A 72,089-nucleotide genomic window follows, 5' to 3' on the forward strand; every position below is an offset into this window, starting at 1 on the left:
TCCGGCACAAATTAAGCCCTGGTTCTTTCCAAATAGCTTACTTTTCATCATAGGTGATATTTAAAACATATTTAAAAATAGTTTTTTAAAAATTCATAGTATAAGGGGTTGGGGGTCCATATTGCCCATGGCTAAATCCGCCGGAAAAAGCTTCTTTAGAACATTAGAATATTCTTCACACTAAGAAATAAGTGCTTTATTTAAGAACTGGACAGGTTGTTGCAAGGTATAAATATGGCATTGCTGCAATAAAGAATATAGAAACAAAAAACATTAATTTTAAGAGCGCACTGCAGTGTTTCTGCATGAATTTTGACCAGAATTGTTTCTAAAGTAAGTTGAATTATTAAATAACCATTCCTGCTGCAGAAATAGTTTTCAATAATTTGATAAATTTAGCACATTGTAAAGCAAACATATCAAAAGAGTGCAAAGCCTTACATTTTCCTCAGATTAAGAAAATTTCAAGGTACACGTTGTCCTGACATTTTATCCCATTAGATTATGCTCCCAACACTGTACTTGAATAGATGTGTCTTTGGGGAAAGGGATTAGGTGGGTTATGGTGATATTACAGCTTTACTACTCCCACTACCATTAAAATTTACGCTGGTAGCAAAATCTGATGGGTAGCATATTGTGTCATCAAAATTTGCTACCTACTTTTGAATGGGAGGTAGGACAATCTGACAAGGACAAATGAAAAAACACTGTCTTCTGTGTTTTGACATCATACCTCCCGCAGCACTCTATGCTTATAAAATAAATAATAAAATGTTACAGTTATGGCCTAGCTATCGTTTTTTTTTTTTTTACAGTCGCCACCTACTGGTGTTTTAACTCCCACCGTACAGAATCAATCGCTTAATTTCTCAGGTCAACTGACTCAAAAAATTTGAACCACTGAGATTATTCAACATCTACTATTGGTCCCAAAAGCACTGGAATGAACCTTAGATAAAACAAATCAGGTTTCTTGAATTTTTGCTTTCAGGTTCTGCCCTCTGCTGATGAAAAAAAACATAACTAGTTTCTAGTTTGAGATCTATGTGTAAATAAAAAAATCCTACTTTTTTACCAAAATTTACAACTTATTATCTGGCTCATGCATATGGTAGTGAACGTGTTAACAAGTATTTCAACACACATGTTCGGATCTTGACTGACTGCCAGAGCGCTGTGCCGTGTTTTTATACTGATGGTCGTCCTCGTGCCTCAGTGCATTGTGGGATCGCTCTCCGTGTTTGCCTCAGTTGATCAAGATGGCCGCGAATATTTTGTGGAGGGGTTGGAGTTGAATACACGCCGCACTAGAAGCGATTGTGATGTTGAGAGACCAGATTCATTCGTCAGCATCAGAACACCTCCAAAAGTAAGCTGTCAAAACCTTAATCGCGCTTCTTCTGTCCCGACCGCGCCTGGAGCACCGCGAGAAGCGCTATTAGGCCAGTTAGCCGCGCTGCTAACCCGCTCCGGGGAGGGAGGGACGGAGCTTTCTGGTAAACAAGGGAAATACCGTTAATCCCGATATCCTAAATACGTGATCGATTATAATACGCGGCAATAAGCGTTAAGTAAATTTAGCATGCGTCTCTGAAATGTTAAACTGTGGTTAGCTGCAGCTAGGCTAACTAGTTACTCAGCTCTTTCCTGCCATTGCTCCCCATGACAGTTACTGCAAGGTTATAAGATTTGCAGTTCCCGCTCTGCTTTAAATGCACCGATCATCATCATCTTCAGCGGACTTTATTAATGACTATTATGGGTGTGTTCGTTTGTTTGGATGATATCTGTAGTGCATTGACTGTGTGTGTGTGTGTGTGTGCAAAGCAGAAGTTGTTTGTGCACTGTCATACCCCCTGCCTTCCCGTCCGCGGCCTCTCCGGCTTCTGCTCCGGGTAAACCACTGTTTACCGGCACACAGGATGCTTCAGTTGCGAAAGCACACAGTTTGTTTTTAGTTCTGCGGCTGCCGTCTGTATATGTTTACGTCGCTGCCCTTTTTTTTGCAGACACACGTACTATGTCAAAAAACAGTGAGCTGACTACCCAGGCAACATTTTTAGACATCAAATACTGTCTAGGGAGTCAGCTTGCTAGGTTTTTAGACGCTGTCCATGGTGATATTTCTGCCCTGTGGTTCACTTTAGGTTTGTGCTTACCAATGTTTTTCTTACTAATTGCAGTTAATAATGTGGTAGTTTCTTTAAATGTCCCTTTCACTAGTATAATTCCCAGTGCTGCAAAAGTGAAATTATTGATGTTTTCTGTTCATCTGCAGGATTGCTACCTGACAACCTTTGGGTCTCTTTGAGTTCAGAGCCGTAGAAGAGTGTGATATTGGAAACTTTAAAGCAAGTCTAATGTAAGTGTCTTTGTTTTTACCTGACTTATACTTTTCCCTAAAGGGCTAGTTCACCCAAAATTGAAGTTTACTGTTAATTAACTTGCCCTCTAGATATTCAGAATGTGGGTGACTTTCTTTTGTAGAACTTTAGTTTTTTTTTTTTTTTAGCTCTTAAGATTATTTTTAGCTGAAACTGGGGTGTTTGGTGATTCGAAGAATTGGCTCTTTATCATACATTGATGTCATCTTTTGCTAAATTATTGCATAGCGCAGATAACTGAACATTATTAAATTATACACCACCTCTGCACAAACTCCTGAACATATTTGGCGCTAGGCATGTGCTGTTTTAAGATTCTGACGGTATGGTAACCTTGGATAAAAACATCACGGTTTGACGAAATCGTGATCACTGCTCTAAGGGTGGTGCCCAAACGAACCGTACCAAAAGGGGAAACGAACTCTAGTGCGATTCAATCGAACTAAATAAGGCAGGTGTGAAAGCACCCTAAGAAATATTCTTTTTAAATGTCTGGGTAAAAAACAAAAAACTTTTTTCATCTTTGAACACAATACATTTTATTTAGAGAAACATTTAAAGTATTTTGGAGCAGTAAACATGTGAGGGTAAATCATTCAAATATACCATAGACTTCTGCTGTCTTCATTAGTTTCAAAATCATATTTCTTTATAATTTATAATGCATTGGATATCTTTTCTGCTGGAGATACTGTTGTCCTAAAAAACCGTTAAAAAAAACCTCTCACATACCTTAGGAACGTTATAGCAGAAGGTTTGGGCGATTTTCAAACCTTGACTTTTCCAAAGCACACTATACGTTGAAAACTGTTATCATCTCATGCCTATTCGGCGCACAGTCTGGGGCACAAATGTCCTGACAAAAAATAATTTTCATATTAAACATTGGCAGTCAGTCAGTGTAAAATGTCAGTCTTCCTTATTAAGATCATGGACGTGAAGGAAATCATAATTTTTTTAATATAGGCTGCAGCATCAAAGATAATTACATGTACCATTCTTGTGAGCAATACAACACATGCCTCTTCCATTGTAAACAAATAGTGTCAGTTTGACCCAAACATGTCATTATGCAACAAAGAGCTTAAGAATGTTAACACTGCCAGGACCACAAGTAATGCTCAGATTCTTGCACAGACTGATCATCTTAAATAATCAATTGCCAGCCACAGGTATTAATTTAAGCTGCATCCGACAGCATTCTAAGGTGGGAAAATATCAGGGCACGTCCAAATCTAAATTTTGCTTCGCCTACTGTCTCAGGAGGTACCTACTTCTGATTGAATTTTGAGGGCAGTGTATGCGTCCTTCACTGCCTTCGATATCTCACAATCCTGTGCTTTACATTTCTGAGAGCTAAAAAATAAAGATGGCATCTTAAAGCTCCACTTTTCTGTCAGTTTGTGTATAAGTTAGGGCTGCGCAATATATCGTTTTAGCACAATGTGTGCATTCACAAGTCACATCACAAGATACGCAATGTTAAGTCTGAATTATAGTTGAGCAGGAACTACAGAATTGTATTTAGTCACTGTATTTATAAGGAATTTATATGATATATGCAAAAACTAACAAAAATTCTTTCTTAGTATTTTTGTCTTGTTTCTAGTTCAAATGAAAATAAAACTTTATTTCTACTTGATCTAAAAATTGTTTGATATTTGAACTAGAAACGAGACAAAGTAAGAAAAGCATTTTATTTTTTTTTCAAGATTGCTTAATTTCTGTACCTGAATACTGTTAGACTCCCCAGAAAATCATTAAAAAGAGCTATTCAAACTATCTTGTGAAACTGTATATCCCGATATTCATTGCAGAAAAATTAAATATCGCATTATCAGATTTTTCTAGTATAAATGTATGTTTTCGACTAACAGTTTCTACTTTTGATGGCATTTCTAACAAGTTAGTATTGTATTCACCAAAGCTCTATCTATTAGTTAAATTGTAATGCTGTCTCAGAAGTCTATCTGAAATCAGTTTCACAAGGTGCTTTTATGCAGAAACACCACCTCCAGATTCACTGTCTCATAAGGCATTGTAATATCCAGTCTGCTACCTAAACTTTTGGATGCTGCCATAGTTCTTCCTGTTCTTCTTCTGACCAGGGAATGTGGTTTCAGCTAAAAATCCCATTTAATAAGCAGGAGAAAGACATCACCCAAATTTGGGGTGTGTTTGAGGGCAATTATAATAATTATTGGTTAAAAAGTATTTTTTATCCATTTGGTTGGCTTATCCGTCAGTTAAAAAGTGAAGAATATTTAAAATGTAAGACACTTGGCAGTACACAGTGCCAAGCAATTAATGTTATATATTAGGGCTGGGCGATATTGCAAAAAATATAGTTATGTATCACAATATCATGTTTCATGTCATTCAGTATTGATATTTATTAAGAAATAAATTTATTAAGAAATAAATTTAGGAGTATTATGATTTTTTTTTACTTAACTACTTTATTTTAATTTAACAAAATTGCTAAAGAAAATGATTTTATCAGTCAAAAACAAAAATATTTAAACAAAATATCTGTATAATAAAATAAATGTGTAAAAAGTGTTAAAGAGACTCTTAAACTTGACAAATAAAATCTTACAAAGTGTGTAATAGTTAAGTGTAAACACTGAACAATCAAATCAAACTTTAAGGTGTCAATAATAATGATACAGTAAACCTCAAATTCTGTAAACAAAACAACATGTGCACGTCGTGCAAGTAGCACGCCTCCATTGGAAATGATAAACTTACACCCTTAGCTTGTTGGCATTCTTTCCAAGGCTGCACTCAGCAGCTACATATTAATAAAACTATAGCGATTCATACCAAAGCATTTTTTATTGTTATTGACAATAGTGTACGGTCAATAAATACCGATACCAATTTTATCGCCCAGACTTATTATATATACTTTTATAATGATGCATAAGACATCAGCATTGTGTGCTTTTGCATGACACATAACCAAGGGCTTTGTTTACTTCCATTGTGACCGTTTAAATCCATCATTATGATTTCTGTAAGTGCGTGTATGTATTATTATACTTTATTTAATTGAGGTTTGAGTCACTGATTTTGCTTGAACCTTTATTTTAAATTATCACAAATACTGACATTTGATTAACCTATCAAACCCCAATGTTTTGTGTGATGTTATATACAAATTTGCCAAATTTACTATATATATACATAAATGTGCTTTGAATGTTTTCTTTTATGGCACATTATGACAGATCAGTGCATGTTATGTTTTTGTCCATGCATAAAGCATTTTGCATGAGCAGCTGCATTATAGATGTTTCTTGATCTCTTTCTTTCAAATGAATAATTCTTTTGAAGAATGGAAGACATACTGCTCGCTTTCTTTGTCATCTTAACAGCAGCCGATTTTTCATATGCACATGCAACAGTCACATTTTGACGGTTGTTGGAAATGAAAATGGTTGATTAGTAGACATGTATATCTGCACTGGTGTGAACTTATTTTGGGATTAAACCATACTAATCCCCACTGCTGTCCTGTTTGAATGTCTGATACAGGAAGCGAGCGGCTGCAAAGCATTTAATTGAGCGCTACTACCACCAGTTAACAGAGGGCTGTGGAAATGAGGCCTGCACGAATGAGGCTTGTGGCTCTTCTCCGGGTTTCCAGCGCATGGATAACAATGCAGCAGCCATCAAGGCCCTGGAGTTATATAAGAATAATGCCAAACTGTGTGATCCTCATCCCTCTAAGAAAGGAGCCAGTTCAGCCTTCCCGGAGAACAGTGCCAAAGGAGCTCACAACTTCTCTGCTTGCAGCAACGGAAAGATGAACCATAAGGACCTGCCACCCACAAGGGAGGACTTTAGAGGTGAGTAACGGTGTTATGTTTGTAGACATTTTATCAGAACTAGTTTGATTAAAATTCCTTAAAGTTTTTTACTGGAAATCCTCACGTATTAATAAACACGCATTTAAAACATATACCTTTCTAAATATAATTTGCCACAGCCATATCACCCTGCAGCCCAAGACCGGTTACTCACTGAAGCTAAGCAGGGCTGAGCCTGGTCAGTACCTGGATGGGAGACCAATAGGGAACACTAGGTTGCTGTTGGAAGTGGTGTTAGTGAGGCCAGCAGGGGGCGCTCAACCTGTGGTCTGCGTGAGTCCTAATGCCCCAGTAAAAGTGAAGGGGACACTATACTGTCAGTGGGCACCGTCTTTCGGATGAGACGTTAAACCGAGGTCCTGACTATTTGTGGTCATTAAAAATCCCATGGCACTTGTCGTGAAAGAGCAGGGGTGTAATATGTATTGCATCATATTGTTTGTTTTTGTTGCATTAAAGGGTTCAAGAATGTAGTGGAGACTTGAATCTAGGGTGTCTATTTCTGTTTCATTGTCCTGCAAAATGTTGTGCCAACCAGCTCCAAATAGGGCTGCTCAATTCTGGCTAAAATGAGAATCATGATTTTTAGCTTTATGATATTTTTTTGCAGTATGATCATTTAAATGATGTGCACGCTTTTGGTTTCACTTTCACTTCAGATTGTGGTTCTTGTCATGGCCGCCATCATTTTGACAGAAATAAAACATAAATGGTAATCATACTTCCCATGTGGCACCCAAATGATTGCTTTGCAATAAGTTGAGCATTATTTTAGACTTTATTACCCGTTATTCACAGCAGGATCTGTTCACTAAATTTGACATAATTGTCGGGCACGTGCTCATTCTCTTGGTCGCAAACAAACAGTGTGTTAACTCGTGTGATTTTGTGGCTGCAAATACATCATTACATTAAGACATAAATTACATTTTTGAGGGAAATATACCTTATATATACAGTATGTGACGCTTTTAACTAGGGTTATGCAATTAATTGAAATCAGATCGCAACCTCGATTTGAAATGCAGCGATAATCTAATCGCAAGAGGCTGCGATATGAACTATATATTATTTAAATTCCCCCACCTAGAGCAAATGTGTGACTGCCGTCTGTGTGTGACAGTCTAACTAGCCAATTGGGTGAGCACGCTTTCGTTCAGCCCAATCAGAATTGCACAACTGAACTATGCGGGAAAAAAAAAACAAAAAAAAACAAACAGGAAATCGCAAACAAGTTGGATGATGGCAACTGCAACTTCAGAAGCAGTAATAGACAAATTAATATCAAAGAAAAACAGTACAGTGGTAATATGGGAATATCTTAGTTTCAAAGTCACAGACACCAAACAAAACCAGGTAATTTGTAAGAGATGTTACAGAACGATGAAATACAAAAACCAGAACCTAAAAAAGCACCACAGGCTGCTATATGAGGAGCGACTTGCTAAAAAGTCAACTACAAGTAGGGGTGTCAAAATTAATTGTTTCTTCGGTGCACCACGATGCAGATGCATTCAATTTGGTATTGGTTCTGTAGTAATCATAACCAGTTATTGTGTACTGACGTCATTTATCTCATATGCTTTGAGACCCTGCTATGTAGCGGTAGCTTACTATGGTGAGGGAGGCAAGTGCGAGTATTTAAAACGCTCCAACTACTTAAAAACAAAGAAACTGTGCACAATTCTCTGCATGCGTGTTTACTGGACAGTCTTTCACTGACACTTACAGCAGAGACCCGTTTCACTGTTATGGAGAAACTGAAGGGAAACACATTCTCTTTCTCTCGCTGTGGACCTTTAACCTGCTGTCATGAGGTAGTTCCCTTTCCTCTTGGCTGTAACAGCGATACTTCTGGATACAAACATAAGCTTTTGTGCAGAGTGAGTTTTCTTCACTGCATCTATCATAGATCAGTTGTGATCGCTGCTGCCGTTTATCAGTGTTATTCATCTGTGAACAGCGCCAGACCATTAGAGCCAATCGCAGCCCTTTCTATTAAGTGCGTGACCAGTCATAGGGGTGCAAGAAAGAACTCCTAGCGAGCTCAGAAAGCGAGCAGGATATTTATATTTGTTTATTTGCTATAAATGCTCATGACGTTCTGTGCATACTTGAGTTTTTAAAGGTACAGTTTATAAATCTGACTGTTTGTATTAAAGGACAAAATTGTACTACAAATATGATATAATTATAAACATATTTGTACATTTTAATACAAGAATTGCTGTGCTGTGCAGAAAATTTAAATTGTTTATGGAAAACATAGTCGATGCGATTGAACTGAACTGATGGCATGATATCGAATTTAACTGAATCGATGGCATGATAATTATTACTGAACCATGAGACCATGGAGGTTCACATCTGAAGGTGTTCATGTTCCTGAGCAATGTATCTAAAACAATGTGAAGACTTGTGCTCCTGTCTTTACGCTTCTCTCCTGACCTTCAAAATATAATTGGCTGAATCCTTGTGATGCTTAATTAAGATCGTGTGTAAGGTAGAATCGAGATCACAATCCTTTTTCGATTAATCGTGCAGCCCTAGCTCCAACACAGTAGTTTCTGCACTGGAAGTTTCTAGTTAGTCTGAAGACCATGATTAGCTGGTTAGGTGTGTTTATTAGAGTAGCAGCTAAACAGTGGCTCTTTAGGATCAAGTTTGGGCAACCTTGCTTTGAGAGATGGTAGTCTGTAGCCTGTCTATGCTTGTCCTTGGTTTTTCCCCAGCTCTGACCCAAATCAGTGCAGAATGTCATATTTGTGACAAAATGTGCTAAACGTCTGCTATAAAATGTGAATAGAATAACATGATATTGTAAATAATGGTATTGTAAATGGAAAAAATGACAAATAAAAACAGCTAAAATGATTCAACAGTCAGTCTGATTAATTTTGAAATTGATATCCAATGTCTTTGTTTGTGCAACCTTTTACCAGGCCAGTTCTGGGCCTAACTTTATTAAATTTGCTAAAGAGAAAAAATTGCTTTACAATTGTAAGTAATATTTCAAGTATATTTTTAATAGATGGACAAAGATGCTCAACATTATTTCTTAAGCACACACTTAATACTTAAAATACTTACATTCTTTATAGCAGGATGGATTCTGTTTGACTGCATTGGTCTTTTAACTGTGTCTTTGACTTTCAAGTGTTTTACTATGTTTTTTTTTTATTTGGCAGATCTGAATTTCTTGACTGAGGATAAGGTGTATGAAATCCTGAGCATCTGCAGTGAGACAGAGGACTATTCTCCTCTAATCCGTGTTATTGGTCGGGTTTTCTCAAGTGCAGAGAGTCTAGTCCAGAGTTTCCGCAAAGCAAAACAACACACCAAGGAAGAGCTCAAGTCCCTTCAGGCCAAGGATGAAGACAAAGATGAAGATGAGAAAGAAACGGCTTCTGGTTCATCCACAGCAATGGAGGTGGAACCAGAAGCTTCAGCATCAAGTGGAGACGGGTCATCTCATGGGGAGAACAACGTCCAAAAGTTGAGTCCTGTAGAAGTTTCTGTAGACATTGATGCTGTAAGAAGAGTGTACGACAGATTATTATCGAATGAGAAGATTGAGGCAGCTTTCCTCAACGCGTTAGTCTACTTGTCGCCCAACGTAGAGTGTGACCTCACCTATCACAATGTGTACGCCGCTGACCCTAATTACCTGAACGTCTTCATCATTGTGATGGAGAACAGTAACCTCCACAGTCCCGAATACTTAGAAATCGCCTTGCCACAGTTCTGCAAGGCCATGAGCAAGCTACCTCTTCCGGCTCTGGCCAAGCTTGCACGGTTGTGGTCGCAGTACGGTGTGGACCAGATCCGACGTTTGGTCGAGACTTTCCAGCAGCTTATTACCTACACGGTCATCAGCAACGAGTTCAGCAGTGATAACCTAGTCAATGAGGATGATGGTGTGGTGGCAGCCACCAAGTGCTTGAAAATCGTCTACTATGCAAACGTGCTGGGCGGCGACCTAGACACGGATCACAATGAGGAGGACGACGATGAACCGATCCCTGAGTCCAGCGAGCTGACGCTGCAGGAGCTGCTGGGAGAGGAGAGACGCAATAAAAAAGGCCCTCGAGTGGATCCGCTAGAGACAGAAATGGGCATCCGTGCCTCGGACTGTCGAAAACCCCTCATCCCATTCGAGGAGTTCATCAATGAACCACTCAATGAGGTGCTGGAAATGGACAAAGACTATACCTTCTTCAAGGTGGAGACAGAGAGCAAGTTCTCCTTTATGACCTGCCCTTTCATACTTAACGCTGTGACTAAGAATCTGGGCCTGTACTATGACAACCGGATCCGCATGTATAGCGAGCGCAGGATTACTGCCCTCTATAGTTTGGTGCAAGGACAGCAACTAAACCCTTATCTGCGTCTCAAAGTGCGCAGAGACCACATCATAGACGATGCTCTTGTCAGGGTAAGTGCCAAAAAGCTCAGATGATGAATGCGGTTTCAAAGAAGTGAATAATTTATATAAAATAAACATGTAATTGGTTGTAGTTGGAGATGATTGCCATGGAAAACCCAGCAGACCTGAAGAAACAACTGTATGTGGAGTTTGAGGGTGAGCAAGGTGTAGATGAGGGAGGAGTATCCAAAGAATTCTTTCAACTGGTTGTAGAGGAGATCTTCAACCCAGATATAGGTAATAATCATTTGTTTTTCCTATTTGGGTTTTTCAGTAGAGCTTTTGGGGTTCTTTCATGCAACCTAATGTACATTTTAGATTCACTTATCAAATAATTAAAACTGACTAAAAACATCTGCTCACTTTTGATTGCATAACTACGCCCCGTTTACACTAGTGCGTTTTAGATCGAAAACGATCCGTGTCCACACTAGCGTATCACCTTGTGTCTCCGAACATATCTCCGTCCACACTACGCCACCAAAATCGTATATCACGTGACCATTCGCACACTCAGGGCATGCGCATTCTGGTGTAAACAGAAAGCATGCGTCTCACTTGGCATTTGGTTATTTGGTTAACAAACGCCGGTTGAACATTAAACGCGATGGCAAAGAAAGCAAGAGAGGTATTTTTGTGGACAGATGACGAGGTCGAGTTGTTACTAAACATACCAAATGAATAACTGCACAATGATGCCTAAAACTGAAAATAGTGCAAACAACGCTCCCATTTCTGTGCCCATGTTGTTGTTTACAGTACTGTCTTCCGGTAGCGTTATAGTCATGTGATTGACTTGACGAATAAGGGAAGTATACGCAATGACACAAAAGCCCCAATCAGGTAGCGAATCTCAGCAGCCCCGCCTCCGTTTTCAAATGTCTCTGTTTTTCCTCATCCACACTGGGATAGAGCAGCAGCGTTTCAGAATGAAAACGGCCTCTCCAGTGTTTTCAAAACGCTCCGTTTTCGGCGCTCGAGAACTTCGGCGTAGTGTGGACGGATGGCGTAACCGTAGCAAAACTTATGCGTTTTAAAACAAAAACGCATTAGTGTAAACGGGGCGTTAAATGCATGTTAATACCAGGTGACATAAACATTTATTATGTTCTTTTAGATTTTAAGGAGTTTGTAGTGCACAATTCCTCTCACAGTCAAACACATTTTACTGGATTGTCCTGCTTTTAATGATTCCAGAAGACTCCAAGAAGAGTGTTAGAATTTATTATGTATTATCGCTAAAAATCCTTACGTATTCAATTGTTGATTTTTAAGTGTATATTTATTATTGAAATGCTCTTGCCATGAAATTAGTCTTGGTTGCTGACATTAGGGTTGGGTACATAGACGATGCCATCGTCCATCGCTGATGGCCGATAGACATCACAATGCTAAGCTGGCATTGCGATCCCACCTTTTAAATAGTTTCTATCTACATAGCAAACAAAACTGTCATGCCTTGGGAACTAAACATAACTAACCAATATGTCATCTGACACAAAGTTCATTGACGATCATTTATACTTATTGTAATTGAATGTGTAATATAATATGTGCCAGTAAGCTTATCATTTCATTCAGAACTTCAGCATTATTCTGTAAATGTGAATAATGAATCAGTGAGGATAAGGTGGATGGTGTCTGTTTTGCTCACTTGTTCTACACTTTTTACCCACAGGCATGTTTACCTATGATGAAAGCACAAAACTTTTCTGGTTCAACCCTTCATCATTTGAGAATGAAGGCCAGTTCACTTTGATAGGCATCGTCCTGGGCCTAGCTATCTACAATAACTGCATTCTGGATGTGCATTTCCCTATGGTGATTTACAGAAAACTAATGGGAAAGAAAGGAACGTTTCGAGACCTTGCAGACTCTCATCCGGTAATCTTTGCCTGCATACGTTTTTAAAAATATTTAGCTTGCTTAATGTTTGTTTTTAAAAATGGAAACACAAATGGTTCACCAAGATGTTGAGATGAATTTGAAAGAAGTCTCTTATGCTCACCAAGGCTGCTTTAATTTGATTTGAAAAATTACGATTCATCAGTTCTTTGTACTTAAATGTCATAATTTTTTAGAAATCATTATAATATACTGATTTATTGTTTAATATATATTTGTTATTTTTTACCATTTAAAAACAGCTGTGCTGCTCAGTGTTTTTATGGGAAGAGTTAGACTTTTTTTTGCAGTGTTTGGACATGTTATCTTTTAATTTCTATTAGTTTTGCTGAAGTATAGTCCCTTAAAATGTTTCTCATACTTTTGAAAAGTGTTGTGTATTTATTTACAGATTTATACTATAAACTTGTAGCTTTTATTGTTTTAATATTTTCCACATTCAGGTAAATTAAACTAAAAGCAGCTGTAGTACACTGTAGATCAAAATCCAGCAAGACAGTGTGTAATGTTTTTCCAAATATTTCTTAAGTTATGTTAACATAGTTATAGATGCATGATTTTGGACCCTCAAACTACAGGCAGGTTTTTTCCTCAATATTTCTAGTCCATACTTTAAATTGATAAAGAGATAATGCATTATGAGCAGCATTTCAGCTTTATTACATGTAGTTATGCATGTCCAGTTCTCAGTCATGCTGTGTATCGTCTATCTGTCTACACTTGTTCAGAATGCAGGCAGTTTTAGATCAGAGATTATGTCTGCTGGGAGATTTAGGCAGACACATCAGCACTTTGCTGGCGGAGTCCGTCGTGAAGACTTTAGCACACGGTGACTGCTCATCAAAATAATTTGGGGCAGGTTAATGCTTGCCCTTTGTCACATAGCAGTTATTTGATGGGCAGGATTAGAGAAATCTCTATCAGTGCATCTCTGGAGAAAATGATTATAATGGTGCTGTTCGTCTGTTTTTACAGGTTCTTTTTCAGAGTCTGAAAGATCTCATGGAGTATGAAGGCAATGTTGAAGAAGACATGATGATTACCTTCCAGATCTCGCAAACAGACCTGTTTGGAAACCCATTAATGTACGATTTAAAGGAAAGCGGTGATAAAATCCCTGTTACCAATGAGAACAGAAAGGTCAGGGAACATTTTTAATAAATGATCATTCATTCATTTATTCATTCATTCATTCAACATTTAAAAACACAACATGCAAGTATGCATATAACATGAAGTGTCTTGTCTGCAGGATTTTGTGGCGCTCTATGCAGAGTACATGCTGAACAAAAGTGTGGAGAAACAGTTTAAGGCCTTTAGAAGAGGATTCCACATGGTCACTAATGAGTCTCCACTGAAATATCTGTTTCGACCGGAGGAGATTGAGCTGCTTATATGTGGCAGCAGGGTGAGTTAGATATACATTCATTACTCATTTTTCATCGGTGTGGTAAAGCTATACATACAAGCGCATGATTTTTGTGTTGTGCTTTTATAGAACCTTGACTTCCAAGCACTTGAAGAAAGCACCGAATATGATGGAGGATACAACAAAGACTCGCGCATTATTAGGTATGTGGATGTTTCTTTATTTTAAATTGTGACTTTGTGTGTTTGTTGTTGTTCATCAGGCCTCATCCACAATGCATATAGGCATTGGCAATTGCGAGAATGTTATCAGTCAAACACTCATTGTAAAATCTACATCCTATGTTGAAAGGGAAAAACTATATTTTTGCTTCTCTTCAGGGATTTCTGGGAGACGGTGCACTCATTTGAGCAGGAGAAGAAGAGACTGTTTCTCCAGTTCACCACTGGCACAGATAGAGCTCCAGTTGGAGGTTTAGGCAAACTCAAGATGATTATTGCCAAAAATGGTCCCGACTCAGACAGGTAAACTCAATTATTACCAAATATCTGCACTGTCATTTCATTTAGCATTGTGTCTTGCTCCATCTTTTTGGTACAGTATTGTTGTGCTAGTTATCCTTATTAAAGGGACAAAACAGGGGTGTATGGTACAGTCAGCTATTTTGCTACTTCTGACAAACAGTGGAAACAAATTTAGATGTATACTGTACTATGCTTTAGTAGTAAACTAGCGATCAGTGTTTCTTTTCCCCTCCATAACCTCCATGTTTTAAATACACAGTTGAGATGTTACACTGTAACAATATATACATATAACAACAAGCTATGGTTGACCCGAGCTTAAACAAACCTTGTCGTCATCTTGTTGAACAGCTACAGAGCTGTTGCGCAAAAAAACAAAGGGAGAAGCCGGAAAAACAAAGGAGTAAATGATTGTTTCAGCAACCTAAAACATGAACAAACTGCTGTGTTTAAGTATTATATTCACTTCTAGACTATTATGAACCCAGAATGACGGAATTACTTTCTATCAAGAGGTTACATGTGCTGGTGAAATTAAAGATACAGATGAGAGATTTGCACTGACTGTGAGCTATATGTTGCAAGTTGTTTTTTTTAACCCAAATAAAGACTAAACATATGCTGCGTGTAGTTTTTCTGTAACTGGTAACTTATCGGAGACTGTAAGGGGCTGCATGTATTCATATATATTGCATTTATTTATTTATTTATTTATTTATTTACCTTATATAATTGCAGACGTTACAGTAGGTTAATTCACACTGTCATTGATCTGCAGTCATAATCAAATCATGTTCATTGAAAGGTTAGTAATGAACACTTATACTTAAGTATTTATGTGTATAAAGTGTCTGTTTTGTGAGAAATGCTTCTCATATGATATGTGAACAGCCTGTACAGCTTTACTGTAGACATTTTCTTGAGCGAGAATAACATCGACTGAAACTTTCTGTCGTACACCATGCACACCAAAAGAGTACCACTGATACCCTTTTAGCAGTGGAAACGCAAGCCTGATAACGGTGACCCATACTGTACCACTCAGTGGAAATGGGCCATAATACAAGCTGGGGGCTGCTCAAAGTGCTTTACAGCATTAAAACAAAATTATGCATTAAAACAAGAATGTCAATAACACAGCATGTTGCACTACTGACAGTGCAACATTCATGATAATACAAAGTTTTATAGGGAGGGTATTGCACAGTTTTGGACATGCCACTGCAACCTGGATCTGGGGACCTCCAGCAACAACTGGCCTGCTGATTGTAGGGCCCTGTTAGCTTGATGAATCTTTAAAATTGCACATAAATGAGAAGAATGACTATGATGGGATCAATTAAAATTTCTAGAAAATAAAAACCCATCATTTTTAGTTACAGAAAGCAAATCTTTAAATCCATATCCAAAACACATGTTTATACATTTACTATCATTTTTTTAAATCAATAACCTTTTGGCTCTGACTATACGTGGGATGTATTTTTTCATATAATTATTATTAAGTTATTTTAGTGTCACTAAAATATTTAGCCTCTTCTTAATGTCTCACAGCTTTATTCATTGTATTTTGTTGTATTTCATGTAAAATCTAGTTTCAAAACGTTGCTTTAAAAAACAATTGTAACATCAAGAGCTTAATGTTTTAGTTGAAAAAAATCACTTAGTTCACCCAAAAATAAAAAAATAAAAACAAAAGAAAATATTATGAACATTTCTGGAAACCAGTAACCAGTAACCTGTGTTCTTGTAAGTTATGCCTATTTTAGAAAATTACAAATCTTGTGATTTAAATAAACCTAAAAAAAAAAAAAAAAAGTTGAATAATATACAGATTTTGTATGCTTTGTCTGTTTTTTTGTGTGTGTGACTAACCATCATCAAGTTAATCTCAAATGTTACCCCTAAGAAATATTGTGTAACATTTGTTCTGTCTTAAATACTAAAAATAATGGTGAAATAGCTGTTGAATTAACACCTTGTTCTGGTCCGCCTGTGTTCTTCAGGTTACCCACCTCTCATACCTGCTTCAACGTGCTGCTCCTCCCCGAATACTCCACCGTGGAGAAACTTAAAGAGAGACTCCTTAAAGCCATCACTTACGCCAAAGGCTTCGGCATGCTCTGAGGCTAAAGAACTCACTCTAGCCCTCAGAGGAGAATCAGCTACATCCACAACTAATCGTAAATATCAAGTTTAAATGTAAGGCAACATGAAATGGGTTCAAAATGGGGAAGTTCTGGTGACCGTGTGCCTGTGCCTAAAAAGTAGATAAAACCACACTGGACTCATGGCTCTCTCTCTTTCTCTGTCTCTCTCTCTCTCCCTCTTATGTAAGTGTTCAGGTTCCCTTTTTTTTGTATGCACTGAGATATAGCGTTATTTATTTTAAGGGATGAAATCTCTTGTCATGTCTGCCAGGAATTCCACACTTTTGTTGCTTCATAGTCATAAAAACAGGAGGGACGGTTGGAAGTTTTCAACGGCTGCAGGACTGATCACCAACTAAACTTAATAAAACAAGATCAAAGGGAGGAGGTGGAACTTTGTTGTATTACGGTTGAACTGTGAAAGTGCACTTAACTCTATTCAGAATGTCTTTGTTTTATTTTTGATTTTTTTTTGTCAACCCTTAGGCTTTTCTTTTTAGTTTTGGCTCGTGCTTCATTGGTCTTCCCTAGTTCGTTCACATTTGCGGCAATGTTTGAAAGGTACAGAGCAGCCTCAGTCTCAGTTTGGCATCCAGGAATCTGTATTTATTGAGAATCTGCATTGTTTGTAATGCCGTCGTGCTGCTCGTTTATGGCCAGTGTTCTGCATTTCGCTTCAGATTCGACTTTTTCTCTCCCTCACACACAACTGACCGGTTTGCTAAAGATCACAGTGGTGCACTCCTGCCGAAAACGAGTAGTGTTATAAAGGAGAGATCTCAACTTCCTATAAAACTCTGTCAGAAGCTTCCTACTAGTGTTTGTTTGTTTTGTTATCTGTCTTGTTTTAATTCAAGATGGCAGACTTTTAGTCCATGAATGCTAATTGACGGTGCCCCATGAAGAAAGCGTTTTAGTTGCGCTTTTTTTTTTCTTTGCTCTGCACAGTATCTGGCCCGATACATTTGGATGAAAATGAGGGGAAATTGGCACAAGTCGTACCACTATCTTGTCGTGCCAAACAGTTATGCTGAGAATCGCCGCTCCGATTTTGTTCAGGCGTAGCTGGTAATCCAGATTAGTGATGCCCTGTTCACTTTTTTTTTTTTTTTTTTGTTTATTTTGTTTTTCCTTATTCCCTCTTGCAGATTAAATGTGACTGTGGTTTGATCCACTGCTGATGGCGCTAACATAAAAGGGGGAAACAGAACTTGATATTGAGAATGACAACATTTGATTGTTTCAAGTTATTCTTAAATAAATTCAAAACTGAAAAACAAACCGTGTGTTGATATGTGGTCAAGAAATCATGTGATGCAGCTTTTGGGGTCTTTTGTGGTGTGACACAATTAAGAAAACTTCTTATAGCGGGAAATGTATGGAGCTAGTAATATGCCAAAACAATCTGAAATGTGTTCAGTTGAATTATTGATGTTTGTAATTTTTTAAATCTGCATTCTTATGCCGTTAAAATGGTTTTGAATTTAAATTTCTTGATTTGAATTTGAATTTCATAACTTGAATATTGAACATCTGAAATTTAAGATGACTGAATTTTTCAAGGCTGAATTTTCATAGACATATTTTCAAACATCAAATTTTTTTTGTTCTGAATTCATAGACTGCAGATATCCAGTTTGTAAAAATACAGTTTCACATTTTCAAGCAATTCTAAACATCAAATTCAATATCCTAAAATTCAAAACCAGAAATTCAGATTCAGCAGCGGAAAGTAGGTCAGCAGTGATCAACAGGGAAGAGTAGACGATTACCGAAAAGTCAAACTACCTTTTGGCCAATCACAGAGCTGCATAAGTTTTACTGGTGTGAGGCTGTATACATGCTTCAGTGAACCAAATTCATATATTTAATTCATTTACATCTCATTGGTTAATCATTTTTATTCACATTTGTTGGTGTTTTGAAGGATAAAGAGCCGTTTCTGACCTTAACTGTAAACTGTTGGGTTATTTCAGTAAACAAAGGCCTCATGTCACATTTAAAGATTTTCAAACTGTTCCAGCATTTAACAACTGTGATAAATGACACAGTTGCATGCACACACTTCATCAAATTATAGAAGATGCTATTTGTTACCTATTTTATAGTACAGCATAAGTATTTTAAGGAAAATGTAATGATATGTTTGCCAAAAGCCCATTATTCACGCTGAAATGCTGCGTCTTTTAAATATCATCTATTCACATCTGAGATGTCATATTTAACCTTACCTTTAGATTTATTTCAATCGTTAGATTTTTCAATATATTTAGGGATATTACATAAGTTTTTTCTTAAATACAATAAAACCCAAAATGTCCAGTAGGTGGCGCCAAATCTCTCTCTGTCACTGAAGTGTTCATTCATATTTGTTCGAATCGACTGACAAGTAACTCGCTATTAATTACTCGCTCAGAGATTTCTTGTTAACCTCATTTGTTAAGTGCTTAAAACTTTGTTTTAAATAGTAACAACATAAGAGGTGTTTTAAAAGTCTATATTGTTGTGAATAGTGTTTTCAATATAATGTTTGTTTTTTTATATATATATATATATATATATATATATATATATATATATATATATATATTTCCATATATTTCGTATATTTCCAGACCCTTTCAAACCCCCACCCTCGTAATTTACACCCTGTAATTGGAGGTGATGGTTATTCTTAGTTTGACTTTTCGGTGATAGTCTGCTCTTCCCTGTTGATCACTCCTTTAAATTAATAAATTCAAAACAATTGTATCGACATATAAAAATTCAGGTTTATTAAATTACTATTGTCAATAGTTCAAATTAGCGCAATTTAAATTCAGATTGTTTTGGCATATTATTAGCGCTATTGAAATGCTGTTGAACTGTCTGTCCTATCGAACTAAACAGCTAAATGGCTCAATACAGTGTTTTGAAATTGCACTAATCTCAGATTGTAGTCATTTAGAATGGCTGTAATTATATTTGTACTATAATGATGACTTTTATACTATAATGATGTTTGGCATTATACTGTACTAGTGTAGTCAAAGAGAAGAGAAAAATCATTCTCTCATTTTCCTTCGGCTTCGACCCTTTATTAATCAGGGGTCGCCACAGCGGAATGAACCGCCAACTTATCTAGCATATGTTTTACACAGCGGATGCCCTTCCAGCTGCATCCCATCACTGGAAAACACCCTTACACCTGCATTCACACACATAAACTACGGCCAATTTGGTTTATTCAATTCACCTATAGTGCATGTCTGTGGGGGACACTCACGCAAACACTGAGAGAACATGCAAACTCCAAACGAATGCCAACTGACCCAGTTGGGGCTTAAACCAGCGACCTTATTGCTGTGAGGTGACAGTGCAGAAAATCAGTTTAGATAAATGAATACAATAATGGGATCAATATTTGAGAAAGCTTTTCTATACCAGATTATGTCTCCAAGTGTGTACATGTATGTAAAACACACACACACAGACATGGGTTAACATTTCCACACCAAACTTAAATAAAAATGATATTACATATCTAGCATAAATTTACTTTTTATAAAAACTCAACATAAGCCATTTCTTGGTGAATAACCTACAGATACAACTACATTTAAATATTGAAATGTGTGTTTGTGGTGGGGGTTATATTTGATTTTTATGTTTTACTTTACTTCATCATACTTTATCTACTTGTTTGTTTTAACCCATATAGCAATTCATTTGTAGCTTATCAGCTGGTTTACGTAGTTCAAGTAAATTGAATGATTCTAAACATTTGTTAGAGCATTTAATAAATAACACATTTGGGTACTTTCTGAGTGTCTTTTTGAGCAAAATTTTTAACAATATGAATTAAAACATCGTTAAATGAACTACACATACTACAAAATGTTCTCACTTCTGCCAAATTAAGAAAAAAAATCTATCTTTGAGCTGCAAATGTAGCTCTTGATTTTGCCAGTACCATTTTGAACATATATTTTAGAAATGATGCCAATTAAAAGTGTGGGGTCGGTACAATTCAAAATAGTAATAATACAAAAATCTGCATTAAACTGATCAAAGTTATTAGTAAAGACCTTTATATTACAAAAAATACTTTTTCAAATAAATACTCTTTCTACCTTTATATTTGCTCAAAAAACATTTTCATGGCTGACAGAACAACCATCTTCATGATACAAAAGTTTCTTGAGCATCAAATCATCTTATTAGAATAGCTTTATGTGAAGACTGGTGCACTGATACTGGAAATTCAGCATTATTATCACAGGAATACATTAAAATGACAAAAAAATGCAGCCTGGTTAAACATAAGAGACCTTACCAACCCTAATCTTTTAAATAATAGTATTTCCTGAGAGCATAAAAAGAAAATCCAGTGTTTTGTGTCATCTGAACGGTCCAATACTGCATAAACTGAATAAACGCAACGTCAGTGTTACATTTTTAAAGGTATAGTTCACCCAAAAACTAAAAGTTACTCACCCTCAATTGATCCCAAATCTTTATGAGTTTCTTTAAAGAGCCCCTATTTAGGCATGGGACAATAACCGTGTTCAAGGTATACTGCGGTTTGGAAAAGTCAAGGTTTTAAAACTGTTAAATTTTTCCTGAGGTATGAGTACAATTTTTAAAATGAATTTATTTTTTAGCTTTTTAGGACAGTGATATCTCCAGCAGAAAAGATGCTGTTTTAAATTGTAAAAAAAAAAATGTGTTTTTGAAAAAAATGAAGAAAGCAGGTCGATTAACTTTAACTATTTAGCCTGACATGTTTAGCTACTGTACCAAAATAATTTAAATGTTTCCCAAATTAAAATATGTTGTATTCGAAGGGGGAAAAGGTTTTGTTTTACCCAGATTTTTAAAAAGAATATATTTTAGAGCAGTAATAACAATACCATGAAACTGTGATATTTATATCCAAGGTTATCATACCATCAGAATCTTATACCGGCCCATGCCTGCCCCTATTGTGGATTTTGAAAATGAGCTTTCATGCAGTGTGTAACACAGCTCTAAGTAAATGAAAACATCCAGCTGAGGTGTCAATCTGTTTAAATCTATTAATTCTTCTAATTCTAACAAGAGTCGACCCATAGTCGAATAAATGAATCTTGTTGTGTTCGGATGTTTTGCCTGCACCTGATGCTGTCGATATGGTACATCACCAAATATGAAGTGCCGGATCTGGTAAAACGTGAATGTGCCTTTTCCTTTGGTCACTAGCAGAGCACAGGGGATCACGGGACTCTTCTTGACATGATGATGACGATCACTGAGCGATGGATTTTCAGCTGTGGGTTAAACTTTATTTTCACAGCAATACCACGGTATAGCCAACTGTGTGATGTGTTTGTTCCTGTCATTTTCTGATTTTTGATACAATAACCTACACTACAGGGTGGGATTCGCCAGCCGTTTGATTTTAAAGGAAGCAGCAGCAAAGACTATTATCTATGGGACTTTGTCAGTAACTGTTGCAGATCACATGGACCAGTTTCTTCTTCCTTCGGATCACAACATGTAAGTGTAATTAAAATCGATTCCCCGTTTTGTGTAGTTTGCAAAATATGTATTTTGTTGTGTGTTGTAACTTGTGCGTGGCTTGTATTTACTTATCTTTTATACATCAGTGCTTGTATTGTATCTCCCAGGTTAAATCTGTATGGGGCTGTTCACATATTGCATCCAAAACCACTTTGAAAACGTGACACGTGCTTCTTAAGTGATTTAAATCCGTTTCTGAACTTGTAATCCTCTGCTGTTTGTCTTTGCTATAGACACCATCAGCTATTACTCACATGCACAGCGCGGTCAATTTTCTGAATAGTTAAACTTTTGCCACTGTGTGGATTAATACTGAATTTGTGTCGTTATTACTTTAGGTTAGCGTTAGGAGTAGAGTAATATGCTGCTGTTTAACTGCATTGCTTTAATGCATTTCTGCATTGGGCTCTCACATACTCTATGTGCTACTTCACAGCCGTTGTGGGTTGAACGTTCAGCGAATCACAACAGCCTGGGTCATCGGACCATTCAGCGCAGGTTAGCCTCACGCAAAGGAGGGGTTTGGGAACAAATGAATCACTGAACAAATCATATAGTAGTTGTTGGGATAATTAGGTAAAATTAAAAGCATATTATCAGACAATGAAGGTGTTTTTTGACCTATATAGCTAATAGGGGCTCCTTAATCTTTAAACTAAAGAAGATGGAAAACCTGTGATTTCTCAACTTCTATAAGTAGGAAAGAGCAATCCTATGGAAGTCAGTGGTTCAAAGTTTTTAGCTTTCGCCAAAATAAATTATTTTGTGTTCAACGGAAGTAGGAAAGTCAAACAGGTTTGCAACAAGTGAAGGGTAAGTGATGACAGCAATGTGGGTGAACTATCCCTTTAACACAAATATATGGCAATTAATACATCATTGTCATATGTCAAATGTATAAATAGATCTGTATAAACAGTTTCAAAGTAACATTCTATGTGTAGAAATGTACATGTACATACATAGGAAACCCGTTAAACCCCAAAGTCTATGCGGATTACTATTTAGTCTTCTTCTCCTCTTCCTTTTTGTCCTCGATCACCTCAGACAGGTCTTCAGGCCGCAGCGTTTTCACTTTATTCTCCATGTTGGTGATCCTCTGCTTGATCTTGCCCTGGTAGGACGTGTACTCTGCCATCAGCTTGGCGAATTTGCCAGTCATAATGTCAAGGTTTCCCTCGAGGCGGTGAATCTTCTCCTCCAGATCTTTGGGATCAGCTCCTGCAGCCGCCACTGCTTCGTCCAGAAGATTATCCTTCCTTAAAATGGCCTTTCCTTTCTCCTCCAGGGCTTTTTTGGCGTCTGGATACTCAGTAAGCGCTTCCACCAGGTCGTCTTTTGAGAGAGCAAAGAGGTCTGAGTAGCCGACACTACGAATATTCGCAGTTCTTCTGTTTCCAGCTTTACTGCCTTTGATCCCAAGGATGCTGATTTCTCCAAAATAAGCGCCATCGCTGAGAACTACAAACTGTGTGATGCCGTCATCAGCCACAACAGCCAGTTTTCCTTCTTTAATGATGTACATTTCTCGACCGATGTCGCCTTTTTTACATATATAATCTCCAGGACTGAAGACTTGAGGTTGCAGCTTCAACACCAACTCAATCAGAAGTCCGGCTTCGCAATCCTGGAAGATTCGCACCTTCTTCAGGGTGTCCAGATGGACGTTGATGGCAATCTCTGCTTTGAGCTTGTCTGGAAGATTCTTCAATACCTCCTTCTCGTCGCAGGTCTTCTTCTCCGTCCAGAGGTAGTCGAACCATTTGATGACTCGGGCCTCCAGGTCTTTGCTGACCTTACGAAACTGCATGTACTGCTTGATCGAGTCGATCTTGGCTTGGAATTCAGCCCGGGATGCATTCATGTTAGAGATCATGGCGCCGACATTACCGACGATGGTAGCGAAAATCAACACACCGATTAGGAAGTCCATAACCACAAATAGATACTCAATGTCTCTAACTGGAGGTGGCGTTTCTCCGATGGTGGTGAGGGTGAGAGTGGACCAGTACAGGCAATAGATGTATTTTCTGGCCAGGCGTCCATATTCAGGGTGGCTGATGTTGGGATACACCCAGGTGTCGGTCCCAAAGCCGATGGTTTTGGAAATGGCAAAGAAGATGCAAGCATTCCAGTGGATGATGACGAGGATGTAAAGCACGAGGTTGCTGATGCGGAAAATGTTGGGGTAGTTTGTTCGGGTTTCTGTGCGGTCGAAGAACTCAAAGAGACGTGCCATTTTGAAGAGACGGTTAAAGCGAAGTTCAGGGTTATTGAATCCCACTTTTAGCATAAAGAGATCTGTGGGGATCATGGAGATCATGTCGTATTTGAACTGTGGGATTGTCCTGTAATTGTTGATCAGTTTTTTGGAGTCCTTGACAAGGAGACCCTGTTCCAAGAAACCTGTGAGAAAATGTAGAATAATTCATTCAGTTTGATTTATTTAGGTTGAAAAATATTGGATATATACAATACTAATATTAAAAAGTTAAGGGGTGGTGAGGTTTTATGTTGAATGGTACATTTTTTTAAAAATTATGTAAACAATTTTACTATCACTTCCAAGAGTTCACACTTAGTTGATAATCGATAATAAAGCAGGTTTGGCATGCTGTCCTGAGAGAGACCCCTGAGCTCAGAAGATCATTGAGCCCGGTGCTCCCTCCTGTTTCATCAGGAAAAAACAGAGTCTGATCTCAGGTAGGTCTCGGCTTATTCCTTAGTTATTAGGAATTGCCACGGCAGAATGAAGTGCCAACTATACCAGCATATGTTTATGCGGTGAATGCCCAGTACTAAAACACTTATATACTGTGCCAATTTGGTTTAGTCATTTCACTTATACTGCATATCTTTGGACTGTCAGAGGAAACCGGAGCACCTGGGGTAAACCTACATGAGCACAGAGAGAACATGTAAACTCAACAATTAGCCCAACTGGGACTTCAAGGCAAAGATGACTAAGGTAAGAAAATTTGGTTATTTATGTATGTTTGGATTGGCATGATTAGTAAATCATCATAGCTAATGTGGGACCAGCCGTGGTCAATCATAAGCCGATGAACCTCTGGTAATTATTTTATGAATACATTTCTTTTAGAGCATTTAATGTTTACTTGATGAATGGCCACTTGAAAATTCTGCTTCCCAGGATTTGTTAGGTATGTTTTTGATTTGATTATTCCAAACTCACTATAAATAGCCCATCTAGCATTACTCCCTTATCTTCATTTTTTTTTGAAGAATCTCCTGTCCACCAAATCTTCCCCCTTTCTTCCTTTACCAGGGGGAGCTCTCGAGAACAACCTAATCTCGTACTCCTTAACATGCCGAATGAATCAGATTCAATTACATGTGCATTAAAATCCATTGTGTTATAAAAGAAGTGGCTTTTTTCATTGTAATAAGTTAATTATAAAATGTGCAAAATTATAATGCAGTGGTTAACCTAATATGATTATAAATATTATTTTAAAAATTAGGAAATTACCCATGGCAACTTTGTAATTCAGTTTGCTATATTTACCTTTGGCCCACAGCTCTCAATTATGTTTGGTGTTTGGCCCTTCATAAGAAAGACTTAGGTCACCCCTGGTTAACAGAATAACAATTTCTGGTCAAATCAATCCAATTGATTAAATGCAGGGTGTCCGCGGGGTCTTATAATTTTAAAATGTGTTGAATTTCAGAAACAAGATTTTAGCCATATATATGGTTTTAAATTCATCTAAATATCATGTTGTATGTCTTAAATCATTTTAAAAAGGTCTTCATTTTCCTATGTCCATGTAAAGCTACCTCAATCAGGCCAACAACCATCAAATAACCAACAATCCATCTCTAAAACGTTTAACAAAAGTTTGATTTATTACCTCTGGTTACCAATATTGTAAAGTTCTCCTTGTATTTATAGCTACCTGATGAGGACACTGACCTAAACAGACTGTTGTGAATACATTTAGGTTATTATAATTTTTAGAACTTGACTAAGAAATGTTATATTGAAAAAAATATATACATGTAAACAATCAGAGTTTGCTTTGACACTTTTAAAATATCTGTTCAAGAAGTAACTTTAATGGGGCAAGTAAAACAATCCTTAGATATAAGTGTGAAATGGCAGAAACCCTCTCAATGATTAATTGTACATTGAAAAATAAAAATGAAACAAGTGTGTTAGTGTATTTTATACAAACTGAAAATCCGAATGAAAAGCCACCACACCTGTTCTGGACCTGACAAACGTGTCCATGTAGTAGATAACATCTGAAGTGTAGTCCAGGACTATCCAGAGTATTGTGTAAGTGTTCTGAAGCTCGTTGAAACAGGCCCTGAAGAAAAACAGACAATGAAGCAGGTGCTATATCTCTCTCCACACAGCCTGTGAAATACAGTGAGAGAACACACCTCGTCACCAGCATCATCAGGTTGTAAAACACTGGAGCTGCAATGATGGACAGCCATCTGTAATACTTGTCTGAAGCCGGATCCATGATCCACACTTCCTTCCTGAAACACAGACTGCATTATAGCCTGGCCACGTTCACTTCTATACTAAAACACGGCATCCATTTTAGAAATTACTGTTCACTTTCTCTATTCTGACACTACTTTTAAATTGTTTTTTTGTGTCGTACTCACGGTGGAGGAGGAGCATCTTTCTTTTTATCATCTTTTTTATCATCTTTCTTGTCATCCTTCTTTTCGTCCTTTTTTTCATCCTTCTTTTCATCTTTTTTCTCGTCCTTCTTTTCATCCTTTTTCTCATCCTTTTCATCTTTTTTCTCATCCTTTTTCTCATCTTTCTTCTCTTCCTTCTCATCTTTTTTCTCTTCCTTTTTGTCTCCGTCTTTTTTTATCTCTTCCTTTTTGTCCTCTTTTTTGCTGAAGGTAGCATTCAGGTTGTTTTTAGTTGAATTAGCAGCTATTCTGCTGTCTACGGGTCACTACTGGGAACCAGCACTAGTATACTCAGTTTTGCCAACTCATTTTCAATATAAGTTGAAAAAAACTGTTGATTTGTTGCTAAAAGTTGCATATAGTGCATCTAAAATGACATACCACCTACATATGTACAAGATGACTTATAGAAAATGACTGGGAGGTAATGAGCTGACAGTACGTTAGTTTTCATTCAGATTTACTACTTTGTATGACTTCTTATTAAATTTATTGTAACAAATTATAAATAAATGAAAGTCAGACAATGTTAAAGAAGAGATCAGGGTCCCATAATGCATTTTAAAAGAGGAGACTCACACGGAATGGAATTTTATCCCATCAGTGACTATGTTTACATGGACATCAGTAATCAAATTATTATATATGGACTATTCTGTCACAAAACACGGTGAAAAGTCCTGCACGACGGTAATATTCGATTGTGGTGTTTACATGTCTGTACTGCACATACTCCACCTGTCTTAATTCAATTTCTGTTTAGTTCGATTTTGACCTCCATCAGATTAAATGTATTAAAAATCGCTGTTTACATGGTAGACTCTTAATCAGAGTATTGTCTTAATTATATTAAAATGTAAACGTACGTACTGAGTTTATTTATTTACTTATGTAATTGAGTGTGAATATATATTTTTTTCCAGTCAGTAATATTATTCAATAACATTCAAAAGTTCACACAATTAAAAATGATGTTTGCTGTTTGTTCAAATCACTTACCTGAAATGTGCTGAAACAACGCAATTCTAACGTTTTTTTTAAACAACTTAATTGTTTTGTGTTGAATCGACTTAAATTTGTAAAAACTAATAAGCTGACTTAATTTCTTTATGTAGTCCCAACTCAAATCGATTGTGTGGAACCCAAGATTTTCATTTACATGTACAGTTGGAGTCAGAATTATTAGTCCCCCCTGTATATTTATCCCCAATTTATGTTTAACAGAAAGATTCAACGCATTTCTAAACATATTAGTTTTAATAACTCATTTCTAACAACTGATTTCTTTTATCTTTGTCATGATGACAGTAAATTGAGCTATTTTTCAAGATACTAGTATTGAGCTTTTAGAAGGTTAACTTGTTTAGTTGGGCAAGTCATTGTATAATGATGGTTTGTCCTGTAGCCAATTGAAAAAATATATAGCTTAAAGGGGCTATTAATTTTGACCTTAAAATGGTTTTTAAAAATTTAAAATGCTTTTATTGTAGCCGAAATAAAACAAATAAGACTTTCTCCAGAAGAAAAAAAAATATTATTAGAAATACTGTGAAAAATTCCTTGCTCTATTAAACATCCTTTGGGAAATATTTGAAGACAAAAAAATTCACAGAAGGGCTAATCATTTTAACGCTGTATGTAGAATAATATTTTTTTGTCTTTTTTATTATATGCAATACTTACTTTGTTTACCAAACAAGTGTTTCTAATTGTAATCACAGCTTGTAAACCTTAAATAAAAATACAAATTGAAAGAATTATTTATATCACAATTCCACATAAATCAGTGGTAAAAAAAAATAAATGCATATTTCTTTTAAAAATTATGTGCAGAAATCAAATGTCTGGCCTTGAAAATGGGTAACAGTTAGTTAACAGATATTTTTTATAGTATATGAATTAAATCTAAGGATTATCCACTTACACAATGTACAGTATTAATGTAAAGTCACTGAACTGAATGAACACATTGCTTAAAGTAAATTTCTTTCAACGTGATGGATAAGGTCTTGACAGAAAACTAGCACTAAATGATCATTCGTTTTATGTACAACCTAATAAAGTGTATCGTAAATGTAATTTATATGTAACTAACTCCAGGCTGATGTGCTGCTTGGCAGGCAATCGGTTTAGTGATATCTTCTATTTGTGTATTTTAGAGGAAAATATATTCCTCTTTTTTTTGGCACTTTTGACAATTTGCGATAAATTTGTTTAAAATAGAAAAACAAAAATGTACTAGCATGTATCCTGAAAAGTTGCTAAGGCTAGCAAAATGGTAAGGGGATAGATCACTCGCAAATGAAAAAAAAAATTAACCATAAATTACTCACCCTCAAATGGTTTCTTCTGTTGAAGATAAAAAAGATGCTTTGAAAATGAGTAAAAAATAACCACCATGAAAGGAAAAGGTTACTAGACATGGGACGATAAGCGGTTTCAAAGTTTACCGCGGTTTGGAAAAGTCAAGGTTTTAATACCGCTAAAATGTTCTCTTATATCATTCCCAGGATATATGTAAGCTTTTTAATGTATTTTTATGTGCTGTAAAAAATCTGTGTTTTTGAAACTAAATAAGAAAGCAGAAGTCAATGATTTACTTCAGCTATATAGACTGACATGTTTACAGCTCTAAAATATTATAAATGTTTCTTAAAATAAAATAGTGTTTAATGGGGATAAGTTTTTTTTTTTTGTCTGTTTGCTTAACCCAGACATTTTAAAAGAATACATTTTAGTTCACAATACCGTAAATCTGTGGTATTTTTATCCAAGGTTATCATTCCGTCAGAAACTTATACCGGATCATGCCTAAGGGTTACCGGTTTTCAAAATTCTACAAAATATCTTCCTTTGTGGTCAATAGAAGGCAAAAAAGAAACTCAAAAACGTTTGTCTAACGTAACGTGTGAGTAAATGACAGAATTATCATTTTCTGTTGAACTATCCCTTTAAGTTGGCAGCACTGAGTACACTCATGTTAACCAGCAGATGGCAGCATTAACACTACCAATACTCGCCGAACACTACTACTAAGCCTTTGTACTAGACTATAATCTACTGATATTAATTGTATATTTCAGAAACATTACAGTTAAGTGTTTCTATTTCATTTAAAATCCTACTTTCTACTGCCTGCATGTATCTAAACACTGAATAACCTTTCTGTTATTTATAAAACACTATCCCGGGGTTTCTATACCAAGTGGGATTGTTTCTATCGAGTACTTACTCATCTGTGTTGTTGCAGTTGTTCATATTGTAAACTGCCAGAGGCCAGGGATTGGCTTTTCTTGAGGAGCAAAAGGCATTTATTTTGACGTCATTATTGCTCATTACATTCTAAGGGATCTAGGACAATCACTGATTTAGTATCTATGTCTACAGTGTTTCTAATCTACAAGCTACTGTGATACTGTTGTACCTATTGAAAGAAACGTACATACTGTTTTCTGATTTGAACATCTGGCTAAACCCAATCTTTTTATTTATGTGTTCTGATCCTGTATGAATCATCTGCGGAAATATTTCTTCACCTGTGCTGCACGATTCTCAGCAGGATTCTTTCATTTTTCAAGGCCACTTATTAAACCAGTGGTATCTCTGACTCTCTGTGCAAAGAGAAACTGTACAGAAAGTCTTTTTTTTTTCAACTTACTTCCTCTTATGCGGCCTGTCAGGAAGGCCTATAGAGGATCGGGCATTACTCCCTCTGCTAGATATGTCTTTGAGGTCTGGTCCACGAAAGCGCTCTAAGAAGGAGTCAGGACGCTCAACCTCTCTGTGAAGCCTGTGTGTGGCCCAGTTCCTCAGCATTATCACGAACTGAGTGACCCTGCGACACCCAAACATGTCAAACAGAAACATTTCCGAGCATTTTATACAGTATGTAGCTTTCTGAGCGACCCATGTCAAATGCACACTCGTTCAGGCTGTGTGGTGTGGCATCTAAAAGTTTTTAGTGAATTGTTTGAATTATTATTTTGGATAAAAATTACTTTACGTGGTTTTAATCCTTTATGAGATTCTTTTTTCTGTTTAACACAAAAGAAGATACTTTGAAAAATGCTGGTTGCGGACATCTATCAACTTCCAAAGTAGGAAACAAACGGCTATTCAAGTTAATAAGTCCAGACTTTCAGCATTTTTTAAAATGTCTTCTTTTGTGTTCAATGAAAGAAAGAAAGTCAAGTAGGTTTTGAACAAGTAAAGTGTGAGGAAATGATGGCAGAACTTTCATTTTTGGGCGAACTGCCCCTTTAAATTTGATTTTGCTGAGTAGTGTTAGGGTTAGGTGTAGCCAGTAGGTGGTGGGTGTTTCTGTCTTGATGAGTGTTCTGCTCTGGCTTCTATGGGAACATCCATTCATTCATTTATTTATTCATTCATTCTCCTTCAGCTTAGTCCCTTTATTCATCAGGGGTCACCACAGAGGAATGAACTGCCAACTTATCCAGCAAATGTTTTACACAGAGGACGCCCTTCCAGCTGTAACCCAGTACTGGGAAACACCAAGACACTCCCACATTCAAAAAATACACTACGGACAATTTAGCATTCCCAATTCACCTATAGTGCATGTCTTTGCATTGTGAGGGAAACCAGAGCACCTGGAGGAAATCCACATGAACACGGGGAAAACGTGCAAACTCCACACATAAATGCCAACTGACCCAGCTGGAGTTCAAACCAGTGAGCTTCTTGCTGTGTGCTAACATACCATATGTTTGATAAAATTGTGATCCCATTTTCTGTATTTGAGGGCTCTCTTGCTTGTATGATATTACTCAAAAGGATATTTCACCCAAATACGGCACCATTTCTCACCATTATTCTTTTAAACACAAAATAAAATATTTTGAAGAATTTGGCAACTGGAAGCCATTGACATACATAGAAAGATAAAAAAAATGTATGTAACGCCAGTGTCAAACATTCTTTAAAATATCTTTTTTTTTTGCATTTAACAGATATAATACACTTGAACAAGTTTGAAACTAATGGGTGATGAAGAAATTATGACATCATTTCGGGTGAACTACCCCTTTAACTATATCAAATCTCATAAGTATTCCCACAGGGATTATGTGCTCGCAGAAATCGGCAGATTTTTGGCCCATCATTAAGTCTATTCATTTAGTTGTGTGTAAATGTGTGTAAATTTATGTTTATTCAGTTTTTAAATTAATTTCAGTAATACTATTGACTAATATGAAAATGTTCAGGGCAACGCAGTAGCGCAGTAGGTAGTGCTGTCGCCTCACAGGTCACTGGTTCGAGCCTCAGCTGGGTCAGATGGCATTTCTGTGTGCAGTTTGCATGTTCTCCCTGCGTTCGCGTGGGTTTCCTCCGGGTGCTCCGATTTCCCCCACAGTCCAAAAGACATGCTGTACAGGTGAATTTGGTAGGCTAAATTGTCCATAGTGTATGAGTGTGTATAGGTGTTTCCCAGGGATGGGTTGCGGCTGGAAGGGCATCCGCTGCGTAAAAACGTGCTGGATAAGTTGGCGGTTCATTCCACTGTGGCGACCCCGGATTAATAATGGACTGAGCTGGAAAGAAAATGAATGAATAAAAGAAAATGTTCATATGATTTATTTACAATACAGTTTGTAAAGTAATATTTTTTTTTTGGGAGATATATTATATGAGAGACTTGCTTTATTTACCAATTGTGTGGATCTAATTGGATATGCATTGTAAACATTAAATAAAAGGGAAAATGGTATACATATTTACATCATATATTTAGTTTTTATTTACGAAACTCCCAAAATCATTCCACATAAATCTGCAGATTTTTTGAACAAAATTCAGATTTTTTTAACAAAATTCTTTTGTTCAAAATTTTGAACAAATAGCAAAAAATGTCCACAGATACTGTCTGGCCCTAGTCCTAAGTATTAAAAGCAAAACAAATAAAACATACAGGCCACATCTTGAACTGTTTGGTCACTCAAGCACAAAAGCACTTTTGGAGTCTATTGATGTGTTGTGTTTGTTTTCTGCATAGTGACCATCCTGATCTCAAGAGGAAACAGCTATTTTACATATGCAGAATAGTTGAATTCATACAATTAATTTCTTTTTAAAAATGTATGGTGTTTCAAAGGAGGAAAACCGAAACACATCTGTCATTGGGAGATGAGCAAATCTAAAATGTATGACTGAGATGGTACAAATTCATACAAATTAGTCACTAAATCAAAAAGGTATGAATTGCTGTGAGATTGTATTAGAGTGACAATGTCAGCTTGCAGATAATTAAAACAACTATTAAAATAATATAATAGACTACAAACTGTCACCGACTCGGTCCCAGTCATTCCCCTCACTGACCAGCAGAGGTCACCATCTCCGGACTTCTAACCATTACGTCATCCTTCTCACTCAGATCCCAGCACACCTGTTCTCCATCTCACTAATGACCCACGTACCACATATAAGCAGCTCACACACACACTTCATTGCGAAGTCTTGTTTAGCCCCGGCCAGCATTTCTGAGCGTTCTATCCTGCCTGATCTCCCGTTTACCACTTCAGCCCGTTCCTCGACTCTGCTCTGTCTTCTGCCTGCCCTTGACCTAAAGCCTGATTACACGGACTCTGATTCTCGCTGCCTGCCCCTGACTAAAGCCTGTATTACGGACTCTGAACCACGCTGCCTGCCCTTTACTCAAGCCTGGTAATCACTCTGCCTCTGTTATCTGCTAATCATCGTTGAGTTGTATGTTGTATGTTCGCACAACCGTGCGAGGTGTTGATGTTTAAGTGTGACTTAATAAATACTGCAAAATGGATCCCTCCGTGTCAGTCTCCCCGTTACAGAAGACTTCGCCCAACACGGATCCCGCAGCCATCCAGGTTTTGTCTCACGAAGTCACAACACAAGCTCAGGTATTGTCAACCCACCAACAACAACTAACACACCTAACTCAGTTAACAGATGAACTGGTGAAATCCCTCCAAAACCTGCAAGCTGCTGTCACTGCGCAACCCACCGCCAACTACTCTCCAAGTCCACTTGTTGTTGCACAACCCCCGATGACTTCCGGAGTTCGATTGGCTTTTCCTGACAAGTTCTCAGGTAACCCAGCAAAATGTAAAGGCTTTCTATTGCAATGCAAACTGTTTATCGCCCAACAACCCCATCTGTTTAAGGACGAGAACGGGAAAATTGCTTTTGTGTGCTCACTGCTCACTGGGAAAGCGCTAGACTGGGCTACTGCAGTTTGGCCAGACAGTACCCCGATATTTCCCTCGTTTAATGACTTTCTCAAACGTTTCTGCACTGTGTTCGATCATCCGGAGGGTGGTCGTAACGCTGGCGAGGAGCTATTGTGTATCCAACAGGGAGATCGCTCCGCAGCTGAGTTCGCCCTGCAGTTCCGCACCTTGGCAGCGCAAACTGGCTGGGCTGACGATCCGCTTGTCACGCTCTACAGAAGGGCTCTAAAGCCAGAATTGCAGCGAGAGATGGCATGTCGTGACGATGGGAAAACTCTGGATCAACTAATCGAGCTTTCCATAAGGTTAGACACTCTCCTCCGCACTCGCAATCCGCTCTGCTCAATTGCTTCCAGTCCTGTATCCTCTGAAACCTCCGCTGAACCCATGCAATTGGGTAGAACCCGTCTGAACCCAGAAGAGCGAGAACGACGGAGAAAAAATCACCTGTGCATTTACTGCGGACTTCCAGGTCATACGAAGGTTTTATGTCCCAACAAGCCTCTCCCTAGAACCCTCTCGGTGAGTGCAACCACTATGTTCACTACCACTAATAATGTTGTGAATCTACCTGTCACTTTGAGAAACGATGGAGATGAGATTGGGACTATGGCCATGATCGATTCAGGAGCCGCTGGTAACTTTATTGATTACACGTTTGCCACCACTCACTCCATTCCTTTAACCTCCTGTGATTCCTCCATAGCCATCACTGCTGTAGATGGGCGCCCTTTGGGAGAAGGACGTATAAAATTCCAGACCCTGCCAATCTTGCTTCAAACAGGCTCTCTCCATGAAGAAGAAATTTCCCTTCTTGCCATCAACTCCCCTAAACACTCTGTGATTCTTGGGTTACCATGGCTACAACAGCATGACCCTCAAGTCTCTTGGAGAACTGGTGAGATCATAAAATGGAGCAATCAATGCTTTACCCAATGTCTGCATCCTGTTTCCCCTATCCAGATCAACACAATTAACAAGACCGAAGACTCTGAACTCCAGCATGTTCCTGATGCGTATCACAATCTAACTGAAGCATTCAATAAGCAGAAGGCTACTAAGCTCCCTCCTCATCGTGATAATGACTGTGCCATTGAGCTGCTACCCGGCACCACGCCCCCTCGTGGTCGCATCTTCCCTCTCTCACAACCTGAAACTGAGGCTATGAAGAAGTACATCTCTGAGGAGCTAGAGAAAGGATTCATTCGACCATCTACTTCTCCCGCTTCAGCAGGGTTTTTCTTCGTTAAGAAGAAGGATGGCAGCTTACGCCCTTGCATTGATTACCGAGGCTTGAATGAGATCACAGTCAAATACCGCTACCCATTACCATTGGTTCCTGCCGCCCTTGAACAACTCCGATCCGCCCAGTATTTCACTAAGTTGGACCTCCGTAGTGCCTATAACCTCATCCGCATACGACAGGGAGACGAGTGGAAAACCGGGTTCTCTACAATTGACGGCCACTATGAATATCTCGTTATGCCCTTCGGCCTAGCAAACAGTCCTTCCGTGTTCCAGGCATTTGTAAATGAGATATTTAGAGACATGCTCAACAAATGGGTCATAGTATATATTGACGACATCCTGGTCTATTCCAATTCGCTATCTGAACATATCCAGCACGTTCGGGCAGTGCTCAAACGTCTCATTAAAAACCAGCTGTATGCAAAAAGCTCCAAGTGCGAATTCCACCAGACCTGCATCTCATTCCTGGGCTACATTATCAGTCCAGAAGGCGTGGCCATGGACCAGCAAAAGGTTGACTCTGTGACACAATGGCCGCAACCCGAAACCATCAGGCAACTACAACGATTCCTGGGCTTTGCTAACTTCTACAGGCGCTTCATACGGAACTTCAGTTCAGTCGCTGCCCCACTGACCGCCATGGTCAAAGCCAACAATGCTCGCCTTAAATGGAACCCCGACGCTGTCCGAGCATTCACTCAGCTAAAGACTCGCTTCTCCAGTGCACCCATTCTGCGTCATCCTGATCCCGAACAACCCTTTGTCGTCGAAATTGACGCATCGAACACTGGAATTGGAGCCATCCTGTCCCAGCGATCCCTAGTGAATAAGAAGCTCCATCCCTGTGCCTTCTATTCTCGCAAGCTTAACTCCGCTGAACGGAACTACGATGTGGGAAACCGAGAACTCCTCGCCATGAAAGCTGCGCTAGAGGAATGGAGACACTGGCTTGAGGGCGCAAAACACCCTTTCATCGTCATCACTGATCACAAGAACCTAGAATACATCCGGTCTTGTAAACGTCTGAATCCTAGACAGGCAAGATGGGCGCTGTTTTTCACCCGATTTGACTTCCAAGTCACCTATATCCCTGGTTCGAAAAACATCAAAGCAGATGCTCTGTCCCGCCTCTCAGACGATGAGACCTCTGAAATCCCTGACGAGCCCATAATCAAAAGTCCTCTAATTGTCGCTCCCATCCAGTGGGATATAGATCAGGAGATCCTCCAAGCCGCCGAAGATAATCCTTCTCAGCAGCCCTGTCCGGAGAATAAAATCTTTGTTCCCCCGTCGCTTCGAGAAAGACTCATCTCCGAGGTACATGACCACCCCAGTTCCGGTCACCCAGGCAGCACAGCCACTGTGCAAATGATTCAATCCCGCTACTGGTGGTCATCCATACACAAGGATGTAATCAACTTCATTAACAAATGCTCACCTTGTCAGATGTCCAAACACTCCCGTCACCGTCCAGCTGGATTACTCCAACCCCTGGAGGTGCCACATCGCCCCTGGTCACACATCGCTATAGATTTCATCACCGATTTACCCATATCTCAGGGCAAAACCACCATCCTCACCGTAGTGGACCGGTTTTCAAAATCCTGTCGCCTTATCCCCATTTCCAAACTGCCCACAGCCATGGAAACGGCCGAATTACTCTGCGAGTGTGTGTTTCGGTACTATGGTCTCCCCGAAGACATCGTGTCGGATAGAGGTCCCCAGTTTACATCCCGACTCTGGTCAGCATTCTTTAAAAATCTCCAAATCAACGTTAGCCTAACATCCGGCTATCATCCCCAATCCAACGGGCAAACAGAGCGCTTGAACCAAGAAATCGGCAGATTCCTCCGCACGTATTGTCATTCGAACCAGAACGAATGGGCCAAATTTTTGATGTGGGCAGAATATGCTCAGAACTCCCTCAGAAAGGCATCTACAGGATTAACCCCATTTCAATGCGTGCTGGGCTTCCAACCTCCGCTCTTTCCCTGGTCCGGTGAGACCTCTGAACTCCCTGCGGTGGATACCTGGTTTAAAAACTGCGAAGAGGTCTGGAACGCAGCTCATACTCACCTCTCTCACGCCATAAGGCGTTTCAAGGAACAAGCCGATCGACACCGACGTCCTGGTCCCATGTATTCCCCAGGACAATGGGTATGGCTTTCCACCCGCGACTTACGCCTCAAGCTGCCCTGCAAGAAACTCAGTCCCAGGTACGTGGGTCCTTTCCAGATAGAAAGACAAATATCTCCTGTTTCGTTCAGACTGACACTCCCTAATCATTTTCGTATTTCCCCAACTTTCCATGTCTCTCTGCTCAAGCCTGCTGCTGGTCCAGCCGAGACGGATAGGGAGGTGGCAGCCGGTGAACAGGGTCCCCCGCCTCTCATGATCGATGGCGAAGAGGCTTACCAGATCCACGAGATCCTGAGATCCAGACGCCGGGGTGGTCAACTCCAATATCTCGTTGATTGGGAGGGGTACGGTTCGGAGGAAAGATCTCGACACAAGGACATCCTCGACACCACACTACTGGAAGAGTTCCACTCACAACATCCGGAGATGCCGGCCCCTCGCCCCCGTGGAAGACCCCGGCGTCGAGAATTGCCTCACTTCAGGAGCCGTTCGTTGGGGGGGGGGCTCTGTCACCGACTCGGTCCCAGTCATTCCCCTCACTGACCAGCAGAGGTCACCATCTCCGGACTTCTAACCATTACGTCATCCTTCTCACTCAGATCCCAGCACACCTGTTCTCCATCTCACTAATGACCCACGTACCACATATAAGCAGCTCACACACACACTTCATTGCGAAGTCTTGTTTAGCCCCGGCCAGCATTTCTGAGCGTTCTATCCTGCCTGATCTCCCGTTTACCACTTCAGCCCGTTCCTCGACTCTGCTCTGTCTTCTGCCTGCCCTTGACCTAAAGCCTGATTACACGGACTCTGATTCTCGCTGCCTGCCCCTGACTAAAGCCTGTATTACGGACTCTGAACCACGCTGCCTGCCCTTTACTCAAGCCTGGTAATCACTCTGCCTCTGTTATCTGCTAATCATCGTTGAGTTGTATGTTGTATGTTCGCACAACCGTGCGAGGTGTTGATGTTTAAGTGTGACTTAATAAATACTGCAAAATGGATCCCTCCGTGTCAGTCTCCCCGTTACACAAACATTGCACACCTCTGAACTCAATCCTAATTAATCAATGGTCTTAATTAGAAAACATTTACTGATTAAATGCAGGGTGTTCGGGGAGCCTTAAAATGTCTTAAATTTAAAAAAAAAATAGCTCATAGATGGTCTTAAATTCATCAAAACATTGTGTTGTATGTCTTAAATCATTTTAAAAAGGTCTTCATTTTCTTATGTCTATGTAAAGCTACCTCAATCGGGCCAACAGCCATCCAGTCACCAACAATCCAACTTTAAAACTTTTAGTTTGATTTATTACCTACCAATATGGTTTAATTGTAAAGTTATCCTTGTATTCATAGCTACCTGATGAAGACACTGACCTGGACAGACTGTTGTGAACATATTTAGCTTATTATAGTTTTTTAGAACTTGTCAAAGAAAGGTTGTGTTAAAAGAAAGTGTATGTAAACAACTAGAGTTTGCTTATTTTAAAACATTTTAAATATCTGGCCAAGAAGTAATTTATTCGATTTTTTAATGGGGCAAGTAAAAATCCTTATCATTTAGTAAGGTATAAGTCTAACACATTTCAATTTGGCAGTTTGGTTGATGAGTTGTTTGTTTCTCTCTGTTAGATTTGTATGACAAAATCAGATTTGTTTTAATGACTGAACTAATGATTTACAGAATGAGTGTGCATTTGACTTTGGCTAGTGGTAATCAGGGATCACATGGTAAACTACATTCAAGTTTAGGTTTGGGTGCTTTAGATGTTACCTCGCCATTGCCCCAGCACCTGTGAAAGAGCTTCTACTGGAGCCTTCAGTGGAAACAATCCCCTGAATGTCAGAGGAGTTGTCGTCACATAGAGAATGAGGCCTGAAGAAAAAAAAGACAAAGTTGTTGCAAAATTCAAAAATAAAAGGCAATTGAAACTAAGCAGCAAAAAGAACAATACAACAATGCGTTTCACATTCATCTTAACTATTTACCTAAATATTAAAAATCTGAGTGATTACATATCTTTCAGAACTATACAAAAATAATTATTATCTCATTATTTTAATACAGTGCATGCGGAAAGTATTCATATTGCTTCACTTTTTCCACATTTTTTATGTTACAGCCTTATTCCAAAAGGGATTCAATGCATGTATTTCCTCAAAATTCTACACACAATACCCCATAATGACAATGTGAAGAAAGAGTTCTTGAAATTGTTGCAAATTTATTAATAATAAAAAAACCTGAAGAATCACATACATAAGTATTCACAGCCTTTGCTCAATGCTTTGTTGATGCACCTTTGGCAGCAATTACAGCCTCAAATCTTTTTGAATATGATGCCACAAGCTTGGCACACCTGTCTTTGAGAATTTTTGCCCATTCCTCTTAGCAGTGCCTCTCAAGCTCGATCAGGTTGGATGAGAAGCGACAGTGTACAGCCATTTTCAGATCTCTCCAGAGATGTTCAATAGGATTTAGGTCTGGACTCTGTCTGGGCCACTCAAGGACATTCAGCGAGTTGTTTTGAAGCCACTCCAATGATATTTTGGCAGTGTGCTTTGGGTCATTGTCCTGCTGGAAGATGAACCGTCACCCCAGTTCAATTCAATTCAATTCAGCTTTATTTGTATAGCGCTTTTACAATGTAGATTGTGTCAAAGCAGCTTCACATAAATGGTCATAGTAACTGGAACAGTGTGGTTCAGGTTTTAGTGTTTAAGTTCAGTTCAGTTCAGTTTAGCTCAGTTCAGTGTGATTTAATCATTACTGAGAGTTTAAACACTGAAGAGCAAATTCATCGATGCGTAGCTCTACCAATCCTGAACCATGCGAGGCAGTGGCGACAGCGGAGAGGGAAAAAAAACTTCACCTTTTTTTGGCGGTTGGGCACGACCATTTTAATTTCTCCGCTGGCCAAAAGTCTTGTGCAGAGCTTCATTCGCCGTGGTTTAGGCTGGAAGATGGCCTCAGCGAAGACTCGTCTGTCCCTGGAGCGTCGCTGGAATCAGACTCATGTTCTCCACTCCCCACGACCATAAGCGCAGCAGCAGCTCAGGATATGGCCTGGTCCCGGATATGGAATCCTTGGGATCATCACGTCGCTGGTCTTGGATCCAATCAGTGACTCCGCATAATCTGAGGACCTCGGGATGAGTATCCCCAGGTGAAGTCAAGAGTACTCTGAAGCAGGTTTTCGTTCAGGATGTCTCTGTACATTGCTGTATTAATCCTTCCCTCTATCCTGAGTAGTCTTCCAGTTCCTGCTGCTGAAAAACATTTCCACTGCTGGATGCTGCCACCACCATGCTTCACTGTGGGGATGGTATTATCGTGGTGATAAGCGCTGCCTGATTTTCTCCAAACGAAAATAATTTTTAATCTCATCAGACCAGAGAATTTTGTTTCTTATGGTCTGAGAGTCCTTCAGAGGCCTTTTGGCAAATTCCAGGCAGGGAGTGGCTTCGTCTGGCCACTCTACCATACAGGCCTGATTGGTGGATTGCTGCACAGATGGTTGTCCTTCTGTAAGGTTCTCCTCTCTCCACAGAAGAACGCTGGAGCTCAGAGAGAGTGACCATCGGGTTATCCTCCCTGACTAAGGCCCTTCTGCCCCAATCTCTCAGCTTAGATGCCCAGCTCAAGGAAGATTCCTAGTGGTTCCAAACAACTTCCGCTTACAGATGATAGAGGCCACTGTCCTCATTGGAACTTTCAGAGCAGCAGACATTTTCTGAATATATTGCCCAGCCTTGTGCCTCGAGACAATCCTGACAGTACAGACAGTTCCTTTGTCTTCATGCTTGGTTTGTGCTTTGACATGCACTGTCAACCTTGGGATCTTATTTAGACAGGTGTATGCCTTTTCAAATTATGTCCAATCAACTAAATTTACCACAGGTGAACTCTAAGCTGCTGAAACATTTCAAGAGTGATCAGTGGAAACAGAATGTATCTGAAAGTTTAATTCAGAGCGTCACGGCAAAGGCTGTAAATACTTATGTAAATGTGATTTTTCAGGCATTTTATTTTTATTAAATTTGCAACAATTTCAAAAAATCTTTTTTCACATTGTCAGTATGGGGTATTGTGTGTAGAATTTCGAATAAAAAATTTATTTGATCCATTTTGGAAAAAGACTGTAACAAAAAAAATATGGAAAAAGTGAAGCGCTACGAATACTTTCCAGAAGCACTGTATTTCAGCTAAATAGTGTTTATTGTTGAACTTGTCACAATCTAATTCAGATGTGCAGAAAAGCTGTTATTAAAGTCAAAAATATATTTGGCTTAAAAACAAACGTGCCTGAGATGATCCTGTTTCATATTGCCTCAGAAATATTACAGTTTAGCAAACAGTCTTTAGGAAATCAAAAGTGAAGTCAGGACTCAGGATGAAATTAATATTTTCTTCAAATGTATAGTATTGAGGTCATGTTTTCATTCATTCATTTTCCTTCGGCTTAGTCCCTTTATACATCAGGAGTCGCCACAGCAGAACTTAACTTAACCAGCATATGTTTTACGCAGCGGATGCACTTCCAGTTGCAGCCCAACACTGGATAACACGCATACACTTTCACATTCACACACATACACTACGGACAATTTTAGTTTATTCAATTTACCGATAACATGTATCTTTGGACTTGTAGGAGGAACTAGAGCACCAGGGAGAACATGCAAACTCCACACAGAAATGCCAACTGACCCAGTCGAGACTCGAACCAGCGACCTTCATGCTATGAAGCGACAGTGCTAACCACAGTGTCGCCCCTTGATGTCATGTTTGATTTTTAATTTGTTTTTTTTATTATATGTTCACTTTCTCCATCACACATATGCTGGATGGAAGTACTTTATAAGCCAACTGAATTAAAATAATAAGAATAAAGACCTAACCAAAAAGTGTACTGCTTGCATTAGATTATTATCAGGGATAGTTGACATTCAAAAGCACTAATATGTCATTTAAAAAAAAAAAGAATTACTACATACAGTATATTGGCTGAAAAGTGCAAAGATTAAAGGGATAGTTCACCCAAATATTGACAACATTTACTTTCCCTCCACTTGTTCCATACCAGTTCAAGTTTTTTTAACTATAGTAAAGAATAGGAAACCAGTAACCATTGATTTCCATAGTATTAGTTATCTATTTATTCATTTTCTTTTCGGCTTATACCCATTTTTAATCAGGGGTCTCCACAGCGGAATCAACTGCCAACTTATCCAGCATATGTTCTACACAGTGGATGCCCTTCAAGCCACAACTCAGCACTGGGAAACACCCATACAATCTTGCATTCACACAAACACATACACTACCACCAATTTAGCTTATTCAGTTCACCTAGTGCCTGTCTTTGGACTGTGGGGAAAACTGGAGCACCCAGAGGAAACCCACACCAACACGAGGAGAACATGCAAACTCCGCAAAGACGTACCAACTGACCCAGTGGGAGCTCGAACCAGCAAACTTCTTGCTGTGAGGTGACATACCCACTGCGCCACCATGTTGCCCCAGTTGTTCCCACAGCAAATGTTAAAAGTTACCAATTTACAACATTCTTCAAAATATCTTCTTTTGTGTCTAATAGAATAACAACTCAAACTGGTTTGGAACAAGCACTGTAAAAAATAAGTTCCACACAACTGATTCATATTTTCCCAACATAAATCGATTAAGTTAACACTTTTATCAAATTTATGTGAATTGAACATTAAAAAATTAAGTTGTCCCAATGAAATCTCAAGAATTGTGTTGATTCAGCTTATTTTAAATAAGTAGTATGAACAAGCAAAAATATATTTTTGAGTGATTGAAGGGAGAAAAAATGCTGACAGAATTGTCATTTTTTTGGTGGACTTTTCCTTTAAATACAATCGAAAAAGATTACAAAGTTTCACTATACAGTAGTTTGTTCTCATTACTTTTAATTCCTATTTAAATGTGTTACAATCCTCTGTTGATCTGTTTCCAGTGGTTACTAATGATTATATTGTGATATATTTATAATTTTGCTTAGTTGTAATAAAAACAGTTAGAGCCTGTTTGCTTTCATTTATTAACATGCTTGTTGTTTATGAAACCCACAACAATAAACATTGGGGGGTATGCAGAAGTACGCAGAAGGACTTTTACGTTTTTTTAGTAACCTGGGTTAAACGCTTCCGGTGAACTGTATATCGCTACAAAATCAGCGACTTTAAGGTCTGTTTTCATTAAAAATCAATGATCTTCACTACCTGATTGTTATACGATATAAGGTGGGTTTCAGATTGTACAAGAATCCCTGCATTAAATTACATTTTCCCGCTCCATGTCTTTAAAATTTGAAAATATATTGAACCCCATTTTCAATAGAGTTTCTGCGCTCGCCTGCTGATCCTGAGAGGGCGTTCATGTAAACGGCTTTTCATTTTGTTTTACGCTTAAACTACTAAATGAATGCTTCAGTCTATTTAACTGGTTATATTTTAATTACATTACAACATTGATGCTGTATAAGGAACCTTATGACGTTGAAAAAAGTCACATTAACCCTTCACCGGAAGTTTATCAGTATGGGAAGAAACGCAAGCTGTGCATATACCCTATAAGATACTAAAATATTCTGTACCCAGTGTAATTCAAAGGTTATAACAAGTGAAATTTCTATATTTTTTATCAATAAACTACATCTTGGTCATCTTAAATTTCATTGTAACATTAGGATGCAAAAACATAAATGTTGTAAAACTGCACACTATGAGTCTTGATTTGTAATTCTTACCTGCTTGCACCATTTTCAGTGTGGTCCGGTTCATCTTCAGAGGCCCGAACTGATAGCCTGTGTTGTGACGGGTAGGACTGTTCTGTACAAATCTTCGCCATTCTTATTCCTCTCTTTGCCTATTTTAGGCATCCAGCACTTCATAAGACAAAGCAAGACAGCATAACAAAAGACCATGAATTATTAAACATTTAAAGCATGCATTTGATCCTACAAATTATGCTCAAAGGCATAATTCAAGAAGGCTTTCAATGGACAATAATTAAATAATGCATTGCGGACATTAACGTTGTTGCAGATCAACCCAAATATTAGTGGGTTTAAAATCTGAAGAGTTTATGAGAACGTTATTGACTTGATCTTTGCAAACACTGACAGCCTGCCATCTAAACACACCGCCTAAAAATACTTGCTGCTTAAACACTAAATAAGATCAGCAGCCCTTTGCTCTGGTAGATGGCAACCCAGATGTACTTTAAAGCCACTTGATATCAAGGGACTTTCTACATACTGTAGATCTCTAAGAAAGTAGTTCATGTAAATAATTTTGTGATTAAACTGTGTGGTGAACTTATTAAACAAATATAGGTTAAAATCCAAAAGACAAAATGACCAAAAATATTGCAGTTGTACACCAAAATATTAATTTTGGTTTCAGGGTCATCAAACAAAATAATGATGCTTTGCTTTCTCCATCTAATGATGTTTAGTTTTATCGTATAGCTGAGTGAAGATTAGTGTAATTAGTCTAACACCACCAACGCTATTTGTGTAATCTATTCCAAATCCAGAACAATGCTAATGCTGAGGACAGTGAGCAAATTCTCGTCTGCTTGATTTGTAGACTGTAAAAAGCGCAGGGTTCTACACAATTCATTTATGTTTTCTTAGCACAAATCAATTAAGTTAGCAAATTTAAGTGGATTGTACATAAACATTTAACTATTCCTTAAAAAAAACTCTAGAATTGTCTTGTTTCAGCTCATTTTGAATAAGTATTTTGAAAAAGCAGCAAAATATTTTGTTCTGAGTGTAACAAATACAAAAAAAATGCAGGATTCCACACAATTCATTTATGTTGTCCCAACCAAATTGATTACGTTAACTTAATATATATATATATATATATATATATATATATATATATATATATATATATATATATATATATATATATATATATATATATATATATATTTGAGTGCATAAGATTCCTGTCCCCAATGGTCCCCTTACAAATACATCAACTTTTTGATGAGCTCCCTTCTTTCAATTCTCATACTTTCTTCTCAAATTTAACAGGGACAATTCTTCTTGCTTTAAATGTTTTAGTGTTTTTCAAATTATTTAAATAAAATATTAAATTTATATAGGCGAAATATTCATATACATTTTAGCACAAAAATGTTTTGTCAATCCACCTGAAATTAACAGAAAAAGTGACCATTATAAACATTATAAAATGACTTCATTATATATTCATACACTTCCTAAACTAGCTATATCATCTTGATATAGTCTTTTTTTCATCTAGCCCTCAAAAAACGATTTTAAAAATAAATAAAAGTGCATATTTACAGTAAATGTGCATCTGTGATGCGACTTTAATTTGTGATAAAGCTGGCTTTCTTACAGTGTGGCTAACATTGTAAAATATGACTACATTGTCTGTGATTCTATTCCTCACTCAATAAGTGAAAAACCGAACAGGTTTATGGACACTAAACGGTTTAGTTGGAACGTTACTGCACGTGCGCCAGAAGACAGGGAATCCTGTTAACTTTTACATTTGTCTAATTGCAAGTGCATTAGGCAACATTTTGGTCATCATTGTCAATACAGACAATAAAAGCAACAGTATGAGAGACTTTCGTGGCTGTTTTTTTATATTTAGGCTACAGCACGTATAGGCTAATCAGGTAGGAATCACGTTATCTATTAAACGTACCTGTGAAGCAACAATATCCAGTAGTCCAACAGATTTAGGCAGCAGCTACAGGCTGAATTCCTGTTCAAGTCTCTCTTTGGATGAAGCAGTTGGTGATCCTGCTCAGCGTGATGTAAAATCCCATCTTCACAGAATTAATTCGAGTTTACTTTCATGGTCATCAGTTTACACACTTTTTTGATCCTTTTATTTGATTGGGCTGATTCGTGTCTCATAAATGTCCAGTTTGTTTTAAATTAGACTGCTAAAAGATGCGCTCCGATTCGAGAGTCTTTGGCTCCTTCGATGACTGACAGCTCCGGGCTTTCGATGTGGAGGTAGGCGGAGCGTAGTGCTCGTCTTCTCATTAATATTCATTAGCTGTTATAAACGGCTAATTGTCATTTCTACAACACAATAAATTGGTTGATATTTATAACTTAAATGTTATTGTTTTGTAATTCTACTGACAGATATACTCTTGCCTTTTTTGACTTGAATTTAAAGCATTTTTTCCCTGTAAATAATCCCTAAATCACTGATTTTTATCTAAATGTATCCCTCAACTATGCCTTTTGGATAAACTATCCCTTTGTACGTCTGCACTATGAGAACACAGTTTCTAAGTAGCAAGGCTATGTTTTTGTTCTGATGAGCCAGCACTTTTAGAGATAAGCCATGGACTGAAAATGGTGGCAGGCATTGATGGCACTATACCGATATCACCAGCTCTGGCATCAACATGGTTGTCCCAGCCATCCAGCCTTGCTAATGAGACCTGAGAAATCCTTAAGGCAATCTGCGGAGTTGCATCTTTAATCCCAGATTAGGCCAGAACGCCTATCTGAGCCACCTAATACTCTTTCTTGGCCTCAACCCTTGAAATACTAGTGTTCACCAGTTCAACTGGGCTGACCTTATATCGCACATGTTCGGTACATGATTTGGCCTTTTGTTTTGTTTTCTTACTGAACTGGGTCAAAAGAGGACATTATCTTAGGGCAGCATAAAAACTTACACCTGATCTCAAGAGTTCTGTGTGCTCCTGTGCTTTTGAGCATGTGCAAGACAGATAGAGAGCGAGAGAAGCTGGTTCAAATAATATATAGCATTTGAAAAGTCATAACTTTCAGTGTCATGTCACCTGCCAATAGCATATTATTAACTTCCCTAATAAGGTCTAAGCTGCCCTTTACCATCTGCCATCTGTCACAGATCTCCATAAGATCTGCTTTAAAGGGACAGTTCATCCAAAAAATTGAAAATTTACTTATCTTCAAGAGATTCCAAACCTATTTGTGTATCTTTCTTCTGTTGAACATAAAAGAAGATAACATTTAACCATTGACTTCAGTAGTAGGAAAAACAACTACTATGAAAGGGAATGGTTACAGGTTTCCAGCTGTCTTCTATCTTTTTTGTGTTAAACAGAAGAAAAGGAATTAAAACTAGTTTGGAACAAGTAAAGTGTGGATAAATTATGATAAATTATTCATTTTTGAGTTAACAATCCTTTTAAAGGCATACAACGTTTGAATTCATGCTAAAAGTATGACAAAATGCACCGTTTTAAATCGTTTTGATGATTGAAAGGCATATGATCATCTCACAATATTTACATTATATAGAAGTGTGTTACATACTTGTGTTTCCTATTAGTACAGGTCTGATTAAAAACAATGCCACCGATTTATGGGAAATTTAAATATAGTCCTAACATATGGTATCACGTTTTTTCACGATTATTTTTTAAATAATCATGTATGCTAATTTAGTACGAGATCTTTGGCAGGTAAATGTGACATGGTTGCTGCGCTGTAGATCCTTGTTTTTTCACCATGAGTTATGCAGAAGAGATATTAGTCTTATCTTTAACCTGTTAGGAACATATCCAGCAGGCACAGAACGTCAACATGATGTCAGATTGAGGTTGTACTTCAACGTTGTGGGGAGGTTGCATTTTGTTCGGAAATGAAAATCGGGTTTGTGTCAGAACCCGAAGTCAGGCCGACGTCAATGTCCAACATAAAATCAACCAAACATCAACGCCAATGATGTTACAGCTTGGCGTTGTGTCGACATTAACACAATGACGTCTAGCAGATGTTGGATTTTGGTTATCATACCTGAAAAATAAATGTCAGTATTTGACATCAATATTATGTTGGTTTAAGATGTTGGCTCAACATTGGATTTCCAACACAGCCTAAAATCAACCAATTATTAACGTCATTTGACGTTGTCATTGGACTTCTAAATAATGATGTCCTCAGAAGCTGGCTAGACATTGAATTTTGGTCATCTGACATCACGACCTAAATCTAACCTCATATTAACATCTTATGATGTTGTGTGTCTGCTGGGTAGGAAGGTATAGTCTACCATTTGACTTCTGGCTTATTCTGTTTTTTAAGAGTGTATAAATGTCCTCTGGCAAAACCTTTAATCAGAAATCAAAGAATTTTCAGTCAAATGTTCCTCTCACACTCCACATCTGATTTGCTGCAGCGTGGCACTTCTAAACCGTCATTCTTTCCATCTCAAGAGAAGTTAAGTGTCTTCGGCTCAGCTGCTGCAGGGCGTTTTTCAAGTGATGAGGACGTTGAGTGGCAGAGGAAGCACATCGCTGCTGCAGCCTTTAGAGAAACGCCATGATGTAATGCAATACAACAAATAGCTATTATTAATAAATTCTCTCTAATGTCACACAACTAAGATCACCGTCGCATAGTATGGGCTAACGCAGATCTGCTTTTCACACAGGCTCCATAATTAGCTGGCTAATTGTCTAAGTATGCATAATGCCTCTAAATAGACCATTGGAGTCAGTTCTGGTGGCGCTTAATGCAGCCTCATCTGACAAGCGTATTTGTTGGGTGCAAGTGCTGTGCTACTGCAGCCTCTATTTTCACTCAGATTAAGACACCTATTCAAAACAGTACTGATTAGAAAGTAGTGTGGTTGAACTTTAAATGACTGATTTTATGTGTTGACTGTATTGCAAACCAACTGTTGCCATGTGAATGAATAATACAGACACCAAATAGTCACTAACTTTAAAAAGCAAAATAAAAAGTCATTAATTAAAATCAAAATTCGTTCTGAAATGAACTTAAAAGGATAGCGCATCCAATAACAAAAGCTCTGTCGTCATTCACTCCTGTAATGTGTATCGGGTAACGAATTACAAGTAACGTGAGTTACGTACACTGTAAAATCCGAAAAGTTAAGGTATCAAACCATTTGAACAAACTGATAGCAACAAACCATTTAAGTTCAAAAACTAATCCTAATGAGTGCAGTGAACTTAATCCATTTGAGTAAATGAAGCAATTTGAGCACAGTAAAACCACAATAAATGAAGAGAATTCAAAACAACTGAGTACTGTAAAACCCAATGAGTTACGGCAACTTAAACCATTTGAGGAAACCGATTGCTACAAACTATTTGAGTTAAAAAAAAAAAACTAATCTATATGAGTACTGTGAACTTTATTTAAGCTGAAGTAATGAGGTATAGATAATTAACTCATTGCCTTTAACACTGAGTAAAAAACTTTTCAAATAAGTAGAATTAACTTCTAAATTTTGAGTTATCTACACTCATTTCTTTTGAAAAAGTTTACTGTTGGGTTTTACTGTGTAATAATATTACTTTTCTATGCACCGAGTGATGTAATGCATTACCTTTAAAATTATGTTATAATATTTGAGTTACTTTTTAAAATATGAAATGCGAGTTACTTTTTAGTTTAATTAATTTACTTTAAAAAATAAACTGCTGAATTAAAATGCATTTAGTCACGTTGAATCCTGCATACAATATGAAACTGCAGGAACAGACGGATCGGAAGATGACAGAGTCTTACATTTCTGTGATGGAAATATTCTCTTTATTTTAAACAATTTTGAAAAGGAAAAGAGGATCAAAAAGTATCTGTAAATCTGTAAATACAGCATGAATAGCTCTGGGGTCAGGAACTTCTTAAAAGATAACGTTATCCTACATTTTTTAGTTGTTTTTCAAAGTAAAAGAAGGTTATGGTGTGTTGTTATTTGTGTGTTGTTATTTGCAGAGCTCATCTATTAAAAAAAGAAGAAGAAGAAGAAAAAAAAAAGGCCAGGTCAGGAAACAGTGACACAAAAATAACTCAAAAGAACATAACGCATTACTTACCATAAAAAGTAACTAAGTAACACAACTAGTTACTTTTTTGGGGAATAACTCAAAATTGTAATGTATTACTTTCTAAAGTACTTTCCCCAACACTCTTGTATGACTCTTATATACACTCTTATATTAACCTTTGCATAACTAACATATGCTATATTCTGGAGAAAGATCTATTTTTTCAAAGTGTGAAGAACATTTCAATAATTTATTAACAGCATATTTCACTCGGAAAAATTGTTTGTGGAATCTAAAATGTCCATGCATGTTTAAGGTTCCCCTTGAAAACATTTTTTTAAGCATGAAAAAATAAATGCTGGGAATGCCCACAGAATTTTGTTATTAAGCAAAATTATTCTTTATTATTCTTTAATTCTTTATTATGAATTGATGATGTTACAACTCTCCCAGAGCCTAGCAGTGTTTGTTTGGAATCACGTACCGAAACGTTTGGATCAGTTAAAAGCCTCTTAGCACAAGCAGCCAGAAGGTAAAGGTAATCACTATCTTTAAACACAGCACCCTCCTCTGTCTGCCTCCTCTCTTTCTCTCTCTTGCTCACACATTCACTCAATCATAGCTTTAAGACATCTCTCATTCTATACTGTAACTTTTACACAAGTGTGCTCAAGAATGCAGACTGCTAGAAACAGAATCAATGTTATGTAACCAGCTTCCCTCACCATCATTCTATACACATGACAGCAATACATCCACGTTGCGATCAACAAATTTAAGACCCCATTTGATTTCAACTAGAATTGCAATACATTTGTGTAACTAAAAATGCAGTTTTTCAGTTCAATATTTAAGGGCAAGAGCTATAATCCTATAAGATTGAGCTTGTAATGACATTGAGTTTAATGCATCCTCAATTGAATTTGTAATTTGAAATTTGCACACTTTTACACACAACAGAGGGAATGCTTTCTAAAAATCATTGCACCTGTCGCTCAGTTTAAGTCACTGACCCATTCATCTAATTTTCTGCTTTGTTTTAATTGAACAACTCATAAAATAGAACAAGCGACACAGTGGTTAACACTGTCACTCACAGTAAGAAGGTCGCTGGTCTGGGAAGTTGGCATTTCTGTGTGGAGTTTGCATGTTCTCCTAGCGTTCACGTGGGTTTCTTCTGGGTGCTTTGCTTTTCCCCTAGTCAAAAGACATGCGGTATAGGTGAATTGAATAAACTAAATTGGCTGTACTGTATGTTTACCAGTGCTGGGTTGTAGCTGGAAGGGCATGCGGTGCATGTGTAAAACATATGTTGGCAGTTCATCCCACTGTGGTGACCCCTAATGAATAAAATGACAAATCGAAGGAAAATGAGTGAATAAAATAGATGCTATCAATGCCTTTGTACATTTCAGTGTAATGCAAAACATTAACTGGAACCACAGCGTGGTACAAACACATTAATTAAAGACTGCTGCTGCTCATTCTGTTAATTAGAATCAGAATTAATCAGATACCATAAACACTTCATACGGCAAAGACTGAGTGTAATTATCCTTGCGTGTAGAAGTTATTTAATACTACTGATCAATAGTCAATGTTTAATGTTTGCATCTGCTCTGAAATACAAAATTTTCCTATACACACACACACACACACACATATATATATATATATATATATATATATATATATATATATATATATATATATATATATATATATATATAGTATATATGTCCTGCTCTGATTGTGTGTTTATGACTGTAATGCCATTGCTTCAAAGAGTACAACTTTGACCCGTAGCATTAAACACTGTTATCCCATTCTGCTCCTACAAGAATCAGATCAACAATCAGCCTGTGCTTTTCTATTTGATCATCTCTCTGCTAATTAAAAACATCCCACATAGCAAAATTTCTCTGGCCCAGCTCTGGCCCACACAATCAGGTTCTGCTTGGCCCACATGCCGCTGTGAATTATGGTACATGACATGGCACACCATGGGCATGCTTTTTCTCAAAGTGACCTGATTGGTAGAATTTTTTTCTTTACCTTAAATTATTTAATTGTATTTTAAATATGGATCAAGACTGCCCAAACTCACATGAAACTCACATCAATTTTTAACATCTGGGCCAAATACTACGTTTTACATCTGGCCCAAATCTTGTGTGCCGCCTTAAATACGGTGCCACCTCTGCCAAACCTGGGCCATGATGAATGCCTGCTGTGCCAGCTTTATGCCAATTCTGTGCCAGAATTCTTTGCTACTAGGGACATGCAACTCTCTGTCTGTAAAAATATTTCCAGTCTATATTTTATTTAAATGATAAGGAGGAAATTGCTAAATAATGTTAAGCAACAAATATGTTTTATTGCAGATGTAAATACTTGATTGAGTTTGAGTTGATTGCTGTTAGTAAAGATTCTATTCAGATTTCTCATTAATGGAATACGGTTTTAAAAAGTCTACAATGCATAAATGGAGTATGACCAAATTTTCATATTACACACACACAAAATGGTTTATTAGTGGTAATTAAGGTGCTAATTAAGTGGTTCTTTGGCTATTGAAAATAACCTATGGATAAAAGGTCGACCAGGTGCTTATGATGTCTGTTAACGTTAAGGTGCTACAGACAGGTAGGTAGAGTGCAAGAGTGAGAAATTTGAGAACAATTGGAAAAAAAATGTATATAAGACAAAAAATTAAACAGCTACCACCACGATTCTGCTTTCTGGCCAAAACACCTGTCAGATTATGAGTGCTGTGAGCTTGTTCAGAGAGGGCCTGTTCAAATAAAATAACATTTCCCAGTGAACAGTAACAGGAACTATTTCACAAACAGCAATTATTCAATTAATTTTAAAACTGGTGACAAGATTTGATTGATTATATATATAGTTGAATTGACAATTATTTACGGCCCTGATTTATTTCTGTGTAACGGAGAGCAGATTTTTCCAACACATTTCTAAACACAATAGTTTTAATAACTAATTTTTAAAAACTGATTTATTTTATTTTTGCCATGATGACAGTAAATAATATTTGACCATTTTTCAAGACACTTCTATACAGCTTAAAGAGAAATTTAAAGGCTTAACTAGGTTATAGGTTAACTAGGCAGGTTAGGGTAATTAGGCAAGTTATTGTATAATGGCGGTTTGTTCTGTAGACTATTGGGGGGAAAAAAAGTTAGCATAAAGGGGCTAATAATATTGGTCTTAAAATGGTTAAACTGCTTTTATTATAGCCTTGCTGTTATACTGCTTTAATTTATTATAAATAAAACAAATCTTTTTCTAGAAGAAAAAATATTATCAGACATTATCACAAAAATTTCCTTGCTCTGTCAAACATCATTTGGGAAATATTTAGGAAAGAGAAAAAAAATCAAAGGGGGCTAATAATTCTGACTTTAACTGTATATAATAAATACTTTTACAGTTTATGTAGAAAAAAAAATTATCTACAGAGAAAAATATATATATCTACAGAGAAAGAGAATGTTTTGAGTTTCAATGCTAGGGCCTTATACATGAAAATGCTTAGGCCCCCAAATCACTATGTCTGCCCCTGGCTACAGATAACCATATTTAAAGATATAGGTGTTATGTAGCATTTAAAGCTGTTCCCCTTATGAGTACAAGTTAAGAAAAAAACTTCCGGTGAAAGATTAATGTGACTTTTCAATTTCACAAGGTTATTTTTTACAGCATCGATGTTGTAATGTAATTACAATACATTCAGTTAAATAGATTTAAGCATTCATTTAGTTATTCATACGTAAAACAAGTTGAAAGACCATTGTAACCACTAGCACCCAGCATTAGCAACAGGCTAGCACATAAATTCCATTAAAAATACTGGAGTAAAATAAGCAGTCATATTTTAAAGACATGGTGGGGTGATCTGAGACCCTCTTCACAAGGTATATCTAACAGGCAGTATGAAGACCGTTGATTTTTTAAATAAATAAGATCTTAAACAGTGCATTATGTAATAGTAAGACAGTTCACCAGAAGCCCTTGGGCTGCCAGGCTGAAAATTAAAAGTCTGTGTGCATGCATTGCCCATTAACTGCAATTTAGATATTTAGCCCCATTTTTAGACTGTATGTGCACAAGATGTTAGGAAAACCTGCATTAAATTCAATTTAAAGTGCTTATCCTTTATAGTGTTATTTTGAACAATTACTTGACATATGCATATATACACCCACTGGAGGTCAAAATTTCAGCGTAACTTACATTATTTCTTTAGTTTCGTGGTCACTGCTTTTTTTTTTTTTTTTTTTTTTCAACATGAGTTTAAGAGCAATTTCCTAAGCATATTTCATGAGTTGCGTGTATTCTGAAGCACAGTACACGCTCAGAAATAAGGGTACACAAGCTGTCACTGCGTTGGTAGCTTTTCAAGAGGTACACATTTGTACCTACAAGGTCCATTTTAATACCTCAATGGTACATATTAGTACCTAAAAAATAATGTTCCTCCTAAAATTAGTAGGTACTAATATATTTTTGAGGTACCAATATGGACCCTTTGAGTGTAGATGCATGCCTTTTGAAAAGGTCCCAGTGACAGCTTGCGTACCTTTATTTCTGAGAGTGTACAACAAACCTACCAGTTCTTCACGTTGTGAGGACAAATAATCGAGAGTGGGGAAAGACTGAAAAAAAATTGTGTGAAGAAGTCACTATTCTTTAATTTTGGTTGCAGTTTTCCGCAAAAGAAGTGTATTTTGTTGATCCGCCTTGATTGTTTTGTAAAAAATGATTCTACCTGATATTGCCATAACTAAAATTCCATTATTTAAAAATCATATTCTTTGGCTTTCAATGATTACCACTTTGGATGAATTCAATGGATCAAGCATGATGTGTGTTGAAGCAGAGCACATGTGTTTTGATGTTTCATGTAAACCCAGGGAACATGTGGCCACTCTCCCTCTTTAACAGACAGATGCCGATTACGACAACAGTATTCTTAGGGTGATGAGATGTTGCCATAGCAACCATAATGCTTGTAAACTCACCTGGCTCAACCTTCAGAAGCATAAATGAACCCATCACAGGAACTCATTTCAGATGTGTCCATTAAAGCTTCAGTTAAGGCTTTGAAAATAAAGTGGATTTCACAACACAGAGTGAACATTTAGGAATGGATTGTTAATACTCAAATGAAAAAAAAAAATCTCATCCTGCTAGTGTTTGCTTGCCTAAGGCCATGTACACACTGCATTATTCAGCGTTTATCCTACACACACCGTTTGGAAATATATCAAATGCATACTGGAATGAATAACCATACATTTAAAAATTAATTTATTAATCTAAATGATTTTTTGACAAAAAAAAAAAAAGATCACAGTGGAGATCATAGCAATGTTCTGATAGGTCATTTTGGTTTTGATATTTTTGACCAAAGTAATCTCAGTGGTCACTTTTATTTGCTGTTTATTCTTACAAGATCTGGCAACGCAAATTAGTCATTAAAATTACAAATTAGAATTACTAGTTCCACATACTTTGTTTGAACCACAAACAAATTAACAAATTATCAGCCCTCATGTAAATTTAAATTATTTCCTAATTTTTTCCCCAATTTCTGTATAATGGAGAGAAGATTTGTTTTCCAACACATTTCTACACAGTAGTTTCCCTTACTAATTTTTTTATAACTGAATTGTTTTATCTTTGCCATGATGACAGTACATTCAATTTTACAAAAGATTTTTCAAGACACTACTCAGCTTAAAGTGACATTTAAAGGATTTAGGTTAATTCTGTAAGTTAGGGTAATTAGGCAAATCATCATATAAAATATTGCATGTTGGGGGGGCTAATAATATTGACCTAAAAAAATTGACCTTTAAAAAAAATGCTTTTATTTTAGCCGAATTAAAACAAGTAAGACTTTGTCCAGAATAACAAATATTTTAGGAAATACTGTCAAAAATTTCTCTTGCTCTTTTAAACATCATTTGAAAAAGAAATTTCAAGACGGATAATAACTTTGACTTTAATGTCATTGTTTAGTTTACTTGTGTTAAATGCATAACATATTGTGATAATATTGTTATAGCTTTAGTAACCCGCTGTTAACAGAGGTGTCAAGTAGCATTGGTTTATAAGGCTGCTTTGCAGAATGTACACTTGTGAGGTTGCCATGTCTTCTTAGTTAAATCAACACTTCAGTCATCGTTGGCCTTAAAAGACCCAGATTATTGGAGTTTATTAAATAAGCAGCTGCAGGTGGTTATTTTGGAAAGTGGCTTGTTTATTTTTAAGCTCAATGATTAGTTTAAATGTATCATGGGCTTGTTCTTATTTTTATTTTTTTTTTTTATCTTTTTTTAATATTTTTTTCTAGTTTTAAACACATCTTATCAAGTAGTTGTTCAGTTTTAATTTTTGTAAATGCAGTTGTTCAAACTTATTTTTTTATTTATTTGGTTGTTGAATGCTGTTGTGATTAAACATGTAACAAAAATGTACATTGTTGTATATGGGCAGGAAAATTAAATCGATTTCTTGTTGCTAGATTTTATTAGAAATGTAAACACAGTAAGACAATGACAAAACTAAATAAATTCAGTTTTATTCACTATAAAAATGAATAAATACGCTCTTAATTAAAGATTTTTGTTTAAGGTTGAACTTTATATTACTTGTATAATAATTTCAAGTGTGAACTGAAAAAGTGGGGTGACAGTTAAGGGGTTAACTTAATTTATTTTAAATATGTAAGATTCAACTTGATGTTTTAAATCAGCTTAATGTCATTTAATTTGAAAATGAGTTATTTTTTTAATTTAGTTCAACAAAAATATGAGGCTTTTTATTTTTATAGCGCAAGTCATTGCAAATTCAGAAATGAGTTGTGTTTTGCACAATAACATAACAGGGATCTACTCATATTTGAATAGGGTTGTTCTCTAAATTGGAATGTATCAATCTAGAAAAACTGCACTTTATTGACATCATGTCAAGAATAAAGGTCCTTCAACCTTTTATTTTGTATTCAAACTCATACCACAAATGCTAATTGTCTTTTGAAATGTCCAAGGGGTCCAAAATGACTCATATAAGATCTGTATAAATCATAATGTCAATTGCTTTGACGTTTTTCAAGCCAGTACATTCAAACCTGTCTTATAATGACCGAGGTAAAAACAACAGAGAGATTCATGTAATCAAGCCAATCACTCATTTCACATTCAAGGAGACAATATTGCAGTAAAGTGATGAGGTGTGTGTGCCTGCGTGACACTAATCCTCCAGCATGAAGCCTCTCTCTTCTTCTTGTGTCCTGATTACTCCTGCATTGATTGTGTTTCTCAACAGTCTCTCAGAGATCGGCTGAAGTGGCGGACAGAGACAAGAGCAATGTCAGATTACAATAATCTTATCACAATAATCTTAAAATCATGACCTTTGTTTACAACAAAAAAATAAACACGGCAAAGACAATTAGCCCATTTGATAAATAAATATTGGATATGAAAAATACATTTCAAACTTTTAAAAATATGATTAAATATTACATTGTTCAAAATTATTTCAGATTTTTTTATCATTTACAAGAGAATGGATAAGATCTAAAGTCTGCAATGCTTAAAATAAAAATAAATAGGATGAAATGCATTCAAAAGCTGCTTAACAGCACAAACAACTGTGCAAACATGCTACTTAAAAATTCAACAAAAATATTTAATTGTTTGTTTGTTTGTTTAGAATTAGTGATTTATTTTTTAGTTTAGAAGTCAATTTTGGACATCAAATGTTAATTTATTTTCTTAGGGAAGGAATTGGATTTTCAAGACAAAGCCTATGTTGATCCTCCAAAGATGGAGGTAAGCCCTGTTAGTTCAATTCTAATATATTCAAATTAATTATTTATGAGATGATATTAAAAGCAGAGTTTGGCTATTCTTTAATTATGTAATTTGTTAGTATTTTATTTTATTATTTTTATTTTGCTTTTGTTTTTTGCTCAATAGTAAATAAGATAATGATAACAAATTTTTAAACATCCCCAATATGTTGTCCTTTATAATTGTTAAGTTGCCATGGCAGCCACACAAAAGCAATGGCGTGCTGCACTTCAGAGCTGTACACACCAGCCTATTGTGCCACACACAAACACAAACACACACACACACACACACACACACACATTCATTTTCTACGCCACTTATTCTTGGTGGTCTCGATTTTCAAGGCTACGTTAACGGAAACAACAGCCAAATGTTTCCAATGTCTCTGCATTTTAATGAGTCTCACACATACAAAATGTTCGTTCCTACGGAGATGCAAAGAAATGAAGTTGCGCCTATTTAGGGCTGTTTTTTTGTTTATCCTTTGCATAATTACACATTATTTAATATGAGCTGTAGTAGAGTAAAAATTAGAAGATACAGCCTTGGGTCTATTTGTCAGTCCTGGAGAATGACATGATTTTTCGCAACCATTCAGGTTTACTGCACTAGAAAGTGCTGAGTTATCATTTAAGTCTTGAAAATCCTTCATATTTTTGTGATCTTGCAAATATGTAGGCTAGTATTCATAAGAGAACTGGGTGGGTATAAGAGGGCTTTCAGAACACTGTCCTACAATGATAACATCACTGCCATCTGCAGGATGATCTGCGAAATAACGAAGACATGGAGGAGATTTCAAATCACTGTTTTATATGAAATGTTCATTTCTTCAAAGATCAATTTTAAGCATCTTCACTTCAGTCTTCAGTGTCACGTGATCCTTTAGAAATTATTCTGTATTAATTATCAATATTAGTAATAGTTGTAAGCATTTTTAACTCTATCAATTCTATTATTTAGAGGGGAAGCTCAATCGTATTTTTTTCTTATTTTTATAATTATTTCTACTTTAAATTGCATCAAAAAATGCATTCATTTTGAAATTAAGTTCTTTGAAGTGTTATCAAATGCTTTTACTCTCACGTTTTCAAGCTATTTAACGTGTCTCTAATGAAATAAAAGTATTTTTAAGATATTTTGTATGAGGCACCATGTAGAGTTTAAATCCAACTTTGCTATCAACACATACATAAAGCATGTGCATATACACCTATAAATTATTCATATGTACACCTTTACTATTGGATGTTCAAAACAAATATGAAACTTGTGTATATAAACTGGATCCTTACATTTAAACCCACATTAACACATGCACATACATATAAACTTGCTGCATGCAAACACACCTATACACTCGCATATAAACTCGGTCCTCACATAAACATCTGATAAACGCCCACATTAATACACACACATACATATAAATGTGCTGCATGCAAACACACCTATAAACACTCACATACACATATAAACTCAATCTATGCATATGCACCTATAAAACATATGAATGTAAACTCGATGTTTACACACTCCAATAACACTCTAACAAACATACAAAATTAAATTCACAAACGTATATACTGTAGCAGACTGAAGAAGGTCAGGAAGCGTTTAGCAGTCAAAACTTGTCTTTTATTGAACTTTTGTACGTTGCAGACAGAGTAATCCTTTTAGCTCTTCACATAAAACAACTCTCTCTCGTCAACCAAAGAAAACCCCAGATACCTGTCAATCTCTCGAAAACCCGCCCCCTCCCTCTCAAGTGCGCAGACTCCTTTTTCCCTTAATCCAGCCCCTTAAAGCCCTACATTACCCAACATAAATACACGCCAAACTACAACAACCAGGAACTGTATTTAAACCTTTTCTAGCATGCTACACTGCCCCCTCCTCACAAAGTTCCTCGACCTCGAGGGAACAAACATAGTCCTGGAGACGTCTTGGTGGCCTCTTGACTCTCTGAGACCGAGGTGAGCCCCTATCTGCAACAGGGCCACCAGAATGTGAACTTTGTAGCTCAGGAACTGGTGTAGTTTCAAGGAGGACATCTATAGTATTAGAACTACCCAACCCGTGTCCCGCCTCATTCTCCAGAACAGGCATAACTGTAGGAGAGGCCAGCACTGTATCTGCTGAAGCACACCCTCTGTACGGAGCCAGTCTATCCCTGTGCACCGCTACTTTCCTGCCTCTTGGTGGCATCTGCACACGGTAAACAACTTCCCCAATTCTCTCCAGTACAATGCAAGGCCCCACCCACTGTGCATCAAGTTTAGGGCACCTGCCCTTCTTCCTCTGTGGGCTGTACACCCACACCCTCTCTCCCGCTGTGAAGTGTCGCCCTTTCGTTTTCAAGTCATAATTCCGCTTCTGTCGGATCCCCGCTTTCAGCAAGTGTTGCCTTGCAAAACTATGAGCGGTTTCCAAAGAGGCCTGAAGCCTACTTGCATACTCAGGGCCCGGTGGCACAGCAGGTGCATCAGGAGGCCTTCCATAAGCCATTTCCCCGGGCGTTCTGATTTCTCTGCCCAACATTAAAAGGGCGGGAGTGCATAAAGTTGAGTCTTGCACAGCTGATCGGTATGCCATTAAAATAAAAGGCAAGTGCCTGTCCCAATCTTGCTGATTGGTTTCAGTTACAATGGCTAATTGTTCTGCCAGAGTCCTATTAAATCTCTCGACAAGACCGTCACTTTGTGGGTGTAAAGGGGTAGTCCTTGTCTTGTGGATCCCCAGTTTTTCACACATAACTGCAAATACACGTGACTCAAAGTTCCGGCCCTGATCACTGTGGATGGACTCAGGGACCCCAAAACGGCTAAACATCCCATCCACTAATGCATCTACCACTGTCTCAGCTTCTTGGTCAGGCAGTGCGTACGCCTCTGGCCATTTTGTAAAATAATCCATAGACGTCAACACAAACCTGTTACCCCTCTCTGAGCGTGGGAATGGGCCCATTACATCTACCCCCACCCTCTCCATTGGCCCTCCTACAGGGAACTGCTGAAGAGGAGCAATGGACCGACCAGGGGGACCCTTACGGGCAGTGCAAGCATCACAACGCCGACAAAAATCCTCTACATCTCTCCTTACCCGCCCCCAGTAAAAACATTGCCTCACTCGATTAAGTGTTTTTGAAACACCAAAGTGTCCAGACCCCACTGTACCATGAGAAGCCCCAATAACCCTCTCACGCAACACTTTTGGTACCACCACCTGCCACCTTTCCTCTCCAGTGGTGGGGTCTTTCCACCCTCTCTCCAACACACCATCCCGCAGACGCAAGCCCTTAAATTTGGCCCATAAAGTTTTTGTTGACAGTGACATAATAGCCACTTCCTCCCACGGAGGTCGTTGTTGGGCTTGAACCCACTGAATTACTGGCTGCAGGTCTACATCTTGCTCTTGCAGCCGCTTCCAGTCCTCTATGCCCACAACCTCCATTGCTGCACACACCAGTGTATCCCCACACTTACAATCAGCAGAATTCTCCCCTGCATCAACATTCCCCAGCTCTCGGTCCCTGGCTTCCTTCTTGTCGCAGTAGCGACACCCAGCTATCGCACACGGCCGGCGAGACAGAGCATCTGCGTTTGCATGGCTCAACCCTGTACGGTGAACTACCTTCATGTTGTACGCCTGAAGTTCTTCAATCCAGCGTGCCAGTTGGCCTTCTGGCTCTTTAAATGACATAAGCCACTGGAGAGCAGAATGGTCAGTGCGTACTGTGAAATGTAACCCACACAGGTAATACTTAAAATGTCGCACAGCAAAAAGCATTGCAACGAGTTCCCGCCTGGTAACGCAGTACCTGCGTTCAGCCTTACTGAATGCTTTGCTATAGTAGGCAATGACTCTCTCCCCACTAGCCCCCACCTGAGAGAGAACTGCCCCCATACCCACATTGCTGGCATCTGTGTCTAAAATGAAAGGAAGTGCCGGATCAGGGGGGGCCAAGATTGGGGCTGTAACCAGAGACAGTTTCAGGGCAGCAAAAGAATCCTGACACTCCTCCGTCCACCTAAAGGATTTATCCTTCTTCAGCAGACGGAAAAGTGGGTCTGCAATGCTGGCAAAACCCTCCACAAACCTCCTGTAATATGACGCTAAGCCAAGAAAACTTTTAAGCTGCTGTGCTGTTGTGGGAGCAGGCCAGTTGCTCACAGCCTGCACCTTTTCTTCCACTGTGCCAATTCCCTGTCCTCCCAATTTGTGCCCTAGAAATGTCACCTCCTTCCTAAAGAATTTACATTTTTCTGGGTGCAGCTTCAAGCCAGACTCACTCACACGAACCAGCACATGACTGAGGGATTCCAGTGAGGTTTGAAAAGAGCTACCATGAACCAGTATGTCATCTAGGTACACCAGACACTCAGACCTTGGAATACCCGACAACACCTTGTCCATTAACCTTGCAAACGTGGCAGGTGCATTGCAGAGACCGAAACAGAGCACCCGGAACTGCCACAGCCCTCGACTGGTGCAAAATGCTGTTTTAGGCCTTGCATCAGGCGCAAGCGGTACCTGCCAATAGCCAGAACGAAGGTCCAAGGAAGTGAACCATGAGGACCCCACCACCAGGTCCAGTGATTCGTCGACACGGGGAATGGGGTAGGAGTCCTTTCTGGTCACTTCATTAAGGCGTCTGTAGTCAACACAAAATCTCCACTGGCCCCCCTTCTTAGGCACTAAGACTACCGGTGCAGCCCATGCACTCTCGGAGGGCTCAATTATCCCTGCTTGTGCCATTTCTGTCAAGGCCTTATCAGCAGCATCCTGTCGTGCAAAGGGGAGCCTCCGTGGCCGCAGCCTAACAGGTGTGGCATCTCCAGTCTCTATTTCATGTTGCACTAGGTGTGTTTGCCCCACATCTCCCTCCCTAAATGCAAAACAGTGTTTGAATTTAAACAGCAAATCCCAAAACTGCTTCTGCTGACACTCATCCAAGCCCTCACAATTCTTACACCATAACTCCCTCAAATCCCCCAACCCTGTCTCCTCCCCAAGAGGGGAAATCAGAGTGCTGGTTCCCTGCCCTTGCATGTCATGGAATTGTGGGGCCACCCTGGGATCGACCACAGGCGGAGCAAGGGCTAAGGAAGTAGGAGAGTTCTTTACCCCTTGAGGACTGTTGTCAGCTTTGTTGTGGTTTTGCAAGTGTGGTATATGTTCCCCCCCATTAGGCTTCCCATGAGAAGATTTTGCCTCTAGAAGGCCTGTAAAAGACATATCCCTGTCATTTCCAGTGGACATGACAACCTCAGGACCCCCTTCGAAACAAAGCATACCATTTTTCAAGTCTAACTTACAGCCTGCACTTCTTAGGAAGTCTAGACCGAGAATACAGGGGTCCTGGACAGTAGCCACCCACACTGAATGTTGTAATGTCTTCCCTCCGACAGTGAGCTCCACCTCCCCTTTACCCTTCATTGGTGCAAGTTCCCCTGTCACTGTGCGTAACAGAACAGTGGTGGGATCCAGTCTGGCATTGGTTGGTACCAAATCTGGTCTCAAGACCGTTACAGTAGAGCCTGTATCCACCAATGCCACACATGGAACTCCTTCTACTAAAATTGGTACATGACAAAAATCACTAACACATGTTCGACCCACCACAACTACAGACTCTTTGGGCCCATATTTCCCCTCCCCCAACAAAACATGTTTTCTCTTCGTTTGCCCCACTCCTTTGACCCCTGATGGAAAAGTCTCATGGTCGGGATGAGAGTTGAGGGTCCGCACATCCCCGCTCATGCGGACCCCAGGCCGTTTCCCTGGTTCCCCGCTACATTAGGACACTGTCTGACTAAATGTCCAGTCTGACCACAACCCCAACAAACCCGTGGTCTCGTGCGAGGACGTTGCTCGGCTTGAAGTGTCACAGATCTAATTAACTCAGTTATCTCTGAGACCCAGGCTGGTCTTTCACTTAACCCCTCCCCCACATCAGCAGACCTTACTGGAACAATATTGTGATGACTCTCTTCCAATTTAGGGGTTCCACAAACAATTTCTCTCTCCAAAGCCATTTCCAAAGCATCCTGTAGGGTATGTGGGTGGGCCAGTTGAGTTTGTCTGCGGAGCTCCACAGGGGCCAGGGCCTGGACGAACTGGTCTCTTGCAAGCTCCCCTTGAACAGAGGGAGGCATGTGGGCATATGCACGTCGAGTCAGATTCTCAATGTCGTTTGCTAAAACTCTCAGCTGCTCTCCAGGAAGCCTGCGTCTATTATTCAGTTCAGAACGCAGGAGGCCTGACTGTTCAAATTGGCCAAAACGTCGTTTCAGAGCACCGACAAGTGCATTATAGTCATGTCTGTGTTCAGGGCTTAGAAGTAACAAGCAGGACAGGGCATCGTCAGTTAGGCACATAGCCAATTCAAGAGCTTTGCGGTCCTCTGACCAGCCTCCAGCTCGAGCCAGCAATTCAAATTGAGCATGAAAAGCTTCCCAATCAGCTTTGCCTGAAAATTTGGGTGTTTTAACAGTCACTATAGCTGTAGCGCCGCGGCCGCCACTGCATTCATATGCGTCGGCAGACAGCGCGGATCCGTGGGCGCCGCCATGTTTATTTACATCGTCAGGCAGCGCAGCTCCGTGGGCGCCGTCATGTCCATTTTTATCCGCACCCGGCGGGGTTCCAAAGGTGCCGCGGCGTATATCTACATCAGCCGACAGCGCCAACCCTTGGGGGCTGCTATGTTTGTTTTCATCAGTACCTCGCGTTGTAACATGGGCGCCGCCATGTTTGTTTATTTCTCTCGTGACTGTTCGGTAACTCTCGGCGGTACTCGGCTCTGGTAACGAAAGCCCGGCGTCTGCTGCCATCCGCCTCGTGGCATCAATCACACGAGCTCTGTGAGATTCCCATCGATCTTCCTGCTTAATCAAGTGCTCAGGAGGCGACATTGATCCATCCAGAGCCCCACGAAACCTTTGACTTTGGTCCTTAGATTCGGACTTTATTTTTCCTTGGGTCTTCTTCCACATCGCGTTGGTTGCAGGACGAAAAATAAGTAAATGCGGCTATCCAGTTCACTTCTGACACCAGTGTAGCAGACTGAAGAAGGTCAGGAAGCGTTTAGCAGTCAAAACTTGTCTTTTATTGAACTTTTGTACGTTGCAGACAGAGTAATCCTTTTAGCTCTTCACATAAAACAACTCTCTCTCGTCAACCAAAGAAAACCCCAGATACCTGTCAATCTCTCGAAAACCCGCCCCCTCCCTCTCAAGTGCGCAGACTCCTTTTTCCCTTAATCCAGCCCCTTAAAGCCCTACATTACCCAACATAAATACACGCCAAACTACAACAACCAGGAACTGTATTTAAACCTTTTCTAGCATGCTACAATACAATTTGTGTATAAACATGCAAGTGATTTCATGTGTATATACATGAATTCTCAGTGCAAAAGGAAATTGTTTCAGTTTGAAAGGAAGTAGTTTAAAAGTCCTTTAAGCATATCGTGAATTTATATGTGATCATGTTGTTGTGGGTGTATATGCAAGGATTGCATTTATATGTTTATGCGAGTGTGTGTGTTAGCAGGCAACCAGTTTACATGTATGTGCATGTTAATGTGGGTGTACTGTATATGCAAGGATCCAGTTTATTTGTATGTGTGTGTGTATATGGGTGTATGCATGCATCAAGTTTATATGTTTATATGCAAGTTTCATATATGTTGTTTTGAACATCCAATATAGTATAAGTGTACATGCACGTGCTTTATGTTTGTGATGATAAGAGAAGTTTGATTTAAATCCTACATGGCGCCTCATAAAAACATACAAAATAAAATTTACAAATGTATATACAATTAGTTGGGTTTGTACAAGTGATTTTATATGTGTATATACACAAAATCTCAGTGCAAAAGGAAGTTGTTTCAGTTTAAAGGGAAGTAGTTTAAAGGGCACATAGTTTACCCCTTTTTTATGATTTAATATTAATATTATGTATAATGGCACTCTATTATCCAAGCTGGAAATATGATCCTTTTAAGTAACCAGTCTGACGCGACGAACTCATCCAAGTCGTTATATTCTTTTCTTGTGTTTATTTGTTCTTCAAAGCAGGAACAATCCTTTTCTTTATATAACGATACAATATGGAACGACGGTCAAAAACTGTATCACTCCGTCTCTTCCTCTCTTTACAACAAGGATATGACGTGATCAGTCATCAATAAGCAAAGGCATAATTAAAGCATGCAGTAATAATTTAAACATTATTTTGATTGTAGACAATATAAATGCAATAAACAAATAACAATAACTATACATAATATTTTACAATTTGCATAATAGATATGGCTCTAACATTATGTTTCTTCTGAGTGTGCCAGTTTAGGCTCAGTTCAACACACAGTTAAGATTCTTTTATTATAATGTGTTAATGTTGTCCGTAGTGTATGAGTGTAAATGAGTGTGTATGGATGTTTCCCAGAGATGGGTTGCAGCTGGAAGGGCATCCGCTGCGTAAAACATATGCTGGATAAGTTGACGGTTCATTCAGCGGTGGCGACTCCAGATTAATGAAGGGACTGAACAAAAAAAATGAATGAATGAATAAATATATATATATATATATATATATATATATATATATATATATATATATATATATATATATATATATATATATATATATATATATATATATATATATATATACTTAATGCTCCACTTTTATCAGTTTCATATTATTACATAATTTATTGTTCAAGGGTTAATTGGTATTTCGGTACTTCATCTGCCATATCACTCTAAAATTTGTTGCAGTGTATTTTTTCTCTCTTTACCTTTTTCTCTATTTCAGAGTCAGTTTAGTTGCCAAGTGGTCACACTTTTCAATAAGGTCTCATTAGTTAATGGTAATTGATGTATATTTACTAACATGAACTAAGTTTGAACACTACTTGTTCAATCATAGTTCAACATGAACCAAGGCATTATTAAAATCAAAGTGCAAACTTTATATTAGTTAATGTACTGATAGTTACCATGAACTAACAAAGAACATCTGCATTTCAGTAACTAACATTTGCAAAGATTAATCAATATCATAAATGTATTGTTGATTGTTTGTTCACGTTACTAAAAACAATACCTGACATTAATTAAAACAAACTTATTGTAAAGTGTGACCAGTGGATAAACTGAATGAACAATTACTGTTTAGTACAAGTTTTATATTCTCAGCACTCAAAGCACTTCAAACATTTGTAGGCGGACATCTCCTCAACCGCCAGCAGTGTGCAGCATCCACCAGCAGAACCAACAGCACACAATAGCTAATGGGAACTATTATAAAGCCAATTAGATGATATGGGGATGATTAGAAGTTCATGATAGACTGAATCAGCGACAAATCCAGCCAGGATATAAAGAACACACCCCTACTCATTTTAACGAACACCCTGGAATTTTTATGACCCTATATTCAGGAATTCGCTTTAACGACTCATCCAAAGAATGGGGCTCACTGACATTATGGTGTTCGGTGAGCGCCCACTATTAGCGCCCCCTAGGGTAGTGTAGGGTGAGCGCCCCCTGTTAGCCTTGCCATCATCTCTTCCAGCAGCAATATTGTTTTCCCATTAAAGGGCACCTATGATGAGAATCATCTTTTGTAAGCTGTTTGGACAGAACTGTACTGTATGTAAGTATAGTGTGTCCACAGTCATATTGGAGTGATATGAAGACAATAAGTCTTCATATCTATAACATCAGAAAGATCCGACCCTTCTTATCTGAACATGCAGCTCAACTCCTTGATCAAGCTCTTGTTCTCTCCAAACTGGATTACTGTAACTCTCTACTAGCTGGGCTTCCAGCTAACTCTATCAAGCCTCTTCAACTGCTCCAGAATGCAGCAGCACGAGTTGTCTTCAATGAACCTAAACGAGCACATGTCACTCTGCTGCTAGTCCGTTTGCACTGGCTGCCAGTTGCTGCTCGCATCAAATTCAAAGCTCTGATGTTTGCCTACAAAGTGACTTCTGGCCTTGCTCCTTCTTATCTGCTCTCACTTCTGCAGATCTATGTGCCCTCCAGAAACTTGCGTTCTGTGAATGAACGTCGCCTCGTGGTTCCATCCAAAAGAGGGAAGAAATCACTTTCGCTCACGCTCACGCTCAATCTACCCAGTTGGTGGAATGAACTCCCTAACTGCATCAGAACAGCAGAGTCACTCGCTACTTTCAAGAAACGACTAAAAACTCAACTATTTAGTCTCCACTACACTTCCTAATCTGCAATTGCCTCTCTAAATATCACACTGACTGTACCAAAAAAAATAAATAAAAAAATACTAATACTACTAATACTTCCCTTCTTAGACTTTACAGACCTGAAACTTGCCTATAGCACTTATTCATTGTTGCTCTTGGTTGTGTAAATTGCTTCCTTGTCCTCATTTGTAAGTCGCTTTGGATAAAAGCGTCTGCTAAATGACTTAAAGTAAATGTAATTGTAAATAAGTCTCTTTTTTTAAAATTCCTGATGTTTCAAGGATAGGATCCAAGTCACTGCCATTTTGAGGCCCACCACAACGTGACGTAGGAGTGTGGTTTCCCCGCCCACCAAATTGATTGAAATCTGCCTATTAACACGTCTCCATAGTAATGTGTATATTCATATCCACAAGAGAGCATGTGCGCAAAGCATCTGGAATTAAAAGATCTGTTGAGCTCTCTGTGATCATCAATCATTATCAAATGGGATCAAGAATAAGTTTCACAAGTTTAAAATGTTTTAAAAACAGCATGTTTGTAAGAAAGACAGTAAAATCGATTCTTAATTCATCACCACAGCCGAAAAGAAGACGCATATCGGTTTTGTGGACACTTAATCAGATTTATTTTGTACATTAACATAGCGGATGTCCATACACCAGTGTATATTAATGTGTATCCTGTCACATTTGCTGTGCAAAAACAGTGCAAAGCTAAACGTGCTTGGAAGTGATCTTTATAATGACTGTGTGTGTGACTCATCATTGTAGAAAGGCTTGAATTTACTCCGCAACAAATATAACAAATAATCATTGGGAAAGTTCTAACTGTAGTAAGGAAGATCTGCTTCATTCTTGTCTGTCACTGTGCTGTTTGTCTACGTGAAGGCTATGGCTCTTACACACACGTGGGAACAGTGGACAGGGAAAACTAGCACATTCACATTAAAGGCACAGGCAACAAAAACAGTTACGATGCTATAACAGCTCAAATGTCCCAGATTTATTAAGGTATATAACAAATAATCACAAGCGATTTATATTACATCTTGAAAAAGGGTTAAAATAGGTGCCTTTTAAGTCTACCATCCAGGTACTGACCAGGCTCAACCCTGCTTAACTTCGTAAGGACAATCACGTGAGTTGTAGAGCGATAGCTGTTGGTTAATACAATTGGATCTGTATGCAACCTTTATGATGCAAGCTGAGAGTGCATCACTCAACGATGCAATCTCAGACACAATGCACTCAATGGAGTGAGTGACGTCACTGTGACGGGTAAGGTTAGGGGTGGGGCTAAGTTAACATATTAAAAACCATTGGATGCAGCTCAGATTGCACTGCACCAGGTCTACATCTAGACCCCTCTCGATTAAAATAAAGTCCTCCACTTACTATTACAGATGTTAAATGTGATCCTGGACCACAAGTGTATATTCTTAAAAATCTTGAGTTGCACAATTGTATTTTCAGCATTAGCTAAAAGGCTAATGTGAGTCAAAATAATAAATTTGTCATTCATGGCAAAAAATGATCATAATATTAATTAAAATCATGTTTCATGAGGATATTTATGAAGAAGTTTCCTACTGAAGACTTCATTTTTGATTGGTAATATGCATTGCTATAGCAATAACGTAATTTGGTTGACTTTAAATGATATTTTCTCAGTATTTTAATTTAGAACCCTCAAATTATTTTAAAATAGTTATATCTCTTCCAAATATTATCACATCGATACAAACCATTAATTATAATACTTGAAATTTTGATTTTCTACTCTACTACTGACTTTCTAGTCTGTTGTTTGGGTATAATTTAGAAAACTGACAGTCTAATATTTATTTGTGTTTGTGTGTAAAAACATTCACAACATTAATTCAAAACATGCGTTCAAACTGAACTGCCAGGAGAGGGAACAAGCTTTGTCTAGCTGGCTAGTTCATATAAAGCACATTCAGACTTTCCTCACTGTAAAGAGACAAACAACACATTGACATTTAAGCAGGGAAGCATCGACTGGCAAAGATTTCAGACATGACCTCATGCCAGCCCGTGAATGTGGATGAATGATGGCATATGAGGTCACTGAGGAGGTCTCATTAGGACAGTCTTTTTGAAATTAAATCACAGTTAGGTTCAGATACTAAATAGTTTAAATGTTTGCGGAATTTATTAATTTATAAGACATGAGACAGTGTTTGTTATTGTAAAGAAGATCGTGAGAAGCAACAGCTGCCACTTCGTAATGCTGTCATCTTATGTAAGCCATGTAAATCCTGTTCAATAATATCTGAAAGCTTATATCCTTTCTCTGTGAAGCTTAGTCTTCTGATACTGTACACAATGGATTGATTCTCACTCACTGTTTACAAATTATAACATTTACACCATTATTACACCATTACTTTTTAATAGTAAAGTAAAATAAAGAGACATTAATTAGCAAATTTAGAAATTAAATTGTCTAGATTAGATTCTCAAAAACTCTTTTTCACACATTTTCTCTGTATTTACTGGATTAATAATTGTGTATTTAGGTTTTAGTCTATAAAGGTGAACATGTATTATACACATAGAAATCACATTTTTGGAAGCAACACTATATACTGGGGGGAAATAAGTGTTCAACACGTCACCATTTTTCTCAGATAACATATTTTCTAAAGGTGCTGTTGGCTTGAAATTTTTACCAGATGTTGGTAACAACCAAAAAATTCACATAGCAAAGAAAACAATGTTAATTAATTTACTAATTAAGTAATGTGTAGTAAAATGAAATGACACAGGAAAAAAATATTGAACACAAGAAAAAATGGATGTGTAGAAAGACAGAGAAAGCCCAGACTGTAGCTGAAATCTCCCAGTAGTTATTCACCAACCCTCTGCCCTTCCTCATTGCAAATTATTGCTTTAGTCCAACATCAACATTATCAGGATGATGAAGATGAAACCAAGGTGGTCATTTCAGCAAGACAATCATCCAAATCACAACCAACCAAGGAAACTCTGAAATGATTTCAGAGAAAAAATATCAAGCTGTAGAATGGCCCAGCCAATCACCTGACTTGAATCCAATAGAAAATGCAAAATAAAGATAGACGAGATCCACAGAACCATCAAGATTTTTACACTGATGAAGTCGGTGTAAAAACTCACATCTGAACAATGCACGTGACCTCTATGAGGCATCTTTAAGCTGCATCATCAAAAAAGACTTTAATATAAGTAAATGCTGAGTAGTTCAGTACTTTCTTCTTGTGTGATTGCATTATTATTTCAGATAACTTTTTTTGTAATATCTTTATCTTTGTAATGTTTGGGTTTTTACCTAAATTTGGTTCAATTCCATGTCAACTGAAGAAAAAAAAAAAAAAAAAACTACTAACCACCCTTTCTGATTTAATGTAATAACATGAACATTTCATAAAGCTGCTTAAAATGATAATTATTGTAAAAGCATTATACAAATAACCTTGAATTGAAATAAAAAATACACAATATTATACATGTATGATATAAAAAATTATGAAAGATACAATTGACTTTAATTATAGGCTACATATTTTCATGCCAACCGTCATGGTAATGCCACCAAAAGATGATTTCTTTATACTTCAAAACAAGAATCTATTGATATATAATAT

At 37.9% G+C, this 72,089-nt stretch overlaps 2 protein-coding genes and 1 long non-coding RNA gene across 6 annotated transcripts in view; 1 reads left to right on the top strand and 2 right to left on the bottom strand.

Annotated features, from left to right (window-relative positions):
• The first annotated feature begins 1,217 nt into the window (after nucleotides 1-1,217).
• Nucleotides 1,218-17,917, top strand: ube3a (ubiquitin protein ligase E3A). Of its 2 annotated transcripts, none has more exons than XM_073953368.1 (11): nucleotides 1,218-1,372; nucleotides 2,282-2,365; nucleotides 6,124-6,241; nucleotides 9,451-10,697; nucleotides 10,781-10,925; nucleotides 12,367-12,572; nucleotides 13,569-13,733; nucleotides 13,846-14,001; nucleotides 14,092-14,165; nucleotides 14,343-14,486; nucleotides 16,493-17,917. In XM_073953368.1, the coding sequence occupies exons 3-11, from the start codon at nucleotides 6,199-6,201 to the stop codon at nucleotides 16,611-16,613; spliced, it is 2,301 nt and encodes a 766-aa protein (XP_073809469.1). In that variant the 5' UTR covers nucleotides 1,218-1,372; nucleotides 2,282-2,365; nucleotides 6,124-6,198; the 3' UTR covers nucleotides 16,614-17,917.
• A 2,481-nt stretch (nucleotides 17,918-20,398) lies between these two features.
• cnga3a (cyclic nucleotide gated channel subunit alpha 3a) lies at nucleotides 20,399-47,098 on the bottom strand. Of its 3 annotated transcripts, XM_005166084.5 has the most exons (9): nucleotides 46,201-47,098; nucleotides 44,253-44,390; nucleotides 39,251-39,352; nucleotides 30,519-30,695; nucleotides 30,093-30,152; nucleotides 26,822-27,064; nucleotides 26,588-26,689; nucleotides 26,405-26,511; nucleotides 20,399-24,583 (listed from the first exon to the last, which is right to left on the bottom strand). In XM_005166084.5, exons 2-9 carry the CDS (start codon nucleotides 44,351-44,353, stop codon nucleotides 23,178-23,180), a joined length of 2,298 nt encoding a protein of 765 aa, XP_005166141.1. In that variant the 5' UTR covers nucleotides 44,354-44,390; nucleotides 46,201-47,098; the 3' UTR covers nucleotides 20,399-23,177. The 3 variants fall into 3 exon arrangements, with proteins under 3 accessions (XP_005166141.1, XP_021332877.1, XP_009300847.1); XM_021477202.3 differs by lacking the exon at nucleotides 30,519-30,695 and having other exon boundaries at nucleotides 46,201-47,042; XM_009302572.4 differs by lacking the exons at nucleotides 26,822-27,064; nucleotides 30,093-30,152.
• A 21,950-nt stretch (nucleotides 47,099-69,048) lies between these two features.
• Nucleotides 69,049-72,089, bottom strand: part of LOC141386322 (uncharacterized) — a 4,822-nt gene continuing 1,781 nt past the window's right edge. The window contains exon 3 of the long non-coding RNA XR_012408079.1: nucleotides 69,049-71,451. This is a non-coding gene — a long non-coding RNA (uncharacterized lncRNA). The remainder of the gene's footprint in view (nucleotides 71,452-72,089) is intronic.

Source organism: Danio rerio, chromosome 6, assembly GCF_049306965.1.
Source record: "Danio rerio strain Tuebingen ecotype United States chromosome 6, GRCz12tu, whole genome shotgun sequence".
Taxonomy (NCBI): domain Eukaryota; kingdom Metazoa; phylum Chordata; class Actinopteri; order Cypriniformes; family Danionidae; genus Danio; species Danio rerio.

Coding starts and splice junctions, on each gene's coding strand:
- ube3a (XM_073953368.1), top strand. CDS start 6,199: ATGAACCATAAGGACCTGCCACCCACAAGGGAGGACTTTAGAG. Junction 12,573..13,568: donor ACCTTGCAGACTCTCATCCG/GTAATCTTTGCC, acceptor CTGTTTTTACAG/GTTCTTTTTCAGAGTCTGAA. Junction 14,002..14,091: donor TGCTTATATGTGGCAGCAGG/GTGAGTTAGATA, acceptor GTGCTTTTATAG/AACCTTGACTTCCAAGCACT.
- cnga3a (XM_005166084.5), bottom strand. CDS start 44,353: ATGGCGAAGATTTGTACAGAACAGTCCTACCCGTCACAACACAGGCTA. Junction 26,690..26,821: donor AAAGATGCTCCTCCTCCACC/GTGAGTACGACA, acceptor TCTGTGTTTCAG/GAAGGAAGTGTGGATCATGG. Junction 24,584..26,404: donor GTTTGTCAGGTCCAGAACAG/GTGTGGTGGCTT, acceptor ATTTTCTCACAG/GTTTCTTGGAACAGGGTCTC.